Genomic DNA, 72,089 nt, shown 5'->3' on the forward strand with positions numbered 1-72,089 from the left:
TAGTAAGGGGTCAGTCATGGTAAATTTAACTAAAAAACATCAGAGTAGCTTTCCAAGTGTTTAATGAATGTAGAATTGCAATTCGTTGCAATTACAGACTATGTAACAACAAAATAAGACTCTGTGAATGGATCTAAAATCTGTCCAGATGAGATTGAGGCACAAAGTGTCTGGAACCAAACTGATGATCTGGTCATTTATCATAGCTCTGACTCCAAGTGGGTTTAAATCAGTGATGTGTGACCACATTAAAACAGCAGCCCAAAGGTTGTGATACATAAAAGTAACATACAGAGCCGTCACATCGGGTGTTTTGTTGATAAGATATAAATTGTGCTCACATTTTCTAGCCATAACTCACCTTTTTTTAATGTTCTGTTTCTGCAGCCTGACAATTTAACCATCTGCTATATTAAAGGAAATGACAACAGTGTTTTATTGTTTTTAAACTGCACTTAGGTGCCATGGCTGCTAAGGTTCGATGGTCTGGAGAGGGGAGGCATTTGGCACTGGGGGTGTAGTTAAGACTGGCACGTCTAAAACCTCTAAGCCACCTAAAGTATTAGATGGTCTAGCGCTCGTAACATGAAGAGTCCAGTGTACTTTGTTGTTTTGTTGAAGGAATCATGTCTGGCGGGTGGGAATATCACTGATTACTCGTGCTTCTTCTATTTGCCTATAACTTTCTTTCTTAGGGCTGCAGCACACCTGACTATAAAGCAGGCCTGGCTGGTCCTCTCCCAGAGGAACTGGCAGGTCTCTTTCCCTGGCTGTCTGAATTACAGTTTGTTGTCTTTATTTTGTTTCACATTCATTCATCTAGCAAGCGCTCAGATATTAATACAATGACTTCCACACAATCTTATAATATTGCTTGTTTTCTTTACTGTGTTTAATTGAAAAACTGCGTTTGGTCTCCCTTCTTTTCTAAACACTTGGGATCTGAGCAGAGACATAGGTTTGCATTGTTTTCATCTGAGTGCAGCCTGATATCTTCCAGTCCTGTCTGCAGTCAGAGCCCGGATGTAGAGCTTTGTGGGAGATCTCAGGTTTGCTTCTTTCCCCCTTCTGAAAACAAAATTTATTGGCTTATCTTTTACATTCTCAGTGCATTTTCTGTATGGTATTCTATTGATTCTTGTATTGTGACAATTATTGGTGCTTTTTATCACATTTTTAATTTCCTGCTTTAGCTAGCAGCGCTCTATAACCTTGTTCAGAAAGAAGCTTTATTTGGCTTGATGTATTGCATTTCTACAGAATTCGCTGCTGTACTGGTTCCTCGTGCCCTCTCCTAAATCCAGCAAAATAACTGAAGATCTGCATGGACTTCCTGTCTTTTATGCTTCTGTTGCTGTTGCTGACTGTTTTTAATAAAGATAAACACAGAAGCAGACACTGAAAAAAAGTCTCTGCTGTCAAACAGCAAAGTCATCATAACTGGTCATGCTCTGTCATGGCCAATCATGACAAATTTTGAATATGATGACCATATTCCTTAATGACTCAAGACAAGCAAGTGGAGTCATAGATGCATGGGTCTCAGTCGTTTTGTGATGGTCACAAATGAGAGAAATCTGACTTTGCTTGTTACCCTCTCAAAAATATAATAATAATGGAACTATTTTCATCAGTGTAGTTTGACTGAAAATATTTGATTAGCAATTACAACATATAATCTACAACATTAGAGCAGTGCTTTATTTTGAGCAAGCACCCAGGCTCAGAAAGGGACAACCAAGAAATAAAAAAGGCATGAAAGGTGCACATAAAGCTTCTTCTATGGCCTTTAGATTTGAAGTGTCAATCATGCCAGAGGCTGAAACGGTCCCACCAAAGGGTTCAGTTCAGAAGCCTTTGTTTTTTTGCAAAGTGAAATATTGTCACTGAGTACTCATAAAAAATACAGCTATTGCTGCTGTTGTTATCACCTTGAGTAACAGTGAAAATGTCTCGTAGTTCAAAGTATCTTAGATCTAAAAAAGTTGTGTGAAAAAGTTGTTGCTTACTTCCACCAAAGCACTACAATCTGTGCACTGTAATGTACATGTAACTACAGCGAATTCAATAAATGAGCCACACACATTATTACATTATTACCCCAATATGTTTATTAAAGTGCTGTTTTTTGGAAGGGATTGTGTGGCCCAAGAATTAGTGTTCAACCTTTCTCTGGATGTTACCTCACGTTTAACATGCTGGTGAACAAGCATTACTCTATACAGTAACAGAGCCTTTTACTGATTGGATAAAGAAAACAGCTCATTAGAACAGCACTAATAGTCAGTCATGTCTGACAACATGGCTTCCTGTCTTGCTGGTGTCAGCTGCCTGCCTGTTTGGCACTCTCAGAGATTATTAGGCCAGTACACATGGATGGTTCCTAGATTTTTTTTCCAATATCTGTAATTAAATAGCATGTTTCTCAGTAATTGCTACAGATTACAGTTCTATTTATTATAACTTAACAGTATAACTCTGGCAAAAAATAATCTCTTGCCTCAACATGATTTCATCTGATGAGAAACCATTTGAATACATAGCAAAGCAGTGCATGATATTTGCATAATGGCATTTGTAGTGTTTTCTGGCTGGTGCCTGCAAACCAAAATCAGTTTTGTTGTCACCTCCTACTGGTCACATCAGTAGGCTGTCCCTCTCTGAGTCTTGTTAATTAAGCTGGAGGTTACTTCCTATTAAAATGGATTTCTTCCTAACCACTGTCACCAAGTGCTTACTCATGGGGGTTGTGTGATAGTTGGGGTTTTTGTCTGTATTATTGTAGCGTCTTCATCTCACAACATAAAGCACCTCAAGTTGACTGTTGCTGTAATTTGGTGCTATATGAATAAAACTGAAATGAAATCGAGTAGTTGTGTTTTCAAGGCATTCAATTCAGTTCGAGTAGCAAATAGCAATTTAAAGTAAACCTGTCAGTCTTATTAAAGTTTAATATCACAGGCAGTGTTACCACAATTTAGAAAGTGCATTCCTTTACCCAGATGTCGAGTTATTCATTTATGGAACCTGGCATATCTAAGACAGCTTTGTTACAAATCAAGCATATTTGAGCCGTTTTGGCCCAAAGATGGCTCAAACATCTGTGCTTAGGCTGACTTGACCAGATGATGAGATAACAATACAGTTAGACACAAAAACAGTGTGTTATGGGTTCATTTGTTTTTGTTTTTGTTTTGATGTTTTGGATGCCAGAGTGAACGGTTGTCTGTTTCTCTGTGTTAGCCCTGTGCAGGACTGGTGACCCATGATGAGTAGTTAAAAATAATGGATGGATAATAAATAAAAAAGAATTGAAATAGATGTACTGATTTGGTAGTGACGCGATCAGATTTCAGTTTGGCCATATGTCTTCACGCTCAGTCAGATGCATGAAAACAGATGATGTCAGTACTGAAAAAAATATTTATGCCCAAAACCTTGACTTTAGATCATTTGATTACATGTTTTGTTACATAAAATCATGTAAAATTTTAAAATTAATTTAATCTTGATGGATGAAATGTAACTAATTGGTATATATTCTGTATATACCAAGCATATTTTCATAATGGTTAAATTATTGAAATTAATTAACCACTGATTTTAGATATTTAATTTACATTCATTTTAGAATTACTGAGTACTGTGGAAAATGAAACATACTATTAGTCCAAACAGGCCACAAAATTAAGCTGCAGTCTCAGTAGATCAACTCAGCATATCAAACTACTAAATATCATACAGCACACTATTTAAGCGGCATCACCCTGCACACAGTTTCATCAGTAATTCAAAAATGGGAAAAACTAAAGGAGTAGGGACCAGGACAAGCACAAGAGGATAGATGGATGGATGAATTTGTGTATTAAATCCACCTTCCTAATAGCACCTCATGGTGTCTGCCTTCATCAGCGCATCTGTCTTGAGCATCTGAAACAACATGTCTGGTCTTTTGGCTCCATCTAGTGGTGGCTCCATCTTTATCTCACATTCTTTAAATCTATGGTCTCTGCATGTAAGGCTCTTGCTCCTGCAGTTCTGTTCTGTCTTTTATAAGCATCTTTCATCTGGCAAGACAAAAAACACGACCACGTCTACTTGTATCTTGTAAATATCAACCACTTTGTAGTGTCTTGTTGGGTTGGGCTCTCCTTCAGCAATAGTGGAAGATCTCTAATCACCTAAGAAAATACATCCCCACTTCCAAAAACACTAGCACACTGTGTAAAATATAAATAAAGACAGAATGATCTGTAAATCTTAAAAATCCATATTTTATTGACAATTCACATTTAACTATTTAGAAAAAAAATCAATTCATTTTCAGCTCAAACAAAAATGTTAGGCAAGAGCAAGAATAGGTTGGAAAAGTAAGTAGTACTACAAAGAAACGGCTCGAGGAACATTTTGCTGCCATTTTTGTTAAATGACAACAGGTCAGTAATGTGGTTGGGTATAAAAGAAGGATCTCAGAGAGGCAGGGTTCCTCAGAAGTAAAGATTGGCAGAGCTTCACTCATCTGCAAAAGAAAGCATCAACAAATTATGGAACAACTTCAGAATAATGCTCTCCAACAAAAAAAGATTTATCTCAAAAGAATATCTCATAAAGTGTATTATATCATCACTAGATTCTGATCTGTAGAAATCTGTGTGCAAAGTCAAAAATCAACACTGGGTGATGATTTTTGGGATTTCACGTGGCATTACATGGCATTTCACATGCATTAAAAACAGGCATGATTCTGTCACTGAAATCACAGAAATCACTGTCTGTGGACACAGTTCACCATGCCATTCATAAATACAGGATAAAACTCTGCTGAAATGTTATCATGGCATATTTCACAAATGCTTACCAAAGCTTTAATGGACAATATCAAAACAGAGAAGAGACAGGTGTCGAGAGATCCTCCAGTATGTCCTCTGACGACGAAAGATGGTGCACAAACTGCATTAATGAAGCCAGTGCTTTACTGTGGATGTGCGGCCTACATGCCAGCATCACCATCAAAACCTGGCTCCTGAGAATCACCTCCAGTATCAGTAATGCAGTCAGCTTTCATGGCTTTCTTACATGAAATACTCTTGACAATTTCAACCAATGAAACAAACTGTTAATTTATTTCATCACCTGGAAAAAAAATTGTTTGAGTGCACAAATGTTATAAGGTAATATACAGTGCTGTGAAGAAGTTTTTAGTTTTTGTGTATTTGTCACACTTAAATGTTTCTGATCATCCAATAAATTGTAATATTAGACAAAGATAAAACGCAGTTGATACAAACTGCAGTTTTGAAATGATGATTTCAGTTATTAAGGAAAAAAACATATCCAAGCCTGTGTGAAAAAGTAATTACCACCTAAACAGAATAACTGGTTGTGCCACCCTTGGCAGCGAGAACTGCAATCAGACATTTGTAATAACTGGCAATGAGTCTTTCACAAACCTGTAGAGGAATTTTGGCCCACTCTTTTTTCCAGAATTGTTCTACTTCAGCCACATTGAAGGGCTTTCTGTTTAAGGTCATGCGTCTAAAACTGTTCCGACTTTGATGAGGCCATTCCACAACCTTTTTTCAGAGGTGAAGTTGATGGTGTGTTTCAGATCATTGTGCTCCTACATAACTTGAGTGTGCTTGAGCTTCAAGGTACAAGCTAGTGGCTAGCTATTTTCCTTCAGGATTTTGTGGCAGAGAGCAGAATTCATGGTTCCATGAATTACGACAAATTGTCCAGGTCGTCAAACATCAAAGCAGCCTCACACCAATTACTTTTTGATACAGGGCTGGGTACATTAGGGTGGCTTTTTGTTTTTTCTGAATGAATGAAATCATTTAAAAACTCAATATTGTGTTTACATTTTTATTTTTATTAAACCTTTATTATACAGGTAGACCCACTGAGACTCAATGTGTCATTTAGAAGCAAGACCTGTTCCAGACAAACATATTAAACTTACAACAATAACAGAAACAATAAAATAGCTAAACTTGTCTAATGTACACAGTCATATCAAAGGCAAGAACAAGTTCCCAGTGATGATTTCACAAAAACATTTGTTCGTCTTTTAAAGTCTGCAAGTGAAATCAGTTGAGAGAGCTTCAAATCCTTCAATAATGTGAAGACAGGGCATGGAAAGGAGAACACCTTCTTTCCATGCTCTGTATGAACTGATGGAACAGTGAACGTAATGATGTCCTGAGACCACAGTCTATGACTAAACTGTTTGTGTAACATGTACTCTGATAAATAAGAGGGCAGTAAACCAGAAATAGATTTATAGATAAAGTGATACCAATGAACCATCCTGCGTAAAGCCAATGAGGACCAGTCAACAAGAAAATATAAAGTACAGTGGTGTGTTGAAGGTTTATGGCCAGTTATAAATCTTAATGCCCCATGATAGACAGAATCCAACAGATGAGCACAGGCATTCATGTAAATTATATCACCGTAATCCAGGAGGGGTAAAAAAGTGGCAGCAACAAGTCTTTTCCCTGCCGTGAAAGAGAAACATCTGTTTCTGAAAAAGAACCCCAGCTTCACCCTCAGTTTCTTTATTAGGTGGTCAATGCATAGCTTAAAGGAAAGATTGTCATCAATCACAATACCTAGGTATTTGTATGACGCTGCAGTTTCAATGGAAATGCCTTGAGCAGATACGTACCTCTTCTACCATAAAGGGTGTAAAGGAAAAAGTATTAGTAACTGAGGAACTACCAGCAGAGTTGTATATGTATGTGCTACACAGAATAAGAAGCAACAAAGTGTTTGTTACAACAATTGAGAGTTTTGGTTTTGTCTGACACAGGAGTGGAGTTAATAATTAAGTGAGGAGGTAGCTCTGTGGAATGAGAGTTGACAGAGAGAGACTTTATAGCTTGCCAAAACCTCACCACCTAGGGTCATTTGAAGTGTCAGTGGTTAAAGTCAAAAAGTAGTCACAGTTGGCCTTTCTGCAGCTGATGAAAAAGTGGCCAATCACCATCAGAATCTGACTTTCTCACAGCTGACCAGGCCTGGTTTCTCTCATGTAGGAGACCAGCCAGTTCAGAACTGAACCAGGGGCTCACCCGACCTTTAACTCTGACCTGACAAAAGGGGGCATGTTTGTCCACAAAGTAGATAAAACTCTCTGGAAATATTTCCAAGCTAAATTGACATTGTCAATCAATGTAATATGACACCAGTTAAAACTGAAGAAGTTGTGAAGAAAAGCTTGCTCACTGAAAACTCTTTAAATTTCTTTTTGTGATGATGCGGGGCTTGGAGTGTGAGATATTAATGTTTCCCACAGCACCAATATGCCTGCTTAATGGGGTTGGAACCATCAGTTGCGTTGTGCAGAAGTCAGGTTGGCACACAGCAGACAACCTTATTCCATATTGTTACAAGAAGCAGTCACCTAAGTAAAGAGAAATGACAGTCCATCATTACTTAAGTTCAGTCAGTCCGGAAAAGAGGGTTCCAATAGCAGACACATCTGTGCTAATCAGGCCTTTATGGTCAAATAGCTGCGAAGAAACCACTACTAAGGAAAAGCAACAAACAGAAGAGATTTGTTTGGAGCTATGAAAAACAAGGAATGGGCATTAGACCAGTGGAAATTTGTGCTTGTGTCTGATGAGTCCAAATTTGAGATGCTTCCACTCTGTGTGACTTTGTGCGACGCAGAAAAGGTGAACGGATGGTCTCTACAAGCATGGAGGAGGAGGTGTGATAGTGTGGGGGTGCTTTGCTGGTGACACTGTTGGGGATATATACAACTTTATAACATAAAGCAGTTTTTTTTTCATCCTTTTGTTATATTCCTCCCTAAGAGCCTGTCCCACACTCCAGCCCAGTTGAGGGCGGTAATGGACTTTAGTATACGCTTACCAACCCTTATTAAACACAAACGAAGAAGAAGCGGAAGCGGAAGAAGCTATTTGGCGTTTTGTAGCTAACTTATCAGCTCCTCATGCTATTGTAATTATAGCTCCTCTAACATTTAACATGAATAAGCTAGGTCAAGCACAAGACTTTGAGTCATATGAGATCGAAGAGCCGAGCGACGAAGAGCGGGCCGCCAGCAGGTGCGAGGATAACACGGGTGTTTATTTTTAGGGGCCAGCGCAGCTTTGGCTTTGGGAGGCTAAAGTGCAGATAGCTAGCTGGGAGCTAACATGTAAACAAACTAGAATAGCAGGGAGACTGTGCTGAGCCCCTCTTTACGGTGAATTTATTTTAACGTGACATGGATGTTACTGCTTAATTATGTTTATAGAAAGGCGGCAGATTTTTATAAGTCTAAATGTTGCAGGCAAGCGGGTGAGAAGAAAATAAAATACACGAGTGTAGATACTTATTATTGCCCTAATTAGCCAAGAATTTTCTGGATTTATTATTATGGCGCTAAATTGGAGAAAATTAAGCAAGACGTCATAATTATTAATAGTTATAAGTGATGTCTTGCGATGTCTTGATGTGTCCAAAACTTCAAAAGAACTTGTCTACCTGAAGATCTGAAGTTTATTCATTATTAAAGCAACAAATATGTATGTACCGATGGATGTAGTGAGTACAGGCAACTTATTTTGGTTTTGAGCTAAGCTTAAAGCGACAGTTTCGACGTGGATTCTTGGTTTTCAAATTAAGTGCTTAATTATTTGGTCTGTTAAATACTATACGATAGCACTACATGATATAATGTCACATGTGCAGAATAACATATGAATGGTTACTTCAATTTCTTAATCTTCTGGGTTTGGGAGTCTGTGTTGTTGTCTTTTTTCCTGAAAACTTTCTCCCTGTTTCAGTTCGGAGGATGAGCTGGACGTGCTCCTGAACGGGACTCCGGACCAGAAAAAGAAGCTGATCAGAGAGTATCTAACTGGGGAGAGCGAGTCATCCAGCGAGGATGATTTTGAAAAAGAGATGGAGGCAGAGCTCAGCTCCACCATCAAGACCATGCAGGGAACCTGGGGAACAGCAGCAGGTAACACTCAGCTGCTAGTATTTGTATTTTCTTAGTGATATGTCTGGATTTACTTTTCTATCAACTGATTAGATGGCAGCTATAGCCAAAAGCTGTGTGCAAAGCTTCATCTTAGCTAATTCTAGTCATTGAATGAGCTGACAGTGTTTGTGATGTTGTCGTTTTGAGGATTTTTAATGAAAATATCTTACAAATAATCAGCTGTGTGGTTCATTTATTTGCTGAGTAAAACTTAGCACTCCATCATCTTGTTCAATTATGGCCACTTCTGGCTCCAAAAAAACAACCGGCGTTGCCACTGTTGTTAAGCTGGGCATACACTGTGCGATTTTTTTTTCAGTCACGTTATTCAGCTTCTGCTCAAACTGCACGATTGACTCGCAGGGGTTAGAAGTTCGCAGGTCACGATGCTCACACTATATGGCCCAATGCTCTGATGCAACTTGAGTGCTCACACTGTGCGTCCATAACATGAAGTTATAACGGAAAATCTGTCGCTCGCTCTCCCTTTCTCTCCCTCTCTGTCTTTCACTCACAGAGACACGCACACTGCCACCATCAACTTTGCTAAATTGCTAATGAAAAACACTGATCAGGCAGCTGTGATTGAGCAGCAATGTCCATCCAATTATTTTCACGGTTGTTGTGGTCATGATAATTTTGTGAGGCCACATGGGAAAGGCTCAGATGAGCTTGCCAAAGTTCTACAAGTTGTGCCTCCATCGCTTGTGTCCAGATCACACGCTGCACTGCCGTGCTGCCCCGTCTTTTCACTTTCATTTCTGTGTTTGCGCGTGCGCAGTGTCAGAGGCTGCGGTGACACCCTCACGACCAAGTGATTGATGATCAGGAGCTGGTCGTGAGGTGTTAATCGCTTCTCGTTACCCCACGTATACTACAGGATGCACGACACACGATGAAGGCGAAACTCGGGCCAATCCCCAAAACAGTCGCACGACTGAAAAATCGGCTCAAAATGAGCCAAAAATCGCACAGTGTGTGCCCAGCATTAATTTCTGACTCACTAAATAATGTGCTGCAGCGGGTTTTTAAGCACAAAACAAGTATTATGTTGTGTCACTAGTGGTATAGGAGGAAGCCAAGTTTAATCCCAAGGTTAACTAACTTATCCTGCTGTGTCTGACAGACCATCTCTGTAAATACAGTTTGTGTTTAGCATTTGTGTATTTGTTCTCTGGTAGAGACCTCAAAACGACCAGGAGGAGGAGGAGCAGAAGGGGGAGGAAGTGCTGGTGGTGGTCCTGGACTTTCTAACCCACAGATGTATGATGAGGTTTATTTTGACTCAGACTCAGAGGAGGACGGCACACCGAGTAAGAGAACTGGTTTTCCTGCTGTGGTTACTAACAGTCATTAAGATGTCATTCTCTTACTTCTCTCTATCACCTTTTCTATCCCTTTGAAGAAGTTAGGCTCCATAAATGCTAAAGAGGTAAGTATTATTTCTCAGTTGCAGTGAATAGATAGAAAATAAACTGTAGGAAACTAAACAGAAGAAAGAAGGAGAGAAATAAAAATGTAACATAAACCAGTGACACACTCCAGGGCCTGATCAGCCCTGGCAGGGCCTCCTTGGATGAGGGTGTCTAGTGATAATGGCCGAAACACCCGATGAATCCAAGGTCCACTACTGATGATGTGTCCCAAATTTAAAATGATAATCTAGATCGATCTCTAATCCCTAAACCTAACCAAGGAAGAAAAATGGCAGATTAGCCTGGGTAAAAGACCGAAAGTTGAGGCACACAACGATGTGTGCTGCTGGCAAAGTTTCTAGGCTGCCTTTCCTCATAACAGCCATCCTTCAAGAGTCTCTCCATCTAAAGCAATGCATTATCAGGGACTGTAACATCTAGTCCTTTTAACTGAATCATTAGATGACAGAATACATGTACAACCTGCCACTAACAGTATTTAAAATTTCTTCTGTAGGCAGCTCAACAAGCCAGAGGCAGAGACAGCGGACCATTCCGACCAATGACGAGCTGCTGTACGACCCCGACCAGGACGACAGAGACCAGGCCTGGGTTGACGCCAAGAGGAGAGAGTAACACAGATTCTCTTACAATTTCTAAAACACATGCCACCAGATGTTTTTGCTTCTTTTCTTTTCTTTTTTTAAATTTCCCTCCAGAGACTCATTCCACCTCTTACCTTCCTGTGTAGGTACAGCAGAAGAAAACGACCTGCTGCAGCTTTTCACTCAAAGCTTCGCCACCCTCAAGCTTTGCCTCACAGCGACGCTGTTCTTAACTGTCCCGCCTGCATGACGACACTCTGCCTGGACTGTCAGAGGTGAGGCTCCACAGCAGGTTTCAAAACAGTGCAGATCCCTATCTTTACCCAGCAGCAGATTAAGGTGTCAGCCTAACGTTAACTGAGATCAGAGAGCTGCTCGCCTCTATAGAAGTTTGACATCCACAAAATCTGACTGATGATGGAGTAGTGTTACATATACCATGTCTGATAATGGCCAAGAGCGTAAGTTTCTTTTTTACTACACTAAAACGTGCTTCATGTCCTACACAGTGGAGTTTCAGTCCAGCAGAGGGAAAATTGCTAGAACTTAATAATACTGACATTTTAAGAAAAGTCTTGATTTCATTCGAAACAAATATTCCAGAGGTCAAGATTTCTTAGAGTGTCTTGATTGTTTTGCAGTGTTTGTATTAATCCTTGTTTATGCACAGCGTGCCAAAGTATCACATGCAATATATTTTAGGAGAGCTGAGGTCACTTGTTGTGATTGAGAACAACATCATGTTGTATTCAATATGCTCACCGTGTGCCCCAAAGCACGGCAGTGTGCACTGAAAATAATCTTGCATCAGTTCGCACACACTGCTGTTTTGATTTATCTTCCGCCCGTGGTGCAACTCTTGATTTTGTAACCTGGAGCGTTCCACTGCAGCTGTTGCAGCTGCGTTGAACACAAGTGTACGATTGTGTCAGGTTTTTATCACCATTTTAATGATATTCCAGTACAGAAGCTCAGAGACATACACATATACAGAGGGAGATTTTGAAACATTTTGAAAACTTAAGACTTTGGGGTTTTGACTTCTACTCCTCATATATTAGTGCTGATGTTGGCGGTATTCTTTGAGTGGCGACACCCATCATTCAGGCAAATAATGCATTGACTTCCTGCGCCCTAATGGGCATAAATAGAAGTGGCTGCGTGATAAGCTTGCTGCAGCGTGTGAAGCGACCAATGCAGAGGGTGTACTGGAGCCTTAACACTTTAATTTGGTGATTTAACTTATCCGGAATGTCCTTGCTGAGGGCACAGATAACAGGAGCTGAGGGCCATTTAGCCATATACTTCAAACAACTGGAAACCTTTTCGCAAAGCTAGGACTCGCCCCCTGCTGGCCATTACAAAAAATGCAGGTTAATCCACTTCCACTTAAGCTTTACTTCACTGACACCAAAGCTACACCCATGTTTTCATATATGCACAGGACTAGTTCCCATGTTTGAAAAGCTGGAATGATTAAATATGTGATGAAAACATGAATAAAAACTAGTTATTGCTGACTAAGGAGAGCCAACGGGCCATTGCCCAACTCCCATTACATGTCACTGTCCGTATTGTTAGATTAGGGATCATAGTATCACAGTCAAAGCTGTTTTGACAACACAAGGCATGTGAGTCACTTCATACTCTACATCAGTTTTTTGTTGTTTGTTTTTTTTAAAGAAAGATTTGAAGTGATTGTAAGAGAAACTTTCATTAGTTTGTAGAGATTTTGTCATTTTAAAATGTAACGACACATCTCTCTTGTGTCCATTCAGGCACGAGAAGTACCGCACGCAGTATCGAGCAATGTTTGTGATGAACTGCACAGTCAAGAGAGAGGAGGTGCTGCGTTACAAAAACCAGCAGGAGAAGAACCGGAGGAACAGGAAGAGGAGGAGGGGACAGCAGACAGAGTCGCCTGCGGATGAGACTCCAGCAGCAATGGGGATGGATGCTGATGAGGTGTACCACCCGGTGCAGTGCTCTGAATGCTCCACTGAGGTGGCCGTGTTCGATAAAGATGAGGTTTACCACTTCTTCAACATCCTGGCCAGCCACTGCTGACAAGGACTGAACGAGGTCTGAGCTGGACTTTGTCTCTAACTTCACACCTGGTGGCTCAGATCATTGTCTTTATATCCAAAATGCTCACCAAAGCAGAGCTAAAGGGGAGTGAACACTGGACGTGTGCTCATCACTTTAAATTAACGCTGTTATTGTTCTGTATTTGCAGGATGTGTAAATGTCCATTTTCTTTTTCTTTTTTTTTTGCAAATAAGATCATGGCGCCAGTGATAACTTGTCAGTGTTGTGTTTACAGCAGTTACAACAGCTTTTTTCAGCTTTTTTCCTTCAGCATCACGGCTGAGATGGCAAATCAGTCTGTGATCAGTCGCCTGATCATGTTTATCATACACATTTTGAACACATTGTTCCACAGGTACCAAAAATGAAATCCTTTTCAGGATTAGAAAAAATGTCCCAGCTCATATCTGTAAAACTTTAAGTGCTGCGCCTGAACACAACCTTTTGCCGCTGACTCCGGTGTTCTTGTGTCTTGTCTTGCTGCGTGTGTAATTTGGAGAGCAAAAAATGTTGGGAGTAGAAAATTTAAATCGGTCAAACAAATCTGATTTATTAAGGTACAGGTCAGCTGTTGCATTTAGATTTCATAATGCAGCTCTCCTCTGGATGAATCCTACACTTCATCTCCTCCCACTTGATTACACAAATTCCTCATCAATTTCTGACAGGATAGTTTGCCCCTATATTAAAACATATTGATTTTCCTTTAGCTTCCCCTCATTAATCTGAATTACAATGCTGTTTATATTAACAAGAACATGATCAAACCTGTCCTTTGTTTTATTAGATTTTGTGTTATTTTATTAGCAGAATACTTCAACACTCATAGTGTCTGCTTGTTTTCGACCAATTTGCACCGCTGTAGTTAGAATGCTGGTCATTATTGTGCATTGTTAGTAGAGCAACCACAGAACTTTCTACGACTATCAGTGTATTTTTGCAATTTTGCCATCATGCTAATTTGGCCTGTGTAATTGGCCATAAATAATATAGACTAAATCACACTGAAAAACTTGAGACTTCTAAAAGTTTTACATTTGCTGCTGTTTTTATTTTTTAAAATGCAAAAAACAGTTTTCTGAAACTTTTGAAAGGCTACATCATTTTTCCTTGACAAATAATCTCGTCTGAGATGGGTAATTTTCAGCATATGCATGCTGCCACAGTTATGGCTTCGGTAAGTAAATGTTCTGATGTCCATCAGAATTGTAGGAATAGAGATCATACCAACTGTGTACAAGTCTGCCTCACTTGTACACAGTTGGTATGATCATAATATAGTTTCCTGACGTTTAATTGGTAGTTAACTGATTTCATAAATATCTGTACTTCTTAAGGAAATGTGTTTCAAACTGGGGAGTATAGCATTTTGTTGGGGAATCTATTCAGCCATGGAATGATCCACATTTAGTGCTTTAGTGAGTGTTTGGGCCAGTAGAGTGCTTTGGTTTGGGGGGGGGCGACTCAAAATCTGTTTTAAAGAACCAAGATATTTGATGCTTAATGGAAAGAAAATACACTAAGATGGGCACTCGGTTAAGGCAAAGCAAGATAAACAAGCACATAAAAATAGAGCTGCTGTTCTGAAACACAGAGTATAAATCCATCTTTGATGTGGTGTTGAAAGTTACTTTTGACTCTTATTTTGAAATTAGGAAGGTGGAACACCCTGGTGTGCGTCACAATCATACGGTTGAACGCTGAGTTGTGATTTGCCGGAAACCAGCGCCTCACGATTAAACCTTACGTGAGCAGAAAACACCTCACCACGAAACATAAAGAGGATAAGAGCCGCGAGGAAGGAACAAAGTTGATTTTAAAAGTTAGGACCATGGCACTTGGAGAGTGTTGGAAGCAGTTATCCTGGTTTTACTACCAGTATCTTCTGGTGACAGCCTTGTACATGCTGGAGCCCTGGGAGAGGACGGTGTTCAGTATCCTTTTTCCGTGTTGAAGTGGCTTCTGAAGGGATGTACGACCGAGCTAATTTGCTACCTTTAGCCGAACGCTAGCCTGACTGACCTAGATCTTTCACTGATGGCGCTAACTTTACGTAAAAGTAAACATGGCTTCAGTTGTTTGTATAAACCATTTACAGCATTTAAACACATGAGCGGTGATTTATGGCAAATGCGGCATATAGACCGAGTCGGCCCTTGGTATCGTTGAAAGCTAAAGAGTTCACAGCTTAGTCAATTCTGAATTGAACACTCATCCGCCACATTGTAGAGACGGCTCTAAATGTTATTCTACAAGTTATGTGTTTTAATCTGTAATTGATTTGTCTATAAACGGATGAAAACTGGAGCGATGTGTGCGTAAACCGCTTCCTAGTTCATAACCTAGTTGACATAACATAAAGAAACGTGTTTGTAGTGACAGACTTGAGTAAAGCGTCAAATTCCTTTCATTGATACATTAAAGAATGTTTCACACTTTGTTGTAGTGCTGTGTACTTTGCCTTTCATATAGAAAACAAGCTTTCAAGTCCAGCGTTTGTGCGGTTAGTTGACTCTGGGCGGCATCAAAGCTAAGCTAGCTTCAGCTACTTTAAGAGAGTCGGTCAGGTGATTGTCGCGTGAAGTACATACACGTTACGTATGACCTTTATTTTAATTTTATGCTTTTAAAAAACGCAAACAATGTTAACTGAGCGAAGTTAATAATTAGAGTGTACCCCTTGTTGATGGTTTTATGACTGTACTTTGATCTGTGGCAGTGCAGGAAGTCATCAGTATCACATTCTGTGCATGATGTATTGTCTTGTACAGTTGGCGTCACTGTCGGGGTGTATCTCGTCTACCTCCGAGGGTCAGGTGTGTTACTGTGTCTTCCTGCTCGTTATCAGCCTGCATCTCATCAAATAACGTAACGCAGTCGCTCAGGGATCACACTGGTTATTTTATTGTTGATCTACAGGAAGCGGATTATGGCTACGATGAACTTAACTTCCAGTGGCCGATGAGACTTTTGTACTTGCATGTAGGTTTTGTAAGTATTTAAGGGTTTGGGTTTTTTCCTGTTTCGTTTCCTATCGGGAATGGCAAGTGAATGAGCGTTGGAAAATGTCAGTGACTGACAAAATTTCTTGGTTGACAAATCTGTTAGGAAATATCTGGTCACTTGATAGGTGTACAGCTCTGTAGAGAGCTGTGACCTCCAAGGTTATTTTCATTGCAAAACATCCTGTCACAAGTTTAAAATCTGTTTTGTACAACATTTACAGCTAAATGGAGCAAAAATAAACACTGAAGTTCTTCCACCTAAAGTTTCCTGGTACTGTAAATGATCTTTTTGAGTCATAAGTTAAAAATGTATATTCATCATGTAAGATGATAAAAAGCAGCAGTTTCTGTCCTTGAAGAACCAGGAGCTTTCAGATGTGTGTGTGATGCGGTTGCTAATTTTTCTTGTAAGCACAGTAATTTTGTCAGGCAAGACAACAGTGTCACATATTCCCACTGGAAGATGCTGCCTGTGGAAAGCAGCAAGTATAAGAGCTGCAGAGCCTTCTGCAACTTGCCTTTTTGTGTAGAGGTGATCTTATATGATAGCGATCAGCAAGGACATTCAACAATGAAAATGGCTATTGGACCATGCTTTGAGCAAAATGATGGCCTCTTTCTAGCAACAGTCTGCTTTCCTGTTTACATTAGCAAGGTAATTATAGAGCGTGTAAACATGCTTTACGCTCAATAGTGTGATTTTTGAGAGCATTATCGTGGCTATCTCTGTACATAGTTTTAAAGTTATTTCAAATATTTTTTCCTCACTGCTTTCTGGAATGTAAATCCTGCCGAACAGGTTTGAAATTCTTTCCAGTTGCTAGAAGATTTACCACTAAAGTTTGACTTGCCTTACTGAAATTATGAGACTTTGTGTCTACACTTTAGCCACAGCTGTTATATAAGCCAGTTAACATTTTGCAGGGCTTGTATTGATATCTTTTCTATTCACAAACCAGGAAAATAGGCCACTGACTGTTTGGCCACCAAACATTTGCATGCAGGTGTTACTGGCTGCCAGCCTATATCCATTAGCAGGCAGTGTTTGTTGGATGTAAAGCACATTACCAGCTACTGATTGTTGAAGGTGCATCAGTTAGTTAGTTTGTGGTTCCCTGCAGTAAAACTTGAATGTCTTCAGAAATTCCTCCTTAACATCTCTTCTTCAGACTCCCTGCTGATCTCTGTGGCTGGTATGGCCATATACACCGGCTATGTGTTCATGCCACAGCACATCATGGCCATCTTGCACTACTTTGAAGTCATCCAGTGATCCGGATCGTCCTGTATGTCTGTGGCTTCCTGTCAGTCCATCTGCCTACTCCCCATTCACCTGTCTTTCTGCTGTCCTCTGGGGTTCTGCAGCAGAAATTCTCTCCTTTCCAAGACTGATCCAGTATCAACAGTCAAGTATCTGGCTGGGAGGGTCATGCCAGATACTTGGTTGGACACTGTAGGCAAAGAAACAGTCCTCACGACTGTTTCTTTGCTACCGACGTTCAGATTGTAAGCAGTGCTGGGCTTGGAGGCAAAGCCTTGAAAAGGGGTGCGCTTGGTTTTGATTCACATTAAGTTGTTCTTTGTGCTGTGCTTTTTTTTTTTCTCCTCTCTCTTCTGGATCAATTATGCCTTAATGTGTGTACGTTAAGAGGACTATTTTGTTAATTTCATTGATACACTAAAACAGTTGTTGTCTTAGTTACATTCAGAGATGGGACACTGGACGATGGACAGAATATGTAGAATAAAAAATACACCATTTTTTGAGCAGGACCGGATCGGAGGGCACCTGATTCTCAATCCAGGCTGTCAAGTTGTTGCTTTTAGGAACTGATAAACTCTTTTCCACCTTAACTATTTCCCATCACTTTTATGCTATGGTTTGTACATACGGGCACTGTAACTTGTGATCGTGTGCATCATCAGACGGTTCAGTCAAAAGGTTAATCCTTTTACAATATAAAGGTCAAAGGCATGACTTAAACTGCTGAGTAACTTTCAGTGACTTCCTCTCAAATCAAATGCACTTGCAGTGAGTTAAATGAGTGATTTATTCTCCACGTTGAAGGTGCACATCTGTAAAAAATGCTTTTGTTTCTACTTCCACCACTACAATAAGGACCTTCATCCCTATCCCATTAGTCCAAGCTGGGTCAGGATGTAAGTGTGATGATGCAGTCTGGGCATTTTAGAGAATCTTGGTCTAAAACACCCGCCCATTTTAAAGGATTTGTTGCCCACCTGAAGGTCTTGAGTGGACATGAGTTGACTCAATTTGCCGTATTCCAAATTTGGTTAGTCCCCATAAATTATTTCAATATTGTTCAGTTGTCTCTTTTCCCTTCCACACACATTGTCATTTTTTAAGTGGCACTGTAATCACTTAAAATTCCAGGGATCAAATAAATAGTCATCACAGTGTGAACTTGCTGCAACAAAGCTGGGTTTGACACATCCATTTGTTATCTTCTTTTTTTAACTTTACACTCCAGCCCTTATTGCTGTAAGCCAAATTAACACGGTCTGATTTTGGGCACAGCAGTTCTGCCTGCACTAAGTACTGCTGTTTTACTGTCATCACTGCAAATCAAATTGTACAGAATACACCTCCAAACTACTGAATGAAGTTTCATTGTCATGAGAATGGTGCAAGTATTAATTTGTTGATGCAGAAAATGTAGAGATGTTGTTAAGCTTGATTTTAATTTGCTGCCAAGTCTAATTTAGACCAGTGGAACTGCAGCGACTAGAGCACACCAAGAACACCTATACAGTCAATATTAGTAAATTCACTTTGATCTACTGAGAAACTAAAGCGATTTTTTTTTTTTTCCTTTATGAGGCTGTGAGACAGTAACGTGTGGTTTTATGTGCTTGTACATATGCATTGCTCTGAAAAGCCAGCATTGTCCCCTTTTATGCTTAAGAGTGCTCAGTTATCCAAAGTTTATGTTACTGTGGTCATCATTAAGAGTTTCTTCAGCACAGAAATGTTAGCGAAAATACATTTTAATGTGAAAATATTTTATGTGTATTTGTACTGCCAATGTTACTCCTGTAAGAATTACGATCCCCTTTCCTTGCAAAATGATGTATTTTTCTCAATTATGTATATATAACCTTAAATACATATTTGTAAAGTTTTATAGTCAAATATATTAGTAAATGGAATTAATCATTTGTGTTTGTGAGCTATTTCTTCTTCTACATGACTGAACTCATTAAAGGGATGTTAAACTAACGTTGTTCCACTTGGTCTCAATCCTTCCTGTGGACTTGTCAGTGTAGGCCACTAGATGGCAGGGTTTCTATGGTTTTTCTTTTTCTCTTTTTTTTTTTCTTTTTTTTTTTTTGCTCCTGCAATCCAAACAAGAATGAACGCAGTTGCGTTGTTATCAGTGAATGTAACTATTATTGTAAACAGTCCATTCAAGACTTTCGTCAATAAAAAAAAAGACAGCCTTAAAGTGGATCTTGTGGATTTCATCATCAAAGTTTTGTAAACATGTTTATGAGTATTTACATAAACTGAAGGTCTTAATGCATGCTCAATCATCCCCAACCTTATAAACCGTGCATTTGCACATTAATTATTCATTCATTCATTCATTCATTATCAAGGAACTGACCTCACAGCCCATTATTCATTCAGTGAGCTAGTTTCAGTCATTGTACAAAGGTACTGTTTATAAGATTGGGGAAACCTGCAGTCAGCTGAGACAAGTCACTTGGATGAGTGACAAAATGTTTCTCCTACTGAAAAGCGCTAAATCCAGATGAACAGAATCAACCTTCTGGGAATTACATAAACTGAAGTACAAATTCAACCTCCTAGGACCTGGCGTCCACATATGTGGACATTGCATTTTGGGTTATTTAGACCAAAATACTCAATTTTGCTCTACAAGGGCCTGATATCCACTTACGAGGACACTATACTGCTACTGTTGTATCGAAATGTTAAACAAATATCCTCATATGTGGCTCTCATTTTTCTTAAAAACCAAAATAAGGTAAAAAAAAAAAATAATAATCTGGTAATTCTTTGTTTTTACATTCATCGGGCCCCAATCAGCCCAAATATCAAAGAGAAATTAAAAATGCATGCTGTGGAAGAGTTCGGGTCTTAGGAGGTTAAGGTAAGATTACTGCACCTGAGTATTATTATTCTTTGTTTAAAAGTTTTTTACTATGATTTTTTGATGACCATTGGCCTGATTGTTAATGAGTCAACTGCCCCATGGGCTATAGAGTTACTTTTTAAAGTAAATTTGTAATATAAAATACTAAATAATTTATGGTTCATTTAAAAGACCCCCCAAAAAAGAAAGAACTTATAAAAGCTGAAATTTTGCTTCTTTTTTGGTCTTGAATTACAGCAAATCTGAAGTTTCACCATTTCATCTAAAACTTTGACAAATACTAATCGCTACTATCAGATCTTGTCTGATAAATTATGATTTCCGTTGTGTAAAGTTGATTAAAATAGACATTAAAACAGGCTACTTTGTAACTGGTAACTTGCTACTGCGTGGGCATGCAACATACTCAGTCTCTCAGTGAGGACAGATTTGGTTTCAAGAAGTCAACATGGAAACAGCCAAAATATTCAACTAAAGGTTTTAAATTGGTGTGCACAAGCTAACGGATGACTATGTCCATTGTTTCCAGAGTATGTTTGGAACATACTTGTGTTTAAAAGTCTCTGCATGCATGTGTTGTAGCAGTTAAAGAACAACCCTGTCCACAGTTATTACATTTTTAGCCATCATAGTAAAATTTAGCACAAACTAACAAAAGTATTTTTTTCATGTTATTTATGCAATTAAAAAAAAATTATAAACAGTATTTACAATGTAAATAATTGTAGCTTTATACAGCAGCAAATATTAAAGGTTTAAAAGAGCTGTATCTAGATTTTTAAAACTTGTAATTAATATCATGGGGGGAGGGGAGGTCATCTGATTGCTGGGTTTTTCTCTGTGTTTTATATAAATATAAAATAAATATAAAATATAAAACAGCTTGAGGGGATTGTTGTTGTGGTTTGTATATCAGTGAAAGTGAAATGTAATTTAAATTTAATTCTAATTATGTTTCAGTTCAGTATTTTTTCCCACAATTTCCCCTTTTTAATGGTAAGTTAGCCCAAATGTGTTAATTTTACTGTCATTCATTTGACAAACACAAGCACCAGGACTCATGAATCAGGGATTCTGTTAAAGAGAAGTTTGTGAGGGAAGCTGTTGAGAGCACACTCAGCCAGGTGAATCATCACGGCCTCATTTTGGATACTTCTGTTACTTCAATATAACTGTAAATTTTGACTTCACTAGATTTTAGATAACTGGAAGAATACTTTCCCCCCATGCTGAGTCCATTTCTGTTCTTCTCTCTTCATTTGTTTTTGTTTTTTTGTTCTGTTTTTTGGTAAAATAACTGACACTAAATTGAATTGGAAACAGTAAAAAATAATTGACTGACAGAGATGTAATGTAGCAAATACCACTGTGGAATTTCTATTCTCCAGCTCAACAAATTAATGAGCTTTCCATCTTTCCAGCTCCCAGCCTGCTGTTGGTTTTTTACCAATACATTGTTCACCTTCACCTTTGTCATTCCCATCTCTTTGTTTAGCTACTGGAGGATGTCCATCATCTGACTGCTTCATTTAGCTCGCTTGGCTTGCTGGTTTTCTCTTTATTTCAATTCAAGTCAAGTCAGCTGGCTTTATTGTCATTTTAACCATCTGCAGTGGTACAGTACACAGTGAAAGGAAACAGCATTGATCCAAGACCATGGTGCTACATAGACGATCAACACAGGACTACATAAAGTGCAAGATTCCAAATAAAACTGTAAGTAACAGCACAACACCAGACAGAACAGAACGATACAGACACAAGGTTATTTAACTCTAACCCAACTTTGATGCTTGTTGCATAGTGCAAGGATGCCAAACTCATTTTACATGGCAGGCCATATACAGCTCGCTTTGATCTTACGTGGGCCGGACCTGTGAAACTCTATTTTCTGTCGGTGTAAAGAAACTTAACTACACGTTTAATCACTAAGATTTCCTAATATAAGACAAAGAAGCATAATTTCAACAGTACGTCTGTTTTTCTACATCATAAAGAAATACTGCTGTAGTAAATGAAATAACTCTGTTGGCACAACTGGGCTTAAATTGCAAGAAGTAAATGTATAAAATAACAAAAATCTATCATTTTGATACACTTTGGTGTATTGTGAATGGCCACGGCGGAAGTTGAGCTGTAAAACTTGTAAGAATAGTTTCAAAATGCATGTTGAGACACATGTGTGCACTTTGTGGAAATTATGGTACAACATGTTGTGTCTTGGAACACACTTAATATTAATGTTGTCTACAATCAAGACAGTTTAATTCATGCTTTCCACGACACATTTAACATCCGTGTCTAATATACTGCTAATATGCACCACTCTGGACTTCTGTTGTGACATGGGGACTTCATGTCCAGACTTCATGTACAGTCACATCTACAACCACCACAACTATGCATGTGCTGTTGCTTAATGTAAACCAATCAGCATGCATCAGCTAGCATTTTATGGCTATACCAGCTTTTCTATAAGAAAAGCCAAAAGGACAGAAATTCTGTTTTGTTTGTTTGTACATATTATAGCTACAGACACAAAAATTAAAAACTTTTTTCTGCTTTTCTACCATTGTCTCCTATTCATAGAAGGTACCATCTGTTGCCCCCTTCCTGAATGGCAGCCAATTTCTAATAGAAAGTATAGGAGCTCTGCTAATCCACAGAAATTCCTATCAGTCAGTCGCAACTGGAGAAGCCTTGTGGATAAAGGTTGTGAAACTCCTTCAGTCACTCCTTTGTGGATTAAACTGCATATTTTCTGCATATATCTGAATCTAATCCTGTCAGACAGTACAATGTTGTAGGATTTGTTATGAGGCATCATAATGTAATGGCTTGCAGTAGACTGTCAGGTGTTATTTTAGCCTCGCCCTGTAACCATGAACTTGTATAAACCTCAGTAAAAAAAGAAAAAGCCTGTCACGTCCCATGACATTCTAACCTCAGTTTCAGAAGCCTCCAGGAAAAACAGATGAATTAGAGTGGATTTTCGTGGTCTTGAAAATCATCACAAATTGATATCTCCTGATTATCAGCCATCAGCAGCTTCAGTCGAAATCTCCTCTGTGTCGCTGCCAGGCTTCAAAAACACATCAGTTTGCACTCTCAAATTACAACACGTACGCACTCTGCCAAGGAATCGTTCTTTCCTTCTCTCCCTGGCTGCAGATCAGAAAGGAAACAGAGGTCTGGTTACTGGTTAACTCAGACGATGAAGCTATTCTCACGTACGCACAAGAGGGTGCTCACTGGAGTTTGAACTGCCGTTATATGAAATACAAAAACAGTCTGATTTGCCCACAAATATACCTTTATTGTCTCTTATATGTCATCAGATGTTAACTTTTAAAGGCTACACCTACTTTAATTTGCTTTTGTGTTTTAGTGCTCTTAATAGATGTTCATTTTTATGCTAAATAATGAACAAGAAGCAACACAGTGCCTTTCCCCCCCCCCCACACGTGCAAACCTGAACAAAGCTTGACTGTGTTGTACGCCCTTTTTGAGCCCTGAATGGTCAAATCTTCCAATTATAAAAAGTATACTTTGCTTAACCAAGAATAATGGCACTAACCTAATGATGGTGATGGTTGTGGGGGTTTAAACTCTTAGAGTGATTTGTTGTGTTTAGTTGTAGTTGCAAAAGGATTTCCAGTCCTATAGAAGTCTAAGGAAAACCAGCATGTCTGTGTTGACCTCTGTACAAACTTTACTGACTTATAGTCACTGTCAATCATTCTTGGGAGAAAAGGAGCATCATCCATTGAGTAGTGACTTGTGATTGGAAAAGCTGTTAGCCAATGAGCATGCAGTCACACAGTAAGACCTTCTTGTCATATCCAGTTTTTGCAACCAAGATGGCGGAAACACTTCAAAGCAGGACTTCAGAAATAATGTGGTGACATTACAGTATCTCTGTCCGTCTTTTATACTGTCTGTGGTTGTTGGCAACACTTTCTTCTTTGTGTTTTGTGATTAAATGGTGGTGGTCTAAACAATTTCTATATATACTGCCATCTTCAGAGGTCGGAACATATTATATTCTACTAGGGGGATTATTTATTTCAAGAAGATTAATTATTAGTTAGTTTTTTTCAATATAAAAACCATTTGAAACATTTCTCTGGCTCTCTTCCACGGTGTGTCTTTTGTCCTGTCTCCAGCCCCTCACCCCAAATGGCACACGGCAGATGGCTGTCCCTCCCTGAGCTTGATGCTACAAGAGTTTTCTTCCTGCTAAGAGGGAGTTTTTTCTTTTCACTGTTGCCAAGTGCTTGCTCATTAGGGGTCATTTGATTGTTGGGATTTTCTCTGTACTATGGTAGGGTCTTTACCTTACAGTATAAAGCATCCTGAGGCGAGTATTGTTGTCATTTGGCGCTATATAAATAAAACTGAGTTTAAGCTAATTTAAGATACTACCAGTAGGCAAGGCTGATTTATCAGTTTGGATCTAGGTTCAAATAAATTTTGCGTAAAACCCAAACTAGGTGCTAAAAGAGCCTTTACATGTTTATTAGACCTAATGGAAGCCCTTTCACAATACAGTTTAAATAAAAAATGCATAAAAACATTTGTGTGTTTTGTGGAAACTGTTGGAGAGCAAATGATATATTGTGCTGAATAGAATTTGTAGTTCTTTTTTCAAAGACATTATGTTGGTGATATGTTGATGATGTTAAATTATGTTAAAACTTTTACACCCTCTCTAAGGACACTATTAGTTGCAGGGCCATCATCCAAGCTGATTACATGTAATGGAAACAAGCTGAACTTACCAAAATGGCATTCCCCTTCAGGTGACCTTTGACCCTCTGCTCTCAGAGTCACAGTTATTTCTGACTTTTGTGTTTGTCTGAAGAGAGAAAAAATATTTACACTAGAACCAGTTTGCAGCAAACACTGACTCATAGGGTGTGTGGTCATTAATGGGTGTCACTGTGCTGATTAAGGGCAAGCCTTTGGTAGAGCTGGCACAGCTTCTTTAACACCGTCCCTGTTTCATCTGGCAACAGGAAGCTGACTGCTGTGTGGAGAATCACGTATGCAGACATTCCTCAGAAATGGAGCTCCGGGGAGCGAGCAACGACAGCGAGGCACGATGTGACACGTCTGCACCCCCTGATTCCTTATTAAGTACTTGGTTATCAGATATACAGGTTATTTTCTTCAACCTTGAATCCACCCTGCAGGGTCACTGAGTGTCTGCTGTAGAGCGCTGCCGACACAAGATAATGATACTGAAAGACTGTTAATGCTATTGATATTTATAGTCAGCTAATAATATTTAAAACAAATAAACATGTTTGAAATAGAAGCAACTAAAATAACTCAAAAGGGCAATCTAGTCCAATTGTTTTTAGTATTGCCAGCAGTCTGTTTTATTTAGAAAGTGTTTCAACTTTTGTATAACAGGCACTTCACTTTCTTTACTAGCAGCCCATTACAAAAACATATTGTTTGTTATCATTTCTTTCACTGAATCAGCACGAAAATTCCCGATAATACAGTTTTAAAGGCATAAAATAGTATTTTCGCACTATGAGGTACAATAAGGTGATTCCCAAAGAGTTATTGGCTGAAATCTTATCTATAGCTCAGCATGGTGTGCCATGTGTCCTTAAAAAAACAGAGGAAACTGGACAAGTGAAAGACTGTGGCAGCTCTTAAAAACTATGAACAGTATCTTCAAGTCATGTCACTAAGAAATTAGAAAAAAAAAATCCAGCACAGACCTGACACAGAAATGGACAGATTCATTATTTTTCCTTGAGTTGATCCATCTACTGTTTACTGAAGCCAAGCGAGACATACAACAGTGAGAGTCTAAAGCCATCTGTAAAACACGGTGGAGGCTCTGTCATTGCATGGGGCTGCAGTTCAACCAGTGGTATTTGAGATCAAAACTGATGGAACTATGAACACAGAAGTGCTAAATGAATGTGTATGTGATTGGGCAAGTGCTTTGAGTGGTCAATTTAGTATAAAGATGCTCTATAAAAAAGTCAGTGTGCCATTTAGTGTCAGATTTTGATTTATCAAGCAATAACATCTGTCACTGTATTTGCCACTGTATTTGTTGCTGTCACTTATGTCTTTTTTCAACATGAAAAAAGCAACAAATACAGTTGCCAATGCATATATCCGGATATGTCCAATGCATATATCTGGATAAAAGCAAATACACAGTGCAACACTATCAGCAGTATTGGGCAAGTTACTTTGAAAAAGTAATTAATTATAGTTACTAGTTACTTCTTCAAAAAGTAACTGAGTTAGTAACTGAGTTACAAGATTCTAAAAGTAATTAATTACTTGAAAAGTAACTATTGCGCTACTTTGCGACCCAATGAGGTCCAGGGTATAATTGGCCATTTTCAACTACTTTTGATTTTCCCTCTACATTTCACCTTTAAAAACTATTTACTTTGCCTTGTTTGGTATCATTGTTTTCAGCACAACCTTATGTGTCTGAATTTACAGTTATGTTTTCATTTTGACATACTGTATTAACACAATTGATCTAAAATCTGACAAAAAACATAAAATCTGAGTAGAAAAGGTATATTTTTTACTGTAACAACCACAAACATGTTTAATGAATCATATTTCATAACTTTAAATGCAAATATAAATTGTCAATTTTAAAATCATATGTTGCAAGTTATTTGCAGCCATTTACTTTTTACCCTTTTTTAATAACCATTTCAAACTATTAGGTAACAATCAGGTGTTCTGCATTCAATAAGACGCCTCACAAATTATTTGTGCCACTCCAAAAATTTCTTTCTTTCTCTCTCTCTCTCTCTCTCTCTCTCGTCGTCACTCCTAAAACTTCCTCCACTTCCTAAACAACCAAATGTCGTGTTGCCATATCATTTTTTGATTGGTCGACACGGTGCATTTTTCCACCAACACGAAAGGGCGGGGTTTTGGGGTAGGGGGGGGGGGGGTTGGTCATAAGCAGAGAGTGCTTGCTAGCGCTGTCCTTAGACAGTAAACGAAACTATTCAGGAAAAAACACACATATATATTGTTTATCATGACTCTGGTTTCACGTGGCCTATCAACACAATTTAAAAACTGGTATATATCACCTTGTTGCTTTGTCATCTTGAAGTGGTCATGTGATTGGCTTACCACGACTACTATATTCTTCCTCAGCCAAACAGCAGCACTCATGTCATTGTTTTGCCCCCCTAGCTCCAGGTGTTGTGCCAAAAAGTGATCACCTACCAGAAAGTGATTGCCGTCCGCGGGAGCGCGCGCAGCTGCTTAAAGCTGTAGCGCCCAGATTACTTACAGCTACTTCCGTGCAACTGATATAAGATGGGATAAGCTGAAGACAGCTTCAACACTGTTTGTTGAAAAATAGTAACGCGACCGCACCGCATTTTCTTGTTAGTAACGGTAACAGCGTTGTAACGATAGAAATAGTAATTAGTTAGATTACTCGTTACTGAAAAAAGTAACGCTGTTAGTAACGCCGTTACATGTAACGCCGTTATTCCCATCACTGACTATCAGTCATGGATTGGCCTCCCCAGAGCCCAAATACCAACATTATTAAAGTAGCGTGGGGTTGAAAGAGAAAGAAACAAAAGGCAGCCAGCACCCAAAGAAGAACTTTGGAAAGTCCTTCAAGAAATCTGGAGAACTATTCTTGAAACTACCTAAGGAAATTACAAGAAAGCTTGCCTAAAAGAAATATTGCTTTATTGAAGAGTAGAGGTGGTGATACCAAAAATTAACATTCAAGCTCATTAGAACTGTAAAAACTCTATTTTTGCTTATATGCTGCCGTATTTCCATCTTTGACTTCTTCCATTTTCCTAGCAACAAATAAAGAAATGAGGTGAAACCAGTCATTTTGTCCAGTACTGTAGATTTGCGTTCTGTAGATGCTTGTTAAAACATGTTACTGTGTGACCACAACAAACCAAACACCTTGTGTCTCCAGCGCTAAGAATTTGATACAGTTTGTCTGTTCAGTTTTTGTTCAGTTAATTTGGTCTTAGGTATAATTCTGAGCCCCATTTTAAAAAAAATGTAATTTAAAGTTTTAAACCTAACGTATGTACACACAGTTATCATTATCAATGAAATGGTTTAATATGCAGGGCTCCGTTTTTGATTTGGGCCTTTGGCTGTAATGGAATAGTCCAAAGCAATCGCCATGATTAACATCATGTGATCAAGGACATATGTTAAGGAGCATTTATAAGGATTTATGTGAAGAGAATCCAATTGCCCTTACACATGCTCCTTGATCATTTATGTGGGTCTCTTAAGGTGAAATTACAATGTCCTTAAAAGGGACTACAAAAAGAACGTCTTAGAGGATTCCCTCCACAAATTCTCACCATGTTTTCTCATGTGGGTCATATAACCACTTGCAAAGAAATCATGTTACTATAACTCAAAATGTTAATTTATAGATTTTATTTATTTCTTTTTAATTTAATTTACTATAAATATTCATATAGAGCAATAACTTGACAAAATGCAGATTGGATCACAAAAGTGTAATGTTCAGAGTGCAGTGAAGGGTTTAATACAGCCTGCAGGTGAAAGTTTGGTTTAGACCAAATCAGCAATTTATGGCATGAAATGGAAGACACATATTTACATAATCTGGGTCACTTGTCACTCACAGTATTTTGATTGTTTGTTTTATTGTCTGACGGTTTATTAGGAGAGCATTACCTCCTTTCCTTTCATAAAGAATCATCCAGTGTATCCTAAAGGACGTAATATGGGAAGCACTAAAGCACCTTCACTTATTTAGAGAATTTGAAGAGCCGTTGTTATGCCTGCCATGCAGATTCTTACAGGTCACTCGGTGTCTTACATTTTCATGGTTGAAAAACAGATCTTAAGCTCTGTTAAAAACTGCAGAAAAATCATTTTTACACCATCTCCACATGTCACAACCCAAAGCCAGAATCTTGTCGTTCAACATAATTTTCTTCTAAAACATACTCTGAGCATCAGTATCATTACATAGTTTCAATAGCAAAATGGCACCAATTCAATGATCATGTTGAAGAGGAGCAGAAACAAATGCTGATGTCCTGGATTATTCAAAAGGTGCATTTTGGCTCAAATTTCCATGGTTATTCCACCATAAAGATGGGTGTAGCATATGAAACCTCGTTTTGACGTACATTTTGATACCCGGCTCTTCTTCTAGAACCTTTACTGACAACATAATTTTCTAACATCCTTTTGTTAAAAAAAAATTCAATGCCTGTAATTTAAAACAAACAAAAACATTCATTTCATGAAGGTAAACTTTTACATTTTATATGTGGGTTGAATAGAGTTGCTGTGGTGACCTTGGCCACCCCTGACCACACCTTACCTTCTCCCCTGACCTTAATGTCTACTTATCGCGATCTCTAAGGTTTAGATCCTTCCAGAGCTAAATAGTATTATGCCGTGTTTACGCCTATACGCCTGTATACGCCTTCCTCTGAGAAAGAGGATTAAATTATCATTAATCATTTATTTATCATTAAATAAATGAACCTAGAGGTTTGTTCTTCCTTTTTGATAATTACTCAAAATCCCTTGGTTCTCTCTACTTAAATGTGCTTAAACAGATAACTAACTTAACCAATGCACGTTTAAATAGGGGTATTATACAGTTCGACGGCTGTAAGATACAGTCATCAGAAAATCGGCGTACTTGAACGTGTTGCTTTTATTAGCAAACCGATATTATTAATCCGATGGTCACTTCTTTAAAGTTTAGCTGTGCGTCTTTATATAGCAGCAGTCATCTTTCAGCCCCTTCCTGCACTCTCGGGGTGTCTCATCTAACGTGCACGCTTCGCTCGAGATCTCAGTGCGTGCTTCGGTCATCCGAGGCTGCCTCTGTACTAGAATCTGCCGCAAGTCACGTACGTTCCGAGGTGACAGCAGATTATTCCACTGTGACTTTTTTGGGAGCAGTAACGGGATTCACACGGCTTTTTGACTGGGGGAAAAACCAGCAGGTACACTACCCCGACAGCTGTTTCCGAGAAAATGTTGTTTTTTGTTTTTATTTTTTTAATGACAACGTAAAAAATACAACTTTACTCTCAGTTTGGCAGATACAAACGGTCTGGAGTCGGCCAAAGAGCGCGATGCAGGCAGAAATTCGCGTCAGATAGCTGTTTGAAGACATTCTGTGTATGTTTTGGAGGAACAGTCCGCCTGTATTTTACTGAATAAGTTTAAAAGTACAACTTCGATAGACAGGCTGTCCTGCCCGAAAGGTCACGGTAGACGGTGGAACAACCTAAAACATTATTATTATTATTATTATTATTATTATTATTATTATTATTATTAGACTTTCAAAAACTATCCTAACCCATTAAAGTACAATGCAACAAAAACTTCTGGCCAAAACTTTCAAAATAAAAGCATTGTCGACAAATGATTTTGGATGCTTTTTGGATAGTGAAGGACAGTCCTTTTCAGTATATATTCTTGTGATCCTTTTTTTTTCAACTTTTTGATATATTTTTGTAATGGCTGTTAAGGTGGCCTTTACTCTCACTCTCACTCTTATTTTGGAAACCAGCTTGCTCATTTTCTGTCTTCCTGCTCTTTCCTGGGGGCTTTGTGCTTTCCTATAAAACAGTCAGCAGAGTGTAGAGCAGCTAAACAAGTCGGATGGGAACGCATGCAGACATGAGTCCTCTGTCCAAGGTTGTGAATAAGGAAGAAATTAAAACTGACTCCCACAAACTTGTCAATGATGATGATAATGACCACAGACATGCAGATCAGCTGCTCCCCTGGAGGTTTAGCAGTGCTGACACTGGACCTGGAGAGACTTTTGTGGGGGCCAAGGTAGAGCCCCAGGTTGGGACTGGTGTCAAAGCTGGATTTGATACAGGGTTCGATACTGGAGATGGCGTTACATTTGGGACAAGCAGCAACAGTGTTACAGTTGCAGACATGAAAGGTCAGATCCAAGAAAATGGGACTGGGGTTGAAGCTGGAATTGAAGCTGTGAGTGAAGTCCGGAAAACAGTCAGAGATATAGCCAGGGCTGGGGCTGGGAAGAGTAGGGCCGGGATCCTACCCTATGCTCTTCCCTGGAGCGCCCATCCCAGATCCAAAGACCGGAGGTACCGCAGCAGTCACAGACTGGTGCTCCACTACATCATCCCCAGCATGAACTCCTATGGCATGTGCATCATTGACAACTTCCTCGGGAGCAAAATTGGAGACCGGGTTCTGCAAGAGGTCCAAGAGCTGCACCACTCTGGGAAGATGCAGGACGGCAAGCTGGCCAGCAGAGGCCTGGACAACACTAGGAGTATTCGTGGAGACCAGATCGTTTGGGTGGAAGGAAACGAGCCGGGCTGCGAGAACATCGGCTACCTGCTGTCGAGGATGGACAAACTGGTCACCTACGCCGATGGGAAGTTGGGGAAGCACAAGATCAGAGGAAGGCACAAGGTTAGTAGCTGTCGTACTCTGTCTACATCCCCATGAACCTCACTTACTTTATATTGAAGGTGATTTAATTCCATAGGAATTCCGTTTTAGTGTTTCCTCAGGATCTTTGAATCTTTATTTTTATCAGTGATTTGTACAAAACTGCCAGTATTGGCAGGGCACCTATTTCTTAATAAACTCTTGATTACTTTGGAGTTTATGTGTACAGTCTGGGATGGTGCTTTGTGTTAAAGGACTACTGTGAGAGATTTCAAATGTTTTTCCTGACAGTAATTAAGCACATTTAGGAAGTTACAGTGCTTGAGGACACTTTTCTTGAATTATACTTCCAAATTATTTCAGAGTGTAACATTGTGCTTTTTACTACACTGCGTTTTTACAGCTTGTGGTAATCATAGGAAGTTTTTACACAGTGAGCAATACAACATTTTATAATGCTGTAGATTAAACCAGCCATTTCAAACCTTTCCGTTGTCTTATGAAAAGCAAAGAGCTGTTGGGCTCACATATCTCAGCAGCTCTGTGGAATCCTGATTTGTTTTTTGGTTGTTTTTTTTTTCAGCTTAACGTCTCCCAGTATGTGTTCAAATAATCCAATATCTGACATAAAGTCAGTCTTTATTTTTTGAGTCTCTGTAATGAAAGTGTGCAGCATTCAACACCTGAAGCAGCCGCAACAGCATTTTGCTGCTTACTCACTGACACTCCACTGTAATAATTATAGTACCATAATCATGGTCTTATATAATAGCATATGTTGTTGGGGGGGGGCTCAGAGCAGTTTTTTTCCCCCTTTATTTCTTTAACTATATTTTGTTGGTAATGATTTTCAGGAGTAAGTTAAGTATTAAGTATTATTTAAGTATTATTGTAGGGTCTACCTTAAAATATAAAGCGCCTTGAGGCGACTGTTGTTGTGATTTGGCGCTGTAGAAATAAAATTTAATTGACTACTAGAATTTAAAATTGCTGCAAATAATTAATTAAAGATGAAAGATTTTAAGACATACCTGGTAATACACTTCAATTGTTTATGGGTTTAGTTTTATTGTTATTATTATTATTATTATTATGGTTTATTTATTTATTTATTTTAATATTATTATCCTGTATGCTGCATGATAGTTTCCGTTGCAGTTGCTTTGTATTTTCCCTGCACGTGGTCAAGTACACGTTCACTGTTTACTTCCGTTAGGGAGGGGAGGAGGCAGTGAGCGCGAGGGCTACATGCAGCTCACGTAGTACTTAATGGCGACGGGCACGCCCAGTGCGTGGGCACGTTACCGAACCACTGCTGCTCCTTTAACTTTAACTAACTGGCATTGTGGCAACTTTACTGCGTGATATTTAGTGTTGCTGACAACAAGGTGAATGATTTGTGTGGAGTTTGTGCTGCCGTGGTTTCTTGTTGTGGCACATTGTTTTTTGTGTACCGCTTGTTTTGTGTGGGAATTCAAATGAAAATGATTCGACACGCGAATCGTCACGTGATGTAAGAGGAGGCCATAAAAGAGAAACGCAGTGGGGAAGTCACGAAGCCTCACCTCTCCCCCACACAGTGGACATCACATCCAGCACGTCTCTCACCCCTCGCACATTCACTCCCCGATCTCTACTGTAAAGCTAGAGGAATGCCACCGGAAGTAGGCCGACATTCCTGTAAAATAAAGCTATAAAACTATCGTAATTCTCAAGAATCAATTGTCAATTCAGCGGAATTCGTCTTATTGAAGGCTAAATGTCGAATCAATATCAGAATTAGTGCATTTGATTTAAAAGTTAGCCTTGTGTTTTATAGTTAAGCATCATGACGAATTTCAATACAGTTGAATTTCATCAGAATGCTTAGTGTATATATAATGTGACAGATTAGTTTGAACTATTACTGAGCTTAGAATATTTAACATTTTACGTGACAAATCACTTGTACAAAAATTATTTGTTAAAATTTCTTTTGATCATATTATTGATTCGTTTTCAGCAATTAATGAGAAATGCTCTATAGCAGCCTGTTTAGTCTCATACTGAAATATTTTAGTCCCACGCTGAAGGTTTATTCTTTCAGATCTTTATCATTTTATTTTTTCTGGAACTGATGTTCCAGACATCCTTGTAATAACTAAAAATGTTGTTAGACAATTGATAGGGGGAACATAGCAATCCCCTCGACCATCGTTAAAAATTAACACGCCAAGAGGCAAAAGGTTTGTCAGGCAGTGCGACACTTATTGTGAAATCCGTTACCGGATGTGGTGTACTTGTACAGTCGCTTGATCGCCTGTGTCGTGGGCAGAATAAGAGCCGGATGATAAACGCAGGACTTCAGAGGTATTCCGTGAACTCTGTCAGCTCGGTGCTTGACTGTTGGACTTCAGCAGGACTGAATTCAGACGGTCACAGAAACAGAGCTGACGGCGAAACGGGCGTCCCGCTCTCTGTTTGTCGAATCAATCATTTTACAGCCAAAACTTTGAACCTGCGACTCGTTTCTTTTTGTACGTTTTTTTAAACTTCCAAGATTACCTCAACCGTTAAAATGCCTTTCATTGAACACTTATCGGACACGGAATTGGAGCGTTTGGCTCTTGAGCAGGTCGTCCCGGCCCTGCAGGAATACGGCTTCTACTACGTGGACGGACTCCTCGGCGAGCTGGCCGGGGGCGCGGTGCTGGATCAGGTGAAAGACATGCACCGCTCTGGAGTCCTGCAGGACGGCCGGCTGGCCGGATCCGTCCCGGCAGTCCACCGGAGGAGCATCCGTGGAGACAAGATCGCCTGGGTGAGCGGATCGGAACGCGGCTGCGAGGCCATCAACTTCTTGCTCAACCTGATCGATAAGCTGATCTCCTTTTGCTCCGGGAGGCTGGGAAACAAAGCGATTCGGGAAAGATCCCAGGTAAGCGAAACCGCCTGGTGGCGCGATCCTGGTTTACAGCCATCGTGACGATTCAGAAAAACAAGCTAATAAAGGGCCAAAATGTGCCAGTATTTGATCGGGAGCGACCAAACAGGAGACGCAGAGGACCAGAGTTGACAAAACTGAGGAAAGCAAAATACGAACCGATCTTTAAACACGATCAGACTAGCTTCCATGAGTAGTTTGTCGTCGAATGTTTGAAAACCAAAAAGCCCAAATAAAGCAGTTTATTCAGAGTTAAAGTGAGTAAAACCCCGAAATAAGCATCTAACATTTCACAGACAAGACCATACATAAGATATGTACTTTTTAAAAGGGTACACTGTTTCAAGCCGACTTTAGTAAACTCATTTTAGTTAAGTAACAAATTCTTTAACTATTTTTTAAATATAATTTATTTGTGATTTAGACCGTAAAGACTTTCCAACTTGCTTCGTGTAGTTTTCACCATCAACAAACTCCAGTCAGCAGTTAAAAATAAACTTCGCGTGTCTGGAACTCACAGGTGGGGTTTGTGCTGAAGCTGTGCGCTGGTTTGGACTGCAGCTGGTTATAAGTGATGCTGAGATCAGGAGATGCTGTTTATCTCAGGCCTTCCATCCTTCATTTAACAGCTTGGCTCATCACACACTCCTCACATGCTCTCCTCCTCTAGCTGCTCAGTGGAAAGGTGCATCATGCTTAGAAGTAAACACACCAATGCTATTGCACAAAAACATGGCATGCTGTGACAGTGGTTTTAATATTGGTATTTATTACAGCGAATTGTTAGTTGTCAAAAAGGCAGATGTGAGCTCAAGTGGACTCTACATAACTCCGGTCTGTTTTAATCACTAGGCACTGACTGGCGCTCTGCTTTTTTTCCTCTATCCTTTTCTTTCTTTCTGTTGTGCTTGGACGTTCTTCTTTTTCTCAGTAACTTGTTGGCCTTTTGGCAGTAGTTCAGTAACTGACCAATTCTGGGCCCTGAGCCAGTGTTTCAGAAACCAGAACACGGTGCAGGAAGGGCAGGGAATTTACGAGATCAGGTCAGGTCCGCTGGGTGTTCTCCGCTGCTCAGTGATGATTAATGGCGTGAAGATTACGGTTCCGTCGTAGGAGTACCATTCTCAGCTTTTACATGTATTGTCTCTACCTATTAACCTGAACAGAAACCTGTGGGCATTGACCCAGAATGAGCCTCCACATAATAATGACAATATTGTATTTACTAGCAGTATATAAACTGCTGAATTGACATAAAATAATGTCTATGCAGTACAATGCAGTTCAAAGTAGATCTAAAGTTTTATTAATGTGTTAACAACTATAACTCTACAACTCTCAGACAGATAATGAACAGCAGTATTGTAGGAATAATAATGCAAGTAGGTTGTGAAGACTGAAGGCTGAAACTAAGGCGCCCTTAAGTGAGATGGTGTAGATACAACGCACTGTTTCGTGTGCACAGCAGCTAGAGAAAATCTTTATTTTATCTAATTTGTTTTACTTTTACTGGAGAATTTTTAGATTTTGTGATGTACTTGGCACTGAGAGAAGACCCCATCCATGTAAAAACAAGGTTATTAAGCTGTGTCCTTTTAGCTAACAGTAGTGTTAAAATTAGTCAGTAAACAGTTAGTTAGTGTAGTTTGTGTGACTAATGTCACACTTTGGCACAGTATAATAAAATATTCAAGGGCCTACATTAAATGTATTATTTTATTATAGGATGTATATTTTTCATACATTTCCATAAAAATGGCCGGAGGTGGAATTTAACTGATCAAAATACATTTACTTCCATTTCATATCGCTTTGTACCTAAAATACTACATCTGAGAGACAAACATACTGAAACCACTATATTTGAATGAAAGGTTTAGTTACTTTTGTTTAAGGGCAATATTAATAATAATGTTAGAAAACTAAATAAAATTGTGATCATTTTGTGTGTTTCGGGTGAAAATAAGGGTAAACTGACTGTTCACCCTTTACTGGGTGAGAAAATCTTGTTGTATCATAAGTGTGTGGGGGGGAAACACACACTTATCTTCAAGGACATTTTGTTGCTGATACTTGCTTTAAATATAGGTAGCAAATATTTAGGAATTGGTTTAAATTTTTCTATAGTTGAGGGACTGGTAGAAAACAGCTCACCCATTAAGCTGGTGCTCCAGACTCCAGTTTCTCTTCCCTTTTCTCACACATTGATGAATTTGTCCCAGAGGATCATCAGCAGTGGAAAACCTCTATCCCATCACCTCTCCTTTGAAGCACCAAAGAAGTTTTGCATCAGTGGGTTTCTCAGTCTCCCCTGACTCTAGACATTTGCAGTCCTAAGACAAATTAAGACGGTAGTATTCATTACCTGTAACATTGCCACAGTCTGTGTAAGATTAAATTAAAATTTTAAGCTGCTTTTTGTTTTAAAGGCTTTTAGACTCCTGGACCTGAGCCGCAATAAGTAATGTTATGTTAGTAATGTAATGTTAGTAATGTAATTTTATACAGATGGAAAAATATGTTAGATAAATGATATCAAAAGCCTGCAACAACTAGTCAGCTAATTTTTTGAAATAACAACATCAAGTCAGTGTTTGATGGATGCCAGACTGTGTCTGTGTCCTTTTCTGTGAGATCAGCATCACTTGGGCTCGAATGACCCTGACCTTAACTTTAAAACTAAGCCTAACTCTCAAAAAGTTCTTGTTAAAGTTTTAAATCCCAAAGCAAGGAGCGACCAAACTTGTCTTAAATTTTCAAAAATGTCCTCATAAAGACATTGTTCCTCGGAAAGTCAGACACAGCAGAACAGATACACGCCCATTCGTGTGAGTGGGCGTGAAGGTATGCACATGTAGCAGTGGACATTCTCACGTACACATTCAATTCTTCCTTCACTCCTCCTCAACACACACTAAAGCTCACTCACTCACATACAGTATCCTCATTACACACACACACCCACGCATTCACGTGCTGCAGTGTACAGTAAGCTCTTATCACATGTTTGTGTGTGTATGTGTTATCAGATAGAACTTCTTGTGAAAACGGGTCAGCCTGGTTACAACAGACACACAGAGTTACTGTATGTGGAGATGATGCAGGAGAATAAACAGCAGGATTTGTCTTTTGTGTGGAGGACACAAAAAACCTTTAATAATAGTTTGAAATACAATTCTGATTATGGTACAAGCAGCTGGACATAATTTAAAATCAAAGATTGCACCCAAAGTAGTAGACAAACCCAACTCCAAGCATTGCTTGACACCAGTCTGTTAGGTGGTTGAAGCCAAACAGTCTGTGAGGCATTAAAAAGGTCTTAAAACCTCTTGGATTGGGTTTGCTAAAAGTTGCAGAATCACTGCTGTTGGATGTCGGTGGTGCTGCAGACACGCTGTAGCCTCACGCGCCACACGTAGCTTTGTCATTAAACCATCAGCTGGCTGGAAACCTGCCAAACAACCGCACAGACATCACCACACCTCCACAACATCTCCCCGTGCCCCTCTCCTCCCCCCTCTCTGCATCTCCCTCTGCTAGAGAGATAAGATAAAGTTGAATTGAAAAACAGTTCTAAGGCGTTTTGTTTTCAACCCTTTTCCTCTCACAGTGTATCATTTCGTCTCCGCTCAGCCCCCCTCCTGTGTCACTGCGCTTTTTTTTTCTTTTTTTTCCTTTTTCCTCATTCTACAGGAACTCACTTGTACGATGACGGTAATGATGATGAAGCCTGTGTGTGTGCGTGCGTGCGGCGTGTAAACAAACTTGCGTGATTTCTCCACTTCCCCTCAGAGCGAGCCTGTGGAGCAGGTCAGCCGCTCGTTATCAGCGCTAGGGGTTTGCCGTCACTGGCAGCCAGGGAGGCCTGAAACTACGTGCACGTTTGGAGTCCCTCGCACACACTGACGGGGGCTTGACTTCTGCACCCACCCACCATCCCGATCCCCTTCTCATGAAAAGCAATAGAGAGGGGCGTTTCACAGCGAGAGCGCCCAAAAGGGAAGGGGTGTGGCGTCTACATGGTTGCATGCGACGGGTGTATAAACACAGACATCAGGTGGTACATGTTGACGTCAGTAAGGTTACTAAAGGTGCGCTGCTGTTGTCGTTGATGTATCGAGGGAATGGTCTATTGGATCGGGGGTTAATCTACACTGTGACCTTCCTGTATAAACTGGCATGTGTGTTGATAATCGTAAAGGAAAGGAAGTGAACAGGATGTTCGCTTCCATGAGATTCTATGGAGCGTGCAAAGGTGTAGAAGGCCTTTGCACGCATGTGTTTGACAATAAGGGGGTTTCACAATAAAATCCCATCAGAGAAAAAGGGGCAAGCACGTTGACGGTGTGACTGCTGCCGTTTTGCCTCTATAATTTTCTGTTATAGAGGTTCCGTGAATAAATGCAAATCACGCTCATGTCTTGGACATGTGCGTACATTGAGCTACAGGCATTGGTCGAGGGGCTTGCGTGCAGTCTGTGTGTAATCATCGGGGTCAGGTGACGACGTTGACGTCAGAGAGATGGTAAAGATAACACGCTTTGACATAAATCAGTGCTGCTGATGTTTGTTTTGGCGCGTTTAAGGAACATGTGTTTTTAACAAGCATCAATCTTCTCTAACATCATTTTCCTTCTTTTTTTTTTTCTTTAATTTGTAAAGTAGGGTCCACATTCTGGAAAAAATGATTGATTTTTCAGTGCCAAATGGTGAAACATGGAAACTTGCACAAAACTTTAATAAAACTTTTCATATTTTTTTCTGTTTTGGAAAAAATTAAAGGGGCAGGTGTGTTTTACTGCAAGCCTAAGTAAATAATAATATCAGTCTGTGAAATGCTAGATGTAGCTGTTTAGCTGCAGTGGGCAGTCTGAGCAGATCTAACCTGAGTAGCACAGAATCAGCTGTTTGTGACCACTGGGTTTTGTTTCATCGGCAAGGATCACAGTTTGTGCTTTGTTTACTGTTGACTCTGAGACACAGTCTCATGTCTCATAGTCTCGTCTCTTACTCTGAGCTTATCAGACACTTCCTGCTGGGGTTATGAGGTCGCAGCGCTGCAGGCAGGGGATGCAGGGAACCCCCCCTAGCTCCCACCTCCCATGTCCTGTTTGGAAAAGGTTTCCATTTTAACTGAAATGAACTTGTTTTCTGTGAATATTTATTGTATTTTAAATTTTTTTTTTAATTATTTTATTTTTATTTATTGCTTCGAGGAAGCAATTAATTATGAGGACTGTAGTCAAAGCACTGGTTTGTAAGAACTAGTATTCTAGTTTTAGTATTTCTTTCATTTTAAACATGTAAAAAGAAATGGCTCATTTTTAAAAAATAGTGGAACAAATAGATGATGGGGCCAAAATCTCAGTGACGTCAGGATTCCTGGTTGTGTTGGGAAATCTGTCGGTCTTTGCAAAACTATTATGGCCTCTTATCAATACTGTAACCACAAGTGCGGCTGTTCCAATTTCCTCCCAATACTGACTGACAGCACGTACGTGCACACACACATATGTACACATACATGTGTACGTGCGAATCGGTGTGTAGGCATGCAACCACAACAAGCACATCTGGACACGAGAAATATTAGCAAATAACCACCACACACACACCCACATTGGTGCACACACATAGAGGAAGTATGTGTAATTGTGTCTGCATAACTGATTTTCAACACGGCAGCTTTTATTTGGAAGATTATATCAGCCATTGTACTCATTCAGCATTACTTGTTTTTATATTATGTTATTATATTTCCAAAACAAGCCACAGGAAATGATCATTTTATTACATCAAATTGTGCTAAACTAAAAGAACAGTCTAGTACATTTTTATTTCCTGTTATCCCTGTTAACACTACAATTTTATTCCTGATATTTTAGTATTTTTACTATTTATCAGTTCCTTCCATTATACTCCAGTTTCAGAACTTCACTTCTTTTCTTTTCTTTCTTGATTGATGTGTTGATGGTTTGATTTGTGAAAAATTTGGAAAAATATGAGCAGCAGTTGTGACAGCTCTCAAGTTTACAAAGCCTCAGTTAAATTCTACTGATGAGAACCACAATTATGAATAATTACAATATCGGTGGTAACAAAAATAAAAAGTAACCAAGTAATAACTAATCAATTCTGTTTGTATGTGCTGTTTTCCATTGTGTTTCGTAATTAAATCTGTGAAGCAAAAAGTTTATTTATCTGTGTAATGTAGTCAAATAATAAAAACACATGAGAAAAAAAATAGCAGTTAATGTTAGCACTTTCTATGATGTCTGAGCTCGTGGTGAAGTGCATTAAAGCAGCAGGGTTTTGTGGTAGTAGTGACACAGGAGTACTCTAATTATTTCTGCTTGTGCGTGTCTGTTTAGGCTATGGTGGCGTGTTACCCAGGAAATGGGGCGGGTTATGTCAAGCACGTGGACAATCCCAACTGTGATGGACGCTGCATCACCTGCATCTACTACCTCAACAAGAACTGGAATGCCAAGGTGCTTATTACACTTTGTTCATTTATTCATTTATCTAACCCTCTTTTCAGTTTTTCGTGTTTGATCACCATCTCTAATCTTTTTTATGATTTCAAGTCTGATTGTGAGCTGAGTGAATAGTGAAGTTTCTGACTTTGATCTCTGATGATATCAGTATGAAATGTTTTTTTGCTTCCTTTGACTTGATAAAATCAGAGGAAGTGATCGCGACTGTTTTGAATTAAGATGTGAATATTTGTACATTATTGGTTTCTGTCTGGGGACAGGAGTGAATAGAAATGAGAGAAAAAGAACTTCCACTAAATTGTCTTTCCTGCTGTTGTTTATCAGGAGCATGGCGGCATCCTCAGGATCTTTCCAGAAGGGAAGTCGTACGTGGCAGACATCAAGCCACTTTTTGATAGGCTGCTCTTCTTTTGGTCAGACCGCAGGAACCCACATGAAGTGCAGCCTTCCTATACCACCAGGTAACCTGCCAACCAACCCATCAGTACCCCAATTCATGAGGCAGCTTCTCCTGTAACTACTACAGACATGATGCAATCCTCACTTTGCATATGACTTGGACCATCTGCCTTTGTTGGCATTTGTTAGATGTGTTGTAATTTTCCTTAAATATGACAAATTAATTAGCAAAAACATAACCCTTATTAACACACACTGGTCGTTACAGACAGCAATGGCAACCACTGAAGACACTATTCTTGCCGTTTGTGTTTCAGGTACGCCATTACAGTTTGGTATTTCGACTCTGAGGAGCGAGCCGAGGCCAAGAGACGCTTCAGAGACCTCACAGGTACGAACGAACCCTGGAGAAAGCACAGTTCATTTCCACGGCAAATGCTTTTAAATTATACCTTGAGACAGAATTTCATTTCTGAATGTCTTTGTTTTTTCTGTTTCAGCATCAAAGGCGCAGCAGGGCGGTAGCTCCAGCAGCTCCAGCTGATCATGAGGAGGTGTCACCACCTAGTGTTCAACCTCCAAACTGCAGGAGAGGGCGGCAGGGTTCCTTCTGGTTGTCGAAGCTTCTGGAAAAGCTGAAAGAAAAGTTGAAAAACAAACAAAAAAAACGTTTTCACCCTGTCCTGATCTAAGGAGGGACGTTTCTGACCTGCCTGCATTTCTGCTGCTGCTCCTGCTGCTGCTATAACCCGAGGCACTTTGGGCGACCTGCACCTGTTCTGGACATTCCCTGCTTTTCATGATGTTTCTGTAATACGCAGCTGATTTCGTCTGAGTGGAGAGAAAAAACTGTAGACTGTACTTTTTCTTTTCTTTTTTTTTGTAAATTTTCTTTTAAAGCCTCGCCTTCAGATGAGAGGAGGAGGAGAGTTTGCCGACAGCTTTCGGGGTTTACAGAGAGACATGATGTTTTTAAACCACTGTGACGGAAGTTTCACACTTAAATGTGTGCTTAAGAAGGAGGAGCACAGAACTGTTGCTTAAACTACAGAAGAAGAATTGTTTACCAGTAGATGATGCCTCGATATCCACCGACCAATGAGGGCTGAACTTGAAAAAGATGAAAATACATATTTCAAATTTCAGATCTTATTAGGAGAAACTTTTGAAAAAACTTCGTATATTTTATTGTGAACAACCAAAAGGAAAAAAAGAGCTTGCTAGAAGCAACTCTATATTGAAATACTGAGTCATTAAGGGAGATTTCTTTTTTAAAAAAAAACTCCATTAGCATTAAATCAATTATTTATTTTAAATTCAACAATTTATTAAATCACTAATAGTTTTATTACCCGAGAACTTAGATGTAAATGTTTCCACTTAATATATCATACAGTGCATCGCTGGAGTGCCAATTTTGGGAAGAGCACTTTGCCGCGATGATATGAAACGTTTGTGGAAAATAGCTGTGTCATCTAATCCAGAAAAGTAAAACAAATAGTTTAATTGGTTACTTTTCCAAACAGCTATTCCTTGTAGCTTCAACCAAGCTTCCAATTGGAAACTAGCGTGTGCTGCAAATCACCTAGTAAATGGTTTTGTAGGTTCAGCTAAGCTGCTGGCCTCAGACAAAATGCTCTTAAAGGGGACCCATTCTGCTCATTCTCACTCTGTATTTTTATTCTTGAACTCTTAAATGAGCAACGTCGTACGATTCACAGTTCAAAATAATGCCTACTTACCGTATCCTGCTTAGTTCATGAAAATGATTTCCTTCCTTGACATACTGAATAACATAAAATATGTTAGTGTGATAGAAAAGAAGGAAAAGCAAAAAGGTCCCCTTTAAGGTCAAGTTTGCAATTAATGGGAATGAATTGTTCATTGAAGTTTACCATATGATCTCTTATATTGCACTACCTTCCATCATCATATGTGAAAGGTTTTACTTTCCAACACAATTCTACTGAGATTTGATAAATGACGTATATTTTATAGTAAAATGTGTTAAATATCCACAATTGCAGATTTTTTTTTTCATACCCTTCTCGGAATGCTTCTGTGTATTAGTGACCTTTGTTGGCTGAGAAATAGAAAAACTTTAAGTGTGATTCACAAATAGTCTTCCGTAAATTATTTTGACAAAACGCTCCATTTACTCCGGTCCCCGTGAGTTCGGTCCCTGAATCGAAAAACGGATGTCTGTGTCTGGTGCACGCGCCGTCCTCTGCTGACGGAGAAGGACGATGAGGAGACAGATTCCACTGATACAGCAGATTTGACGGGGAGCGTGTGAAGCGGCTGTCAAAGAGACTGTACATATGAGAGGATGAATAATTGATGTTCCGTTCAAACAGCCCTTCTGAGACGTTATTGAGCTCGAGTCGCTGTCCTGAAACAATAACGCTCACCGCCAACTTACACCACCTTTAAAACTGATCTGTCATCTTCGCTGCAGCGGGAGTGGGACAACCCCCCCCACTTGGGCTCTCTGCTGGTATTACTGCATTCTTTGGTGGAAGAGTTAAGTCTTGTACACAATCTGAATGTTCTGTAAAGTGTCACATGATATTTACAAATGTGTTGAATACAACTTCGGTTTAAAAAAACAGACTGTGGTGTTTGACTTTATTTATGGCTTTATGGTTTATTTAACCATTCATATCACCGGTACAGCTGAGCAATTAGGGTTTATTTACAAGTAAAATAAATGGTTCAATTATCAACTCTTATATGAATTCAAGGGGTGCTCCAGTACAATTCACTGATCAGGTATAACATGAGCACTGACAGGTGAAGTGAATAACACTGATATTTCTTCATGATAGCAACTGTTAGTGAGTGGGCTATATCAGCGATCAAGTGAACATGTAGGTCCCAAAGTTCATGAGAAGCAGGAAAAACGGGCCAAATTGTGATGTGACTAGATGGGTTAGAGCATCTCCAAAACTGCAGTTCTTATGGGAGTTTCCTGGTCTGCAGTGGTCAGTATCTATCAAAATGGTCCAAGGAAGAAAGAGTGGTGAGCCAGTGACAGGGTCATCACTGGCCAAGTCTCACTGATGCACACAGGGAGTAACTGTGACAAGCTAATGTAGCTCAAATTGCCAAAAAAGTTGATGCTGGTTTAAAAATTACTGATAGCTCAATTGATATGTGTGGGAATACACAGTGCATTCCAGTTTGCAAATGGGGCTGCATAACTGCAGACCTCCCAGGGTGCCCATGCTGACCTGCATCTACCACCAAAACCACCACCAATGTGTGTGTGAGCATCAGAACTGGACAACAGAGCAATGGTAGAAGGTAGTCTGGTGTGGTCTAAGGAGCTTGGAAAGAAAAGTGTTTGGAGAAGCTTCTTCAGTTCTAAGAGCAACTGGTGGAGAGTCCCAGATTTTAAGCCCTATCCTCCCAACTAGGAAGGATCCGAAAGACAAACACAACAATATTGTCATCCCCTATGTAGCCGGTTTATCAGAAAAACTCAGGAGAGTCTTCTCCAAGCACGACATCCCAGTGTACTTCAGACCCAGCCACACACTCAGACAAAAACCGGTTCATCCCAAAGCCCAAAGAAAAAACTCCTAAACACAAACTTTTTTTTTTCACCTATCCCGTTTGGTTCTTTTGCCATCAGAATTAAAGGCAAAGAAAGATGCCCAACAGATTTACTTTACCAAATGGACCATCCCGGCCTTGCAGTATTGGTCTATTTGATTCACCTTTGCTTTTATTGTTTAATTTATTTTATTTTCACTTGCTACACATGGGACAGACATGACTGGGGGAAAGAAAAGGGAGAAAGAAAGAGGGAAAGAAAAACAGCAGGTAAGAGGAACGGTGATAAAGGGAAAAAAAAACAAAAACCAACAAAACAAACAGACAAAAAATACATATATCAATCACCTGGATCACCTGTTGAGAAAGAAAAAAGAGAAAACAAGCAAAAAAAAAGAGCAATATAATAAACAACATCATCGCAATGACCTATGTGAATATAACAGTAAATACTAAATATTGAATATTATTGTGCAGCACGTAGGATCGACAGCACACAGTGTGCTTTGACGTAGGAGCCAAAAAGGGTGTAGTTTGTGTGTGTGAGCACCCGTGTGTTCACCTGTGAGCATGAGCGCGCTTGTATTTAAAAGGTTCCTTCATGTAATGATCTGCTAGAGGGTGTGGGGGAGCCATAGCCCCGTCCTCCAGGGCATGAAGCAGGTATGGAGGAGATCCAGGCTCCAGACATCCAGAGGCCCTCAGAGCACAAGAGACCAAGGAAGACCAACAGAGGGGCAACCGTGCCACTCTCCCAGAAAGAGCTGAGGAGAGCCCCAGATGAGGGGTCACTCAGCAGCCGCGGAGCAGAAGCCGGGGGGGGGGGGGGGTGTGTTGCAGTGACGTGCCTGGGGGTGAAGACTCCAAATCTCCCTCCACCCACTCATATGTAGTGTTGATGCATGTGTGTTCTAAGGTGCATTTAAACACAAACTTAACAACTTAACAACGTAGTGTATGCTGTACAGTGTAGCGAGGAATGCTCAGACCTCCACAGCGGAGAGACCACACAGCCACTTCATAAACGCATGGTACAACATAGAAGAGCCACCTCCATGGGACAAGACTCAGCAGTCCATCTGCATCTAAAGGACAAAGGTCACTCTTTTGAGGACGCCAATGTTCACATTTTGGACAGAGAAGACAGATGGTTTGAAAGAGTAGTGAAAGAAGCCCTTTTTGTCCACTGTGAGCGACCATCTTTGAACAGAGGTGGTGACACCAACTGTCTGGCATCTGTAATCCAGTTTTGAGATCCCTTCCCAGACGCCTTAACACCCACTCACATCCTGGGCCATCTGACCTCAGTAAATCACATAACAGGGTGGGGCTAGGTTTCACAATGGGTTCACCTGAAAGCTTGGCTGATTGTGACCTACACCTGTATTCACACCTTGGCTCGCGTGATTAGGTAGATGATCAGTAGAGTCCATAACCCTCTTGGGGACACTCCCATAGGGCTTGAAATCTGGGGCTCTCCACTAGTTGCTCTTGGAACTGAAGAAGCTTCTCAGATGAGAGGTGAAACGTCTTGAAAGAAAACTACTTTCCAAGCTCCTTAGACTGTGATGACCTGGATGACTGCATGGATGTAGTCTGGTGTGATAAATCAAATTTTGTTCTACATCACACATTATCCTCGGAATTCTGACATTCTGAGAAAAAAAAAGTCAGAATTCTAACATTAATCTCAGAGTTTAGATTTTTTCCCCCCTCAGAATTCACCAAAATCAGAATTCTGAGATTAAAGCCAGAATTATTTTTTTCTCAGAATTCTGACATTCTGAGTAAAATGTCAGAATTCTGACTTTTTTCCTCAGAATTCTTACCTTAATCTCAGAATTCTTTATTCAGTATTTTAAAATTCAGAGAATAAAATTCAGAATTCTTTTTTCTCAGAATTCTGCCACTAACTTCTAAATTCTGAAAATGTTGTATTTTTTCTATTCACCCTAATTCCCTTCTGTAGGGAACTGAAGAAACCAGTTCTTCGATTCTAATATCATGTTACTGACCTGTTGCAAATTAACCTGTTTAGTTTTAAAATATTCCTCCTGCTATTTCTTTTTACCACGTATTTTCAAGGCTTTTGCTCCAAACTTTTTTTCAACATGTTGCTGCCATTGAATTCAAATATTTTCCTTAATATTTTACATTTTCTCTGTTTAAACATGTGATGTGATGTGATCTATGAGTGTTGCAAGTCATTGTGTTCTGTATTTTTTTTTTTTTTAACATTTCATGTAGTGTCCAAACGTTTTTGGAACTGGGTTTGTAGGCAAAGACTAAATGAAATCAGATTTAAATATCTTCTTCTTCCCTTTGAAGTATAAGGACATAAATGTAGAAAGACACATTACACTGTGTGCATAATCTTTGGACCACTAACTACAGTTTTGCACCAGCAAGTGTTGCAGACCTTAAAAATGGATCACATCATGAGAGTGCCTTTCTGCACAGTCCAAACCAGTGGCTTAAATTATTATCAGTTTTACATTGTGCCTGTGGGCAGAGACATCACCCACTGTCTGCCATACTAATTCAAAGTTATGCAGTTAAGTTTGAGCCATGACAATTGAATAGATAAAACTAAATAAAGGTAACCACGAACAGGTGGGTCTTAAGTTTCTTTTTAAAAGTATCAACAGTTTCCAGATCTTAGGTCCAATGGAAGTTGAGATTCACAGCTTGGGGTCACAACCTCAAAAACACTGTCACCTTTTGTCATTAACCTCTAACTACAACCAACAAGCACTGATTCAATTTTCAATTCAATTGAATTTTATTTATATAGCACCAAATCACAACAACAGTCGCCTCACTTTATATTGTAAGGTAGACCCTACAATAATACATACACAGAAAACCCAAATATCATATGACCCCCTATGAGCAAGCACTGTGGCGACAGTGGGAAGGAAAAACTCCCTTTTAACAGGAAGAAACTTCCGACAGAACCAGGCTCAGGAAGGGGACTGCTGCGACCGGTTGGGGAGAGAGAAGGAAGACAGGATAAAGACATGCTGCAGAAGAGAGCCAGAGATTAATAACAGGTATGATTCAATGCAGAGAGGTCTATTAACACATAGTGAGTGAGAAAGGTGACTGGAAAGGAAAAACTCAATGCATCATGGGAATCCCTCTGCAGCCTACGTCTATTGCAGCATAACTAAGGGAGGATTCAGGGTCACCTGGTCCAGCCCTAACTATATGCTTTAGCAAAAAGGAAAGTTTGAAGCCTAATCTTAAAAGTAGAGATAGTGTCTGTCTCCCGAATCCAAACTGGGAGCTGGTTCCACAGAAGAGGGGCCTGAAAACTGAAGGCTCTGCCTCCCATTCTACTTTTAAATACTCTAGGAACAACAAGTAAGCCTGCAGTGTGAGAGCGAAGTGCTCTAAATGGGGTGATATGGTACTACAAGGTCATTAAGATAAGATGGGGCCTGATTATTTAAGACCTTCCATGTGAGGAGCAGGATTTTTAATTCAATTCTGGATTTAACAGGAAGCCAATGAAGGGAAGCCAAAACAGGAGAAATATGTTCTCTCTTTCTAGTCCCTGTCAGGACTCTTGCTGCAGCATTTTGGATTAACTGAAGGATTTTCAGGGAGTTTTTAGGACTTCCTGATAATAATGAATTACAGTAGTCCAGCCTGGAAGTAATAAATACATGAACTAGTTTTTCAGCATCACTGAGACAGGATATTTCTAATTTTAGAGATGTTGCGCAAATGGAAGAAAGCAGTCTTACATATTTGTTTAATATGTGCGCTGAAGGACATGTCCTGGTCAAAAATGACTCCAAGGTTCCTCACAGCATTACTGGAGGCCAAGGTAATGCCATCCAGAGTAAGAATCTGGTTAGATACCATATTTCTAAGATTTTCAGGGCCGAGTACAATAACCTCAGTTTGATCTGAATTAAGAAGCAGAAAGTTAGCGGCCATCCCGGTCTTTATGTCTTTAAGACATTCCTGCAATTTAACTAATTGGTGTGTGTTACCTGGCTTCATGGATAGATAAGAGCTGGGTGTCATCAGCATAGCAGTGAAAATGTACACTATGTCTTCTGGTGATACTGCCTAAGAGAAGCATGTATAATGTAAACAGAATTCGTCCTAGCACTGAACTCTGTGGAACTCCATAATTGACCTTAGTGTATGAAGAGGACTCTCCATTTACATGAACAAATTGGAGTCTATTAGATAGATATGATACAAACCACTGCAGCGCAGTACCTGTAATACCTACAGCATGTTCTAATCGCTCTAATAGGATATTATAGTCAACAGTATCGAACGCTGCACTGAGGTCTAGCAGGACAAGCACAGAGATGAGTCCACTGTCAGAGGCCATAAGAAGATCATTTGTAACCTTCACTAAAGCTGTTTCTGTGCTGTGATGATCCCTCACTAATGAGTTGAGAGTGAGACTGCCGGACAGCATTGGAGCATTGCAGTACATGCCAGTTTTCAATGTGGAGGAAACTCTAAAGCACAACAAGAGCCCTGGAGAAATAGAAAAAATTGCTAACCTCCTTGGCTTCTCCCATGAAGCGATAGATAAGATTATCCACCAATGGCGTACTACCCATCTTAGTAAAAGGAATGAGACAAAAAACACAATGGACTTCTGGAGTGAGATTTGGAAGTACAGGGATGCAGCTGATATCAACCCGTTTCAAGAACTTGCCATGGCTGATGTGTCTGTATTGTCCTTGCCACATTCAAATGCTGAGGTTGAGAGAGTATTCAGCCAGATGAGTGTGGTAAAAAGCAAACATAAAACACCAGCTGCCTGATAATGTTTTGCAGCTTTTTGGCACATCAGCTGCTTACTCATTTAAGTCAAGTGCTACAGTTGCTGAACCTGTAATAGAGAATCTTGACGAAAATGAGGATGACCCACTCTTTCTGTGAGCCAGCACAGCCTGTGTGTGTGGAGGGATGTCTGAAAAAAACAAAACAAAGCAATCAGCCTGAATTAGGACCAGACTAATCCCCATCTTTTTTTCACATTGACACTGTTTATTTCTACTGTCTGTAGATTGCTAATGTAGTTTGTTAACAAAATTATGGTTAAAATGTTCTTCTTTTACCCTTAGTCTTGTGTGGTTTAAAACTACTTAAAAAGCCCCCCCCCCCCCCAAAAAAGTGCCTATTTCGGGTCACTTTTGCCGGTCCCAAGCCCAGATAAAGGAGGAGGGTTGAAATTAAAATAAATATAACTTGTAGTTCTAAATATATTCTAAATGCACTTAGGGTGTTTTTTGCTCACTTTATGTCTTTTCCACGATGTTATTTCTCTTTCCTACAGCGTAGTTTACAAGCATGACCAATTATGCAATTATCCAATTATACGTCACTTAACGAATTCTAGCGAATTCTAGAACAGCCTACAGTGATTTTTCTTACTGAGGAGTTGGCAACATTTCCCCAGTGCAAGATGTACATCATGTATTTGGAGCTGCTACCTGCTTTTATACCTCTCGAGCACTTTTGTCCTGTCTGGTCCAGCATGTCCTGGTCAGCACCGGTGTTACAACAGTGGTTTCTTGCATAAACATGCAGGTCAGGACATGCTCCCATCCCCTGTTAAAGCTGCTGTTGTTATGATGCAGTGTTCATTCTCTGTCTTGCGTCTTGAGAGGTCAGCTCAGCTAAAGGTTTGTTTCCAGCTATGGTGGCAATGATCAAAAGTGTGAGGGCTTAATCTACAAGGGCTGTGTGCCTATGAATGGCAAGTGTAGGTGTGTTTTCTCTTTCCAGTGCCCTTTTACAAATGGAATGCAGCAGCCCTGTGAAGTCCCTGTGTCCTGTGATGTGCTGCTTCATTAACCAGATTCAGGATGTGCATTTATCTGACAGACTGTTCATCTGCTTTGCTGACAGCCAGGTATAAAGCTTTACATAAACAGAAGCTCTGCCACTGGATTTTGGAGGCCATTTCCCTAGCATAAAGTACCAAAGGTCTCTCCTTGCCTCAGTGTGTGAGACCACATACCACCAGGGAATGGCAGCCTTATAGGTTCCATTTGAAGGGTTTATATGAATGATATCATCACAAACCCAAAGGGTTCATACGAGAGGTTGATCCAAAAGCAGACTCAAGAGCTGACTTACTTTTTGATCAAGCTTTATTTACACACCAAAACAAGGATTATCTCTACACATGTGCACACACACACACACACACACACACACACACACACACACACATGGAGAGATTTCTGGCAAGCAGTTCTGAAACAGAGGAAAGACTGCAGTGAGCTAAGACTTTATTCATTACAGAAGGTAGCCGTGATTTGGGGGGTGCAGGACTGATCTGATTATGGTGAGAACCAGTCTGCTTGAGGAGAGAAGAGCTGTAGAGGCTGTGCAAAGGGCCCAGGTTGGAGGTTGTCAAGTAGCGACATCATAGTTTTTACAGTTTGGCTGAAGAAGGGAGGCGTTGACTGGCATTCAGTGGGCGCAACAGGGGAGGCCAGCAATTTGGATGGAGAGGAATTCTCCAGAGAAGCAGGGCTAATCAGAGTAGGAATGTTAGGAAAGGAGAATATATCCGGCTGTGGAGTGGCAGGGAGGTGGTTAAGAAGTGACCACATGTCTTCCTGAATGTCAGCGAAACCAATAGGCTCTTTTTGGTGTTGAAAGAATGTGGCAGAAGAGGCAAATGATGTGGATAGAGAAGTATATACAGGAGAAGCAGGGTTGGTCTGATTTAGGTGATGACCAGTGAGTGGAGAGGAGGGCTGCTGAGACTGCTTAGAAGTGAGGAGGGGTCAAGCTGTTCCACCACTGACAGCAGTGCTTCATCAGTGTCACTGACAAAAGTGGCCTGGAGCTGAACGGGTGCAGCGGAGGAGGCCAGTGATGCAGATGGGGAGAAATCCATATGAGAAGCTGGGAGGACCGGATTTACTTGACACACAGGTGCATCAACTGTTGTCTGTGTGTTCTGCAGCTGCACCCACGCTGACTGCTGATCAGGAAGGTTGGTAACAGCTGGCTGTCTCTGTGGCTGTTCAAGAGGCTCCTTTGCAACTGAATAGGAAGAAGATGGCTGTGTCTGAGCTGGTGTCACACAAAGCCTCTTGGCCTGTTGTTCTTCCTGTTTAGGTTCAGATGCTGCACAAACAAAAACACAGTAAGTCTTCTTTTGTTAACAGATTTCCGTCTTCTTTTCATCACATTTCACATTTAAACAAAGTTGTAATTCCCAGAAATCTCCTCTCACCTGTGCTTGAGGTGCGATTTCACGTTCTCTTCCTCTTTTTGCCCTAAAAACAAAAATATGAGAATTTTCATCAGTTGATCCAAACTCTGTGCACTGGTTGTTTCATAATTCAGTGCAGTGATCGGCACATGTATGAACTGCATGTTGGCACTTTGGACATACGTAGTTTTCTTTGGTGGACCAGTCTGGATGCTCTGTGGAATGACGGCATCTCTCGCTTTCAGCCTGATCAAAATATTTAGCTTGTTGTTTTTTTGTGAGAGACCTCCACTGAAGACAGACAATCATGAGAACACACTGTCAGCATAGATAAATACTCAGCTACACTGTTACTACACATAACTACAGGACAGCTGGAACACATGCACAAACATGAGCATAAAGCATTGACAGATGCATAAATATATGAGTTACACACTTACCCTCTCTCCCACAACTGCATTTATGGCTGCACTGGCAGTTATGTTCAGTTCCGCCGTCACCTTTGGCCTCTGCTCCTTCAGGTAAAGCATGAAGGCGTTTGGTGGCTTCTTTATGTACAGCCGGTCTGCATCCTGTTGGGCTTCACATTTCCTTTTTCTACAGGAATAAAACACAGAGTCAGAGCACATGTTAGCTTTGTGTACAGCTGTGAGCAAAGTAGTTTAAAAACATGAGTAAAGCTGGGAAACTGAATATAAGGAGGCACCATTAAAGGAAGCTGATTACAATAATTCAAGCAAACATCTGCAGAAAAAAAGACGAATATCTGGAGATAACTGACACAAAGCACCAGAGAAACTTACTTTGGAGTGGAGGTGTTGGATGGGGGAGCAGGAGTGGCAAAATCCTGGACTGGAACACCGTGCCTACACAGATGCAGAGACGGATACGAGATAACAGAGTTTATGAAGATACAGATGTTCAGCAACTGTGTTCACTGGTGTGTTTGTGTGTTTTACGTACAGTTCTCCAGCAGGATGCACGTACTGCCTCATGTTTTCTGGAATCCCGAGCACATTATACTTGAAACACACACACAAAACACACAACAGATGATGAGACAAGCTGCAATGCTATGATCTATCCACTCGGTGGAAGAAGTGATCAGTGGGAGGAGAAGATGTGCATAAAACTACATTCATACATAGCTTGACTTTGTTCTCCTGCGCTATTCTTTGGAATTATGTTTCACTGGCAGTGACTAAGTTTACTGTTCAGCAAAGCTTCACACCACATTTATACAAAGGTGAAATACGAGGAAGCTGAGAGCAGAGTGATGAGTCCGAGACTTTTAAACATCTTTATCAATAAAACTCTAATGAGTCCTGTCACTACCTCTGGGTGTCTCAGCTGTCCCTGCCTATCTGTCCCTGGCTGACTGTAGAGGTGAGCTGGTGCTGAGCCCATGAGTGGAACCAGCTGCTGATACACAGGAGGAGCTGATTCTGGGAGGATGTTGCTAAAAAATCCTCCAGTCTGAGGATCTGATGCTGGCTGAGGGGCTCCAGTGGGGCTCCTTTCCCCACTGGTGTCCCAGTGGGGAAAGGAGGGGGAGGCAGAGGGTTGGATGTTTGCCCCAAAATGTCAACTTCAGGAGTGGAAGGCGCTTCTTCCGACTGCACTGTTTCCAAAATATAATTGTTTTGGTCCCTGATGTCCATTTTAGAGACAGACGGGTTGAGGGGGTCGCTCAGAAGAATGGAAAACTGCGTCTGTCTAAGATACTGTGGCACACACAATTATAAAAGGTTTTGCTGTCTTTAGACTGCGTTCTTACATCTCATATAATACAGAACTAAACTAAGGACAAGTATTATGTGGGAACAAGGTGTGAGTTAACAGTTAAAATCAGTTAGAGTGAATGTCATATTAAAATATGATATTTACTGATGATAAGATATTTAAAAGTGTTATATTTGTACTAATTCAAACCAAACAGAAATACAAAAAACTAACAAACTAATTAATACCCTGTTAACTCTAAACTGCATTTATATAACATCAATTGTTCTTACTTTGTAACACAAACATTTTAAAAAGACAATGCACTATATAGACATACACATATACACACACACACCTACATATATCTATATATATATATATGTGTGTGTGTGTGTGTGTGTGTGTGTGTGTGTGTGTGTGTGTGTGTGTGTATTCAAGAATCTGTAATTCAATAACACTAACAAGGTACATGAGCACTTAGAATTTGATGATTTAAATAACATTAAATTTTATTTACTTTTAATTTTGCATCAGCTTAGCCAATTACAATATTAAAATAATGACTTTTGTGATTTAAAACCTGATTTAGCTGACCTGTACTGCAAAGGGAAATATGGGTTTTTTAAGCTGTAGTTACAAGTTGCTCTGCAGATCCAAGGTTTTTGCTTGGGAATTAAGGTTCAAATGCAGATTCAAGTTTTACAAGTTTTAATACAATATGATGCATTGAGATGAAATCACCCCAAAGTTTGATTAAAATGTAACAAGAATGTGCTGTATGAAGGCAGTTACTGCCTACAGGTTTATTTAAATACTGCAGATATATTTTAAAGTACATTTTTCTGATAATATCATTGCAGTTTTTGTTTAAATTTTAATTGGATACTTGTTTTTTTTACATGATGTGAATTACTTAGTTCACTGCTAAATCACACAGTAGCTCAATAATTCAAACATTACTTTGCACACTTTGTTTACATGTTGAGGGACACAGTAAAACAGGAAAAATATCGATTTTGAAAAAGTAATTGTGTGGCTTAAAGAGTCAAGTGTATTATTTAGATGTTCCACTGCATTAGATGATCTTAAAACTATGCTTTAAGTACTCACCAACAATTTTCAGTGATGGTTCAGTTAAATATTTTAAAGTGCTGTTTAAAAGTAGTTTTGAGGTTTGCTTTTGAGGCTCTGAAAAGTACTTGTTCACACAGTGAAGACTCTGTCAGAATGTCACAGGTTCTGTAAAATGTTTGTGTTTAACTTCATTGTGTCACCAGGTAACCAAAACATTCCATTTCATTCCTGTCTGTTTCCAGCATCTCTTTATCCACAGTCATCATCATGGCTGGATCAACCTTCTCAGGGACCCCGGGGCAGAGAGTTTATGTTGGGCACCGACTGAGCCCACAGCACATGTCAGGATCATTATTGTCTTAGTAACCAAATTATAAGCAGAGACACAAAACCATGCTCAGAAAGGTTCATGCTTGTTTTCTGTTTTGAGAAAACAAGCATGAACCTTACTGGTGACTGTCCCATGGTGACTCTGGACGAGCTGCAGAGATCTACAGCTCAGGTGGGAGAATCTGTCCATAGGACAACTATTAGTCGTGCACTGCACAAAGTTGGCCTTTATGGAAGAGTGGCAAGAAGAAAGCCATTGTTAACAGAAAACCATAAGAAGTCCCGTTTGCAGTTTGCCACAAGCCATGTGGGGGACACAGCAAACATGTGGAAGAAGGTGCTCTGGTCAGATGAGACCAAAATGGAACTTTTTGGCCAAAATGCAAAACGGAAAACTAACACTGCACACCATCCCCACTGTCAAATATGGTGGTGGCAGCATCATGCTCTGGGGGTGCTTCTCTTCAGCAGGGACAGTGAAGCTGGTCAGAGTTGATGGGAAGATGGATGGAGCCAAATACAGGGCAATCTTGGAAGAAAACCTCTTGGAGTCTGCAAAAGACTTGAGACTGGGGCGGAGGTTCACCTTCCAGCAGGACAACGACCCTAAACATAAAGCCAGGGCAACAATGGAATGGTTTAAAACAAAACATATCCATGTGTTAGAATGGCCCAGTCAAAGTCCAGATCTAAATCCAATCCAGAATCTGTGGCAAGATCTGAAAACTGCTGTTCACAAACGCTGTCCATCTAATCTGACTGAGCTGGAGCTGTTTTGCAAAGAAGAATGGGCAAGGATTTCAGTCTGTAGATGTGCAAAGCTGGTAGAGACATACCCTAAAAGACTGGCAGCTGGAATTGCAGCAAAAGGTGGTTCTACAAAGTATTGACTCAGGGGGCTGAATAATTAAGCACACCCCACTTTTCAGTTATTTATTTGTAAAAAATGTTTGGTATAATGTATGATTTTCGTTCCACTTCTCACGTGTACACCACTTTGTATTGGTCTTTCACGTGGAATTCCAATAAAATTGATTCATGTTTGTGGCTGTAATGTGACAAAATGTGGAAAAGTTCAAGGGGGCCGAATACTTTTGCAAGCCACTGTACTTCTCAAATAATCTCTAAGGATCTGATTTTTTAAGAAAGAGTCTGCTTAGTATTAGGATAAAAACTTGATATAAACATAACAGTTTATAATATGTCAGCAGCATCCCTACAAGGCATATAACACCACTGCACACCAGCACTGCGCTTATATGATACTTTAATCAAGATATTGTTATAATTTAATCACATTAGCTCAATGGGGTCACAAAAATTTCCCACATACTAGAAATGATCTGCTCAGCATTACAAAAATTACATTTTCAACAAAGATTGGAGCAAAAATGCAGTTACAGGAAAAACATGTCTGTCTACAAATATTAACTAAACATTTTTATGTGCTACAAAATGGACATAATGGGGTGATTAAAACAATAGCTGTCACTTCCTTTATTTCTTTTATTTTCTCCAGTCTTAGCAGAGGGCAGTGACACTATTGGTTTAACCCCAAAAAGATGATTCTGTTCATCTGGACGTACCTTTTGTGGATGGACGTTTTTCCGTCTGTCCATCCATGGTGAAGGCTACACACCGCTTTCTGACATTTTTTTCATCCTCAGGCGCAAGGTGCAACTCAGCTGCTTTCAGCTCAAAAATGTAACCAAGGTATGGTTTGGATTTGATGTATCCCTCTATTGGCTCTTTGAGTACATCAACATTTGCCAGTGGATTCAGCACCCTGCTGCTCACAGACTAGATCAGGCTAACTGTTGGGTCTGCGCTTCCACAGGCCCCGCTGGTTTAGAAATTATTCCCGTTAACGACAAGGAAGCAAGACAATCAGCGATCGATCGATTTTACTTGCGCAAGGGAAGCCCCGGTCAGTGTCTCAGAAAAGCACTCTGAATCCAACCACAGATGACTTGTTGTGCTTTAGAGTTTCCTCCACATTGAAAACTGACATGTACTGCAATGCTCCAATGTTGTCCGGCAGTCTCACTCTCAACTCATTGACTGAAACTCTTCAAATAAGCCATTCTTCTACAGATGATCTGTAAACTGTTTGACAACTACTCTTTCAAGGATTTTTGAAATGAAAGGAAGGTTGGAGATTGGCCTATAATTAGCTAAGACAGCTGGGTCTAGAGATGGCTTTTTAAGTAAAGGTTTAACTACAGCCAGCTTGAAGGCCTGTGGTACATAGCTTTTTATTAGAGATAGGATGATAATATTTAAGATTGAAGCATTAATTAATGGCAGGAATTCTTTGAGCAGTTTTGTAGGAATGGGGTCACTGATCCACTGACCTCAGAGATTCAGACATGTATGACTGATAGGCATTTAATAATTTTGGACTCTGAAAGTCATCAACAAAATCCTAAACTGGACCATTAGTAGGTGATCCAGGGATGATTTACTCGGGTGGAATAAAAGGTAATTACAATAATACAGGTGAGATGAAATAAAGACATCATTATAATCATTTAAACTTCAATTTGAGATTTAAGACAGGGAACAGATAATAAAAAACAGAAAATGAAAGCATGTTTGTACAAACAAGGCAGCATATTTTATCTTTACTTCTTTACACTAAAAAGTGTATGTGGTTTTAATTTTTTATAAGTAAGTGAGCAATTTACTTCCCTGGCCCAGTTGATATCAAATTGCAGATTTTTTTTAATCTGTGAAGAAATAACAGCAAAAGGTTCTTTTCTTGACTTTTATACATTTTATTTTGTGATTTATTCACATATTTTGCTGCTTAACTTCTTATAAATGAGAGAATAACTCTTTTACTCAGTGTGATTGTTTTTAATGTCGGTCTAAGTTTGATCTGTTATTGTATATTTTTCACGTTTGTACGGGATATTGTATTTGTTTTAAATGTTATGTACTTATGTGGCACATGTATTTTTGACTCTTTTTTTTTTTGCCATAATGACAGGTCTCTCTTGAAAATGAGATTTTTAATCTCAATGAGATTTTTACCTGGATAAATAAAGGACTAATAAAATAAATAATAAAGGAGATAGTTTTTTAGTCTCTATTTGTGACTCTGTCACTGTTTTCTAAACCCATCTCCTCTCTGATTAGATTAGGGACAGCGACAAACCACATTTAGCAGCTTTGAGGTCTGAAATTTTTTTTTAGTTTGCAACCAATGGTGAAATCAGTTAAAGACATCATAATTTATTATAAGACACATAAAAAAATTACTTGTTCAGCGGCAGTTCCACTGTTGATCCTCTGGATGTCTCTGCAGCTCCACTCTACTAACAAACACACCACCCATGTCTCTGTCCTAAAAATGTGTTTTTTGCTTCACAGTGTCCGATAAACATAATCTAACATAGTGTCTTCATCCAGATATTATTAACTGTTTCTAGACATCTTAATGTCTTTTTCCATTCCCTTATTCCTTTTCTGTCTAATTGCCATTGCTAAATATCAAAGAAACATCGATAGTGTATAAACTGTATACTATCTTTCTCCTGCAGCCTGACAAAACACAGCGAATCACAGCTGTGTAGACCAGCTAACCCAATGATCTGCACCACCAGCAATCTTCTCAATGCACTTTATACTTCAAAGTAAAAAAAATTACAAAAATATTACAGAGACATCCCCAAACAATGACGCTACCCACCAAGAAGAAGCAAATGGCGATAGTGGGAAGAAAGAGCTCCCTTCTAGTAAACCTCCAGCGGGACAGGCTAAAATGAGGGGCAGCATTTGCCACAACTAGCTTGGTGGGGAGGGCTTAAGAGAAAGAGAAGAGAGAAAATGATAGGAAAGAGAGAAAATAATTCATCTCAATAATTCAATAATTCATCTCAATAATCGAATAAAATCAACCCTTGATGCATTTTGAAATTGCATTTTATGTAAAAGGAATATCCTATTAATACTAAAAGAAGATAAACTACAGTTAAAAATGCTCCCTGTCGCTAATCTCATCCAACACTTTTATCTACTGCCAAACCAATGCACCACACTGCCATTTTCCTTTGAAATGAGGAAAAAAGTGTGATGACTCAAGAAGTTGGTTTTGCTTTCATTAAAAAAAATGGCAGGGGCGTTTATTAAAACTCATTTCTTCTCATCTTTGTGTCTAATGACTGACAGGATCAACATCGTCATCAGCCCTGACGTTCGTTAGTGCCGTGATGGTCAATTACTGCTGATGGCTTTACACCTTTAATGAAACGAGTCATTAAACATGGGCGAGTCTGAGGTCAGCAGAGGTCAGCAGAGAGGTCAAAGTTCAGTACTTCCTGCTTGTCAAACTGAAGTTGTAGGTTTGGGACACGTGGCATTGCTCTGTGCGGTCATGGGGAGGTAAAACATCTGATCAACAGTCTGATAGAGGTGAAATGTGGCAGTTTGAGTCAACTCTGCATTATTTCCTATATTCTGAACAACATAACTTCACACAGCTATAGAAAAAACAAGAAACAGTGGACCAAAACACTAAACACTATGAGGCAAATAGATACTAACTTTATATAGTCTAGGGGTTGGAAAGCAGCTCTGATAGCTCATGTAACATGCTTAAACTTGTTGAACAGTGCGAATTCTTTTGCATCCCATGATATGTGTTTATACACCACTTTGCATTTAATCAATAGTTATTATTAGTCTGTGGCTCTCTTCTACAGTGCGACTTTGGTCTTCTGACCCCCAACCGGTAGTGGCAGATGGCCGCACCCTCCCTCAGTCTAGCTCTACCAGAGGTTACTTCCTGTTAAAAGAGAGTTTCTCCTTCCCAAGTGCTTGCCCAAAAGGCATCATTTGATTGTTGAGGTTTTCTCTGTATTGTTGTAAGGTCCCACCTTACAATGTAATTGTTGTGATTTGGTGCTGTATAAATAAAACTGCTTTGAATTGAAATTTTAGTCCTTATTCTTGACATGTAACCCTTCCAAAAGTACCAGACAGACAAGCAGTGGCACTGGATTCGGCACTAACACCAGGTGAACTCCAGGAAGCCCTGATAAGCAGTGTTGGGGAGTAACGGAATACTTATACCTGCATTACGTATTTAAAATACAAAATATGAGTAACTGTATTCCGTTGCAGTTACTGTTTAAAAAGGTGGTATTCAGAATACCGTTACTTTGTTGAAATCAAGGGATTACACGTCGGTCTTTTCCTGTTTCATATGTTAGGCTATGCCCTCTCTATTTTTGGTAATTCCACGCCGGTGGAAACCCAAACAAAACACGTATTCAGACGCTCTAATGCCTGCGTCTCAATCTCGCGGCCCATGTCACCTCGATTTGAAATGTTTTTAAAAATTAATGTTCAAAAAATGATTTAAAGGCAATAGGCAGAGTGTTACACGCATAGCCAGGGCTGGACTGGGACAAAAAATGGGACGATTCCGTTTTTTACGGGACGGTTTGCAACTCTACTAACCTATGAATAAAATAAAATTCACTATCAGTAACATCATAGCACCCACCCAGCTGTATAGAAACTCCGTCATGCTAGCTAGTACGCACTACCAGTTATTGTAACTGACTGTAAAGAGTCAGCACAGCGAAAATAAACTACACATAAACTTGGTTTATATCTGACCCAGACAGACTGCAGGTCATAACTTCTTACCTGAAGTTCAGTTCACCTGACACTCGGACCGGTGGCCCCCTCCGGTCTCTCCTCCTCCTGCCTCCCCTTTCCCTCATCCACCTGCTGGCCTCTGTGGAAGCTCCGCCATAGACACCACCAAGCAACACCAATGTGTTATTTTTACACATTCCACCACCTTTCATTGTTTATATCATTACAAAAAAAACAACAACAAAAAAAACATCGGCCCATAAAAACGAAAAATCACCATCGGCCCACCGGGCAAATGCCCGATGGCCAGTCCAGCTATGGGCATAGCCTAGGGTGACCACATTTTGATTTCCAAAAAAGAGGACACTTGGCCCAGTCATTAAGAATTTTAATAATACTGTTTGTTTAAAGAAAATTTTAACATATTTAAAAGATGCCTTATCTGTGTGGTTAATGAATGGTGAAATAAAAAATGTCATATAAGCTTTTACAAGTCAACAAGTGCAAAAAAACAAAAACAAAAAAAACTTAAAAACCTCTGCAATTAAATAATGTTACAGAAATAATGCCTCATCTGTATAAGAAAAATTACCAGTGAGGTATTGTGCAATGGTTTCTGCTGTCTCATTTGGCGTTTCTAACCTCAATTAATTTTGTTTGCACGCTACCATTCTTCCAGTCAAAGTATGATCGGGAATATTTTCTCTGTTCCATGGTTACTTAAGTCTGAGAAATGCCACAGTACTGGATTTCATTAAGAACTTCAAGAGTGATTTCCACTGAGTGTAGCACTATCACACCATTGACAATAGCTTCAGTCTTGGTGCGGGCACTGCTGAACTTTTTAGCTGTGTTAAATTCTGGAAATGCTTTTGATTTTTTTTTTTTTATTAAAAAGAAAAGCTATTGTAGCTATTGGGATGCTTCATAGTATGAAATGCCAGTGCACCTTCTGCTGCAGATACAACAGCATCCTCGTTTTTCCCAGGTGTAACAAAGAACTCAGTCAACTTACTAGATGAATTTTCGCCTCGCACAACCTTTTTATGTTTTTCTGTGTCCATGTAAGCAACAAGATCTCCGGTACCTTTGTTAGACACACAAACGTCTGTGCCAACTCTGCACACAGTGCACTACGCCTCCCATTTATTCCGACCAGGATGGTACGAGGGAAATTTCTTTTGCAGTTTCTCTGAAAAGATGCACTTGCGCTTTGGCATCTTTTGGCATCTTTTGAGCGCTCTGTCCCGTCTGTGAGCGCGGAACAACTCTTAACACAGCAGTTCGGGGACGACGTTGTACATATGGGTCCTCTGTAGGAAAACCCGGACATTTTCATCCGTCTCGAAAATCCCCCCGGACGCCCCGGACAGAACGTGAAAAGTGGACATGTCCGGAGAAAAGAGGACGGTTGGTCACCCTAGCATAGCCCTAAAGAATGTAGCCTCGTGGGCAGTGTAGCCCAGTTGTAAGTAAGCTATTAAGACTCGACTGTACACTTTTCTCCTGTTTTTTCCTCCGAAACAATAAGTTCCGTTGGAGCAGCCTTTCAACGCCTCTCTCTGTCTCTCGCTAGCAAAGTTGACCCAGACAACAAAGTAAAGCTAGTTTTCGGCTACGAACCCAACACGGAACCCTACGTATTAGCCAGAGGTCCCTTTACTACGGTTCGGAGCCGCGGACCTGTTTTATATACGGAATAGTTTAATATACGAGACCGCTACAAAAAGTGCAGCCTTACCTAATGTCCACCCTACTGTTACTAATTTTATATTAAGATTTAAAAATCTAGTTGGTATTGGTATGGCGAGTAACCTTCAGTAATAGTAAAAAATCACACAGCAATAGTACATTCATGTAGTTGTACAAAGCATGATAATATATTAAGTAATCCAAAGTATTCAGAATACGTTACTCTCATTGAGTAACAGAATACGTTACAAAATACATTTTGGGGCATGTATTCTGTAATCTGTAGTGGAATACATTTTAATAGTAACCTTCCCAACACTGCTGATAAGTGTGCCCAATAATAAGGCTCCAGGTCCAGATGAAGTTCCAGCAGAATTCTGAACAATTGTGGCACCAGTATTCCACAGAACATTGCAGGAAATCAAGGAAAATGGCAGACTACCACCAAATATGAATTCTGTCAACATTAGTCTCCTGCTAAAACCAGGCAAAGACCCTGTATTTCCCTCAAGCTATCATCCAATATCCCTTAGTAATGTTGACCTTAAAATAATCTGCAAAGCTCTATAACAGTCACAATGGTGTGGTGTCTCTTTAAGACAACCCAAGTCGAGGGTTGATGGTGTCATCAGTGTGTGCCACTGCTCTCTCTGTGATTGTCTGGACATGTGCTCGCACGCTAGTGCATGAGGTGGGACCGATGTTATGTTTTACCTCTCCAGACACCTTTTATTTTTGCAACGTATGGGTTGTACGAACACTGTGCGCTGTTTGTTAAGTTGCAGCCGTTCAACCGGGCTTGTATGGTTGGTGAAGAGAATGGGCATTAAAGGATACGCTGTGGAATTCCTAGTACCAGTGTGATCGTGTATTCTTCCTACTATCCTGCTAAGGTTTCTACCGCCTCCTCTCAAACACTAAACACAACCCAACGTTACAGCTCTCTCAAAGAGATTAAAGAAGATGGGGGGCGCTCGTGTACACTGATGGAGTAGGACGCACTCTTCTCAGCTCCGCACTTTTCTTCTTATTTTCCAACAATTAACGCGACACCCTGCCTCTTTACTTAACTGGTCAACAGCACTACTGCTCTGCATCGACTACGATAAAGACTGGACGACATGCCGCCTAAAAAAGACGCAACACACGGCCAGAAAGCAGTAGCTGAAAATTCTGCGAGCACCGACGCCATATTAGCAGCTATCGCTAGCCTAAAAACTTCTATGGAGACCCGCCTTGACACAATTGAGTCAACTCTGTCTAAGCTCCAGGTAGATATCCGGTCATCCGAACAGCGTCTAGATGTTATCGATGAGTCGCTTACCACAATGGACGGCCGTGTTTGTATGCTTGAAGCTACATGCAAGGACCTAAAGGCGGCCACCGATAACCTGCGTGACAAGCTAGGCCAGATGGAGGCGCGCTCGCGTCGGGCCAACATTAGGATTGTTGGAGTGAAGGAAGGTGCTGAGGGCGGTAAGCCTGCGGACTTTGTATTATCCCTGCTGCTGGATGTGTCGGGGAAAGACAACTTTATTAAGCCGATAAAAGTGGAGAGGGCACACCGCACCCTTAGACCAAGACCAACGGCTGGCCAGCGACCGAGGGCTATCATAGCCAAGTTGCATCACGAGAAAGACGTGTGGCATGTCCTGCGTCTGGCACGCCAACGTGCACCGTTGAGCTGCAATGGAGAGAGTCTGTCCATCTTCCCCGACTACACTGCGGAGGTCCTTGCGCAGCGGATGGCCTTCAATACGGTCAGGAAAAAGCTTAGCGCTTCCGGAGCTACGTGCAGTCTGCGCTACCCGGCCCAGCTTCGGGTAGTTCACAACAACATCACTAACACGTTCAAGTCTCCTGCTGAAGCTGAACGGTTTGCGGACTCACTGTAATCGTGACCTGGTAATATATTTGTTCATGTTGTTGATGTGGCTGTATTGTTGAACATTCTCACTCTTCTCTTCCTATAGTGAGAGTCGCGATTTGTTCAATCATTTTTTGAATGCTTCTGTGGTGATAGTTTTCTATCATTTTTTTTTTCTTTTGCTACGATGTCTTAAAACTTTTCTCTATCGTGAAGTACTGAGAACGTTTATATTATAGCTTTGGTTATACACAAGTCATTTTATATGTTGGCGTCTTTTTTTTATCCAATCAGTCGATTTATGGGTGTAACTATTGTTTTGATTAATAGAGTCTGGTGTGGAGCTGCCGTATCCGCAGGATGTTTTTTTCTCTTTTTCTTCTTTGTTTTTTTGTGCTCCTCTTCCAGGCAGTCCCCTTAATGCACGCTGGGATGGGCCACAGTGGTTCTTGTTCTTTTTTGCGGCCTTTTTCTTTTTGGGGGGTGGGGTTCAGTGTTCTTGTTGTTAATTTTGTTTTAACCGTTTTTATGCCAGTCGTGTGTATTATTTTTCACCAGTCCATATGTCATACCACCTCTCATTTAGATGCGGGGTAACAATGTTATTGGTTTCGGAACATGTCCTTTGACGTTTACATCCTGGAATTGCAAGGGCTTAGGCAGAGCTTTGAAACGTGGGAAGGTTATGTCACATTTGAAGCATTTATCGTCTGATATCATTTTTCTTCAGGAAACTCATATTCACTCCAATGAACAGAGACGTTTAAGAGCAAACTGGGTGTCGCAGGTCTACCAGTCCACTTTCACATCTAAGGCCAGAGGTGTTGCTATACTCATACGGAAAACCACTCCATTTATATTTGGATCCGTCGTTACTGATCCGGGTGGGAGATTTGTTTTGGTCTCTGGGTCCATTAACTCTTTTCCACTGGTTTTGCTAAATATCTATGCCCCTAATTATGACTGTCCTGACTTCTTTTCCAAAATATTTGACCTAATTTCTGAATATGTCTAATATAATAATTGGTGGCGATTTTAACTGCTATTTTGATCCTGTTTTGGATAGATCATCTACAAAAATAGCCCCCACTACTAGATCGACGGCAGTTTTGAACAATCTGGTAGAATCACACAACATGGTAGACGTTTGGAGGCTTCAGCATCCAGATGACAGGCAATATTCCTTTTTTTCACCTGTACATCATAGCTTTACCAGAATAGATTACTTTGTTACAGATTCTAGACTATTACCCAGTATTATTAGCTCTGCTTATCATCAAATCTTGATTTCTGACCATGCCCCACTTACCATGAAAATAGATTTTAATTTACAGCCTCGAATTTTCAATTGGAAATTCAATTCTACTCTTCTGTCAGACAAAACTTTCTCCACTTATGTTTCCACGGAGATTTCAGATTTCTTAAAACACAACGACAACGGTGAGGTCTCTGATTCTGCTCTTTGGGAATCATTTAAGGCAGTATTGCGTGGCAAGATCATCTCTTTTCAAACATTTTCGAAAAGAACTAGATTAAATCGTCTGTCCCAAATTGAGTCTGAATTGTCAACATTAGAGGAGGCACTTCGCCAATCTGATACTGAGGACATATCTAATGCTATTCTAAAACTAAAACTTGAATACAATCATATTTTGGGAACCCAAGTCGGAAGCAATATTATTAAATTGAAACAAAGACACTTTGAGTTGGGAGATAAACCCCATAAATTACTTGCCAGACAATTAAAAGATGTGCAAGCCCATCGCACCATACACAAAATTGCCTCCTCTACCGGTGAATTAATTACTGATCCTAAGCTGATTAATGATAGATTTGTTGAGTTTTTCAGCACACTGTACTCTTCTAAATCGAACGCCACTGACTCTGAGCTTTTTAGCTTTCTTAACTCTCTGAACATTCCAACCCTCACAGAGTCTGCCACCCAAGTGCTTGAAGCTGACTTCAGCATCACAGAAGTCAAAGCTGCTATCCTTTCTTTCCCTAGCGGTAAAGCCTGCGGACCGGATGGGTTCAACATAGAATTTTATAAAGCCCACATTGATATAATCGCTCCACTTTTACTCAGAATGGTGAACTGCTCCATTGCATGGGGCTCTTTCCCTGATAGCATATATGATGCCCACGTTTGTCTTCTCCCTAAGAAGGACAGAGACCCCACCAATGTGACTTCATATCGCCCACTTAGTTTATTAAACTGTGATCAAAAAATCATTGCAAAAGTCTTGTCTTCACGCCTTAATTAATTTTTGGGCACTTTAATTCAACACGATCAAACTGGGTTTATCCCAGACAGATTTGCTTTCTCTAATACCTGTCGTCTATTGAATGTACTGTATGGAACAAATCCTCCAAATTCAGCTGTTATTTCATTAGATGCACAACAAGCTTTCGATCAAATTGAGTGGAAATACCTGTTTGCTACACTTGAGAAATTTGGCTTTGGTAGTAATTTTACAACTTTGGTACGTATGCTTTATGCACGGCCAAGATCATCGGTACTGACAAATTTTGATAGATCACATCCGTTTCTACTTCACTGGGGGACTAGGCAGGGTTGCTGTTTATCTCCACTTCTCGTTGCTCTAGCTATGGAACCTCTGGCCATTGCAGTTAGAAGCAGCTCTGATATTGTAGGTATATCCTGTGGTCCTGTCAAATCGACTATAACTCTATATGCAGATGATGTGGCTCTAACACTGTCTGATGCCAGGCTCTCTTTGCCTCCCCTGCTTCATCTCATTAACAAATTTGGACAACTCTCTGGTTTCACAATTAATTGGGACAAGTCCATTTTTATGCCACTGGCAGATGGGCTCGACTCTAGCTTCATCTCTAGCTTACCTTTTAAAACCACCAGCAGTCACTTTAAATACCTAGGTATTAACATTCCCAGAAACCGTAAGCTGCTATTTAAATTGAACTTTCAGGTCCTCATTGATAGTATTAAAGCTAAGATAGATAAATGGACTCTTCTCCCACTTTCTTTAATTGGACGTGTCAATATTATTAAAATGGTAGTACTTCCTAAATTTATTCATCTTTTCCAAAACATACCCATCTTTCTCACCTCATCCTTTTTTAAAACTATCGACTCTATCATTTTGTCTTTCATCTGGGCAAATAAACCCCATAGAATTTCAAAGGCTCACTTGCAGAAACCCTCCTCTGAGGGCGGATTAGGCCTCCCAGTTTTCAGGCACTACTACTGGGCTTGCAATGCCAGAACGTGGGTTTTCTGGAACAGTGTTTCAGCCGTTCCTGCTGTTCAGAAGGGATGTGGTCCTTCTTGGCCGTTGATAGAGGCACACAATGCTAAATCAATTTTTGGTACATGACTTGATGGTATTCTGTTTTCTAAGCCCAACATACCCACCAAACTTTTAAGTAATGATTTTGTCCTAGGTCATTCTCTTAGGATCTTAAAGCAAGTTAGGGTTGCTTTGTGCCTTCCAGACCTATCCATTTTTGCTCCCATAACTGATAACCTTTCTTTTTCACCTGGCTTGATGGACCCTGTGTTTAAGCTTTGGTCAGCATTAGGTCTTCACACTATTAAGGACCTCTACATCGACAATTGTTTTGCTTCATTTGCTCAGCTGCAATCAAAATTTATGCTCCCCTCTGCTCATTTATTTAGATACTTACAAATTAGGAATTTTGTTAAACACTCTTTTGCCCATCTGGATAAGCCCCCTGCTCATAGTGACTTTTATGATTATTTGATTAAAAATCCCACTTCCAAACACCTAATCAGCCAATTTACTACACTTTTTACACTTATACCACCTACAAACCATATCAAGGATGCATGGGTTAAGGACTTGGAAGTAGACATATCGGATGCTTTGTGGGCCAATGGGTTGAAGAAGATTAAAGAATGCTCTGTTAATGCCAGACTACAACTTATACAGTTCAAGGTCCTTCATCGTTTGCATTTTTCTAAAACAAAGCTATGCAGCATTTTTCCGTCTATTTCGTCTTTATGTGACAGATGCAAAGCAATGGATGGAACCCTTGGTCACCTTTTCTGGTCTTGCCCCACACTCAGGAGTTTCTGGGCAGAGATATTTAATATATATAATAGGATTTATGACTTAAAATTAGAGCTGGATGGTGTACTTGCAGTGCTAGGCTGCTTCCTAACCTCATTGGCACTCAGACGTCCTCTTCAGAAAGCCTTAATGTTTGGCATGATTGTAGCTAAAAGACTTATTCTTAGAGCCTGGAAATCACCATCTCCTCCATTGTTCAGGGTTTGGCTACGTGAGATGATTGCTTGTTTGTATATTGAAGAGGTTCGTTATCGTTTGGCTGACACCCATTTTAAGTTTGTCGAAATCTGGGGCCCTTTTCTCAATCATATTAATGGGAATTCAATATAAACTTTAACCCTTTTTGACTGCACTTTGTGTTTGTGTGAAACTGAACTTCTGCCGGACCCTGATTCCTTCCTGGACCTGTTTCCCACATCTTTTGGACTTGGTGAACTCTCTGTTGCCCTGTCTAACCTCACACAGAAGATCATCTTCTTTGGACATTGGTGTGGTGTTGGTGATTTGTACTGGCTAACTGGTGTATTTTTTTTCCTTTTCTTTCCTGTTTTTCTGTTTGGGTTTTTTTGTTGTGTGTTTGGTTTCTGGTTTTTCTTTTTTTTTTCTGTGCTTAAATGTTATTGTTTTTGAATCTTATGTCCTTTGACTGGTGTGACGTTATGTAACTTTGAACTTAAAATCTTATAAATAAACATAAAAAAAAAAAGAGATTAAAGAAGATAACTCCCCTCCTAATACATCCTGACCAAACTGGTTTCGTAAAAGGTAGGCACTCATCAACAAATACATGTAGATTACTTAAGACTAGATTTGACAGACTAGTTATACACTATGGGATCAACAACAAAAGATTTATAGAATATCAAATTAAATCTATAATACAAAGAAGTTTAAACCTAATAAAGTTGAATTATAAACACCATCAAGTATGGTACAGTTTCTTAATCTTAAAACCCCCAAATTAATGTCTATAATATAGAAGAATAGAATAGAATAGAATAATCCTTTAATTGTCCCACAAGGGGAAATTTGGGTGTAACAGCAGCAAGAAAGACACATATACAAACAAACAGTGCACAAGACACAGAACAGAAACATACACTGTAAGAAAAAGTCCTAATATAAAAGTATTTTACTGTGTATTTTACAGTTTTATTCTGTTCTTCTAGAATATCATTAAATTTACATAAATAGACTGTGATTTCACATTTCAAATGTAAATTAATGTAAAATCATGTAATAAAACATAATTTTCTTGTTTTTTAAATGTATTTGTCTGTACATATGCATATTTAGATTGTTAAATATGCATATGGGGGGGGGGGGGGGGGTGCTCTGGTCCTCTGGTGATTGAATGTTTGGGTGGGTGTAGTTTTCCTCTGCGGTGGGGTTGGGTGGGCTGCCCCGGGCTCTGTGGGGCTTGGTGGTGCTGCTACTGTGGGCCCGGGCTATCCGGACCCAGCCCCCCTGCCCTTTGTGGATTCCAGGGAATGGGGGTGCATACAAATTCTTCGCTCCCCATTCCCAACTGCCTTCCTCTTCCCGCTCCATCACACCACCACACACACAGGGCCTTGGAGTACAGGTGTATCACTGAGGTGCAGGGGAGGCATTCCTCCTCTGTCCCCTTCTGGCCACTTGTGCCTCAATTTTATTCCACATTACTTACACTCTCATAACACATACACATAGGACTTTGGGGGTGGGCTTAAATGGCGTTAATAGGATGGTCTGTTTATTCAGCCTCACCTGTGGCACTGGTGCCCACCTCTCAATTTTAAATACATGTAGACAGTGAGGATTCTCAGGAGGGGCTGTGCTGGCATCAGCTGCAACACCACATATGAGTGAGCGGAGAGAGGTATGGGGTCTTCACATCCCCGTTCTCTGTTTGCCATCTGGGGCGGGGGGCTGGTAGGAGTAGTTGGCTGTCTGGTTGGGGTCTGGGATGCTTGGCCTCCCTCCTGTTGCAGGATCGGGGGGAGTCTACTTGTCTCCATGGTACCTGGACCTGGGGGGTATAGAGTATGTTTGGGGAGTGTGAGTCTGTGTACAGTGTTCATTTTTGTTTGTCTCCATATTGGGCAAGTTCTGAGTATTTGTATATGTGCGAATGAGGGTGGGAATGCAAGTTTGTGTCTGTGTGTGCCTGTTTGTCTATGTTTATGTGTCAGGTCGAATCTTAGACTCCACCTCTCTGGGAGCATCTCAGGTTCGGGGGAGATAGGTGTGGGGGCCTATCTCCCCCCAACACACTCCCTGCCAGTTGCCCGATGCTGATGCCCGGTGTCTGGGGCTGGGTACTTGGGTGTGCACCAGCAGAGCCTGCGGGCATGTTGCCGTAGCCCCCTGTGGCTTCTGCACCATGGCTGCTGGGGGACCCCCAGCATCTGGGATCTTGGGGAGTCTGGGACTCACCTAAGCTTTTTTCTAGGAGGGTGGCATGGCTGCTCCTCCCGTGGTCCTCCCTGGGCTCTCGTGCTCTGTGGGGCCTCTATATCTCTTGGCCCTGGATCTCCTCCATGCCTACTTCATGTCCTGGGGGGCAGGGCTCCCCATACTTACTATTAGATAGTTATATGGAGAAACCTTGTGAATAGTGCGCTCATGCACACGGGTATTCACAGATGCACACTATATTCCTTGGCTGCTGCCTCTAAACATATTGTGCGTCGTCGGTCTTGTGTGCTGCTCAGTAAAATTCAGTATTTATTATTTACTGTTACTTATGCTTATCTAGGTTGTTGCTGTGGTTTCCCTACTGTGTTGTTCTCTTTTTGCTTGTTTTCTTCTTTTTTTCCAGCAGGTGATCTGGTGGATTTTTAGTGTCTTTTCTCACCGTCCCTCTTCCCCTCTGTTTTTCTTTCCCTCTCCTTTTCTTGAACTTCTCTTGTCTACATCTTTCTTTCCCTTTCCCCTGGTCATGTCTGTTCTGAATGTAATAACTTAAAAGTTAAAAAACAAACAAAACACTACATTTTTAGAAATATTTGTTGGTGTTTTCTTGGGGTTTTTTTGTACTACTTGAACACTAAAGTTGCCCTCCAATGAGATGACAGTGCGAGTAGTGGCCCACAGCTCATTTAAGTTTGAGACTCCTGCTATATAGCACTCAAAACACTTTATAGAACATGTTTCATTCACCCATTCACACAAACACTTTTCTCTGCGTCCAAGTTTCTAGCTAACATTCACACTCCTATGAATACATCAAGAGCAACTCCGGGTTCAGTATCTTGCCCAAGGCATGCAGCCTGGAGCAGCAAGGGATCAAACCACCAGCCTTCTAGTTAGCAGATGTCCTGAACTACCTACTCAGCCACAGCCACCCCTTATTGGCTAATGACATATGAGTTCCAATTCTTTATCCACAAAGTCTCCCAGTGAGATCCACTCCTCATTCATGTAAAAAGACATGGAA

General features: G+C 40.1%; 3 protein-coding genes across 3 annotated transcripts; all 3 read left to right on the top strand.

Annotated features, from left to right (window-relative positions):
* Window positions 1–7,911: 7,911 nt before the first annotated feature.
* eapp (e2f-associated phosphoprotein) lies at window positions 7,912–14,143 on the top strand. The gene is made up of 6 exons (XM_063498058.1): window positions 7,912–8,078; window positions 8,802–8,980; window positions 10,183–10,314; window positions 10,934–11,048; window positions 11,168–11,296; window positions 12,800–14,143. Exons 1-6 carry the CDS (start codon window positions 7,999–8,001, stop codon window positions 13,086–13,088), a joined length of 924 nt encoding a protein of 307 aa, XP_063354128.1. The 5' UTR covers window positions 7,912–7,998; the 3' UTR covers window positions 13,089–14,143.
* A 319-nt stretch (window positions 14,144–14,462) lies between these two features.
* On the top strand, window positions 14,463–19,558 carry sptssa (serine palmitoyltransferase, small subunit A). The gene is made up of 2 exons (XM_063499533.1): window positions 14,463–15,043; window positions 17,284–19,558. The coding sequence occupies exons 1-2, from the start codon at window positions 14,941–14,943 to the stop codon at window positions 17,385–17,387; spliced, it is 207 nt and encodes a 68-aa protein (XP_063355603.1). The 5' UTR covers window positions 14,463–14,940; the 3' UTR covers window positions 17,388–19,558.
* Window positions 19,559–34,028: 14,470 nt separating this feature from the next.
* egln3 (egl-9 family hypoxia-inducible factor 3) lies at window positions 34,029–44,111 on the top strand. Its single transcript, XM_063498050.1, has 5 exons — window positions 34,029–34,618; window positions 40,996–41,115; window positions 41,446–41,582; window positions 41,838–41,911; window positions 42,021–44,111. Exons 1-5 carry the CDS (start codon window positions 34,259–34,261, stop codon window positions 42,062–42,064), a joined length of 735 nt encoding a protein of 244 aa, XP_063354120.1. The 5' UTR covers window positions 34,029–34,258; the 3' UTR covers window positions 42,065–44,111.
* The last annotated feature ends 27,978 nt before the right edge of the window (window positions 44,112–72,089 follow it).

Source organism: Pelmatolapia mariae, linkage group LG16_19, assembly GCF_036321145.2.
Source record: "Pelmatolapia mariae isolate MD_Pm_ZW linkage group LG16_19, Pm_UMD_F_2, whole genome shotgun sequence".
Lineage (NCBI taxonomy): Eukaryota > Metazoa > Chordata > Actinopteri > Cichliformes > Cichlidae > Pelmatolapia > Pelmatolapia mariae.

Coding starts and splice junctions, on each gene's coding strand:
- eapp (XM_063498058.1), top strand. CDS start 7,999: ATGAATAAGCTAGGTCAAGCACAAGACTTTGAGTCATATGAGATCGAA. Junction 10,315..10,933: donor AGAGGAGGACGGCACACCGA/GTAAGAGAACTG, acceptor TTTCTTCTGTAG/GCAGCTCAACAAGCCAGAGG. Junction 11,297..12,799: donor CTCTGCCTGGACTGTCAGAG/GTGAGGCTCCAC, acceptor GTGTCCATTCAG/GCACGAGAAGTACCGCACGC.
- sptssa (XM_063499533.1), top strand. CDS start 14,941: ATGGCACTTGGAGAGTGTTGGAAGCAGTTATCCTGGTTTTACTACCAG. Junction 15,044..17,283: donor CTGGGAGAGGACGGTGTTCA/GTATCCTTTTTC, acceptor TCTCTTCTTCAG/ACTCCCTGCTGATCTCTGTG.
- egln3 (XM_063498050.1), top strand. CDS start 34,259: ATGCCTTTCATTGAACACTTATCGGACACGGAATTGGAGCGTTTGGCT. Junction 41,116..41,445: donor ACAAGAACTGGAATGCCAAG/GTGCTTATTACA, acceptor GTTGTTTATCAG/GAGCATGGCGGCATCCTCAG. Junction 41,912..42,020: donor ACGCTTCAGAGACCTCACAG/GTACGAACGAAC, acceptor TTTCTGTTTCAG/CATCAAAGGCGCAGCAGGGC.